General features: G+C 43.4%; 2 protein-coding genes across 4 annotated transcripts in view; one reads left to right on the top strand and one right to left on the bottom strand.

The window, feature by feature from the left end:
- Nucleotides 1–15,130: 15,130 nt before the first annotated feature.
- CEP41 (centrosomal protein 41) lies at nt 15,131–61,634 on the top strand. 3 transcript variants are annotated; one of them, XM_060633128.3, is made up of 11 exons: nt 15,135–15,392; nt 29,152–29,215; nt 43,186–43,233; nt 47,486–47,547; nt 48,577–48,646; nt 54,821–54,965; nt 56,652–56,803; nt 57,448–57,515; nt 58,596–58,710; nt 59,192–59,407; nt 60,101–61,634. In XM_060633128.3, exons 1-11 carry the CDS (start codon nt 15,360–15,362, stop codon nt 60,247–60,249), a joined length of 1,122 nt encoding a protein of 373 aa, XP_060489111.1. In that variant the 5' UTR covers nt 15,135–15,359; the 3' UTR covers nt 60,250–61,634. The 3 variants fall into 3 exon arrangements, with proteins under 3 accessions (XP_060489112.1, XP_060489111.1, XP_060489110.1); XM_060633127.3 differs by lacking the exon at nt 15,135–15,392 and adding an exon at nt 15,561–15,843; XM_060633129.3 differs by lacking the exon at nt 29,152–29,215 and having other exon boundaries at nt 15,131–15,392.
- An 8,582-nt stretch (nt 61,635–70,216) lies between these two features.
- CPA1 (carboxypeptidase A1) overlaps nt 70,217–71,388 on the bottom strand; it is a 6,644-nt gene continuing 5,472 nt past the window's right edge. The window contains exon 10 of the mRNA XM_060633156.3: nt 70,217–70,487. Coding sequence (XP_060489139.2) covers nt 70,300–70,487 — 188 coding nt within the window. The 3' untranslated portion in view covers nt 70,217–70,299. The remainder of the gene's footprint in view (nt 70,488–71,388) is intronic.

The following is a 71,388-nucleotide window of genomic DNA, read 5'->3' as shown; positions in this document are numbered from 1 at the left end:
TAAAACTAAGGAAATCATTCCATTTATAATAGTATCAAAAATATTCAGGAATGAATTTAATAAAAAAGGTGCAAGACTTCTACAGTGAAAGCCACAAAAAATATTGTTGAGACAAATTAAAGAAGACCCAAATAAAAGGAAAGGCATCCTGTGTTCATGGGTTAGAAGATTTATTAGTGTTAATTAAGATAATGATACCCTCCAAATTGATCTACAGATTCAGTGCAATCCCTATCAAAATCCCAAATGTCTTTTCTTGTACAAATTGACAAGATGATCTTAAAGTTCATTTTTTTTTAATATGAAATTTGTCAAGTTGGTTTCCATACAACACCCAGTGCTCATCCCAATAGGTGCCCTCCTCAATACCCATCACCCACCCCCCTCCCTCCCACCCCCCATCAACCCTCAGTTTGTTCTCAGTTTTTAAGAGTCTCTTAAGGATGATCTTAAAGTTCAAATGGAAATGCAAGGGACCCAGAAGATCCAAACAATCTTGAAAGAGAACAAAATTGGACGACTCACACTTCTCAATTTCAAAACTCACCAAACTTACCAAAAAAGCCACAGTATTCAAGACTGTGTGGTTCTGCCATAAAGACAGACATACAGGTGAATAAAATCAAATTGAGAGTTCAGAAATAAACTCATACAGTGGCACCTGGGTGGCTCAGTCAGTTAGGCGTCCAACTTTGGCTCAGGTCATGATCTCACAGTTCATGATGTTCAAGCCCCGCATCGGGCTCTGTGCTGACAGCTCCGAGCCTGGAGCCTGCTTCGGATTCTGTGTCTCCCTCTCTCTGCCTGCTCATGCTCTGTCTCTCTCCCTCTCTCTAAAAAATAAATAAACATTAAAAAAAAAAAAAAAGAAAAAAACTCCTACATTTATGGTCAATTGATTTTTGACAAGGGTGCCGAGACAATTCAATGGGGGAAAAAAATCATCCTTTTAACAAATGTTTCTGGGGAAACTGGAGACCCACATGTAAAAGAATGAAGCTGGACACCTACTTCATACTACATACAAAAACTAATTCAAAATAGATTAGAGACCAAGTGTAAAAACTATAAGACTCCTAGGAGAAAATAGAGGAGTAAATCTCGTGAATTTTTATAGGCATGTTTTTTTTTTTTTAACATTTATTTATTTTTGAGACAGAGAGAGATAGAGTATGAGCAGAGGAGGGTCAGAGAGAGAGGGAGACACAGAATCCGAAACAGGTTCCAGGCTCTGAGTTGTCAGCCCAGAGCCCGATGCGGGGCTCGAACTCACGGACCGCGAGGTCACGACCTGAGCCGAAGTCGGACGCCCAACCGACCGAGCCACCCAGGCGCCCCTATAGGCATGGTTTTTAAGATATGACACCAAAGGCATAACCAACAAAAGAAAAAATAAAATTAAAATTAAAATTAAATTAAAAACTTTTGTGCTTCAAAGCCACCATCAAGAAAGTGAAAACACAGGGGTGCCTGGGCGGTTAAGCGACTAACTTCGGCTCAAGTCATGGTCTGACAGTCAGTGAGTTCAAGCCCCCTGTTGGGCTCCAGGCTGACAGCTCAGAGCCGGGAGCCTGCTTCGGATTCTGTGTCTCCCTCTCTCTCTGTCCCACCCCTGCTTGTGCTCTGTCTCTCTGTCTCTCTCTCTCTCAAAAATAAATAAACATTAAAAATTTGTTAAAAAAAAGAAAGTGAAAAGACAACCCAAAGACTGTGAGAACACACTTGCAAATCAAATGATAGGAGTCTAGTATCCAGAATGTTTAAAAGAACTCTTACGGCTCATAAGCGGACGAATTTTATGGTAGGTGAATTATATCGCAATAAAACAGTATCTCAGGAAAAAAGTCTTAAACTTCAATACCCACATTAATATCTTTTTGGATCTTTCTCTGTGCTTGTGTGTAGTGTGTAATATTTAAGCCAAAATGATTATTACTATTATTATTACTACTATTATTATTACTATTATTACTATTCTCGGAAACCTTCTTTTCAGTCACCTTGCTGTTTCTAAAAGTTTCATTTCATGTAATACTCAATCCATATTAAAATTTCCCCATTTGTTAGGTTTACTAACTTGAATTCAAATAAATTAAACAAGTAAATAGATAGATAGATAGAGAAATAAATAAATAAATAAATAAATAAATAAAAATTTCCCCACTTGTTGCAAAAAATGTACTTTTACAGCTGGTTTGCCCAAATCAGTATCCAGTCCGAGACCATACATTACATCTTGTTATGATGTCCCTTAAGTTTCTTTGAACAAGGCACAGTCCCTTTTCCATGGCACTCACTGGCTGTTGAAGAGGCTAGGTCAGTGGTCTTGCAGAATACCCTCCTTCTCTGGATTTGTCTGACTGCTTCCTCATGGCATTGTTCAGGTTTTTTTCCATCTCCTGTGTTTCATATAAAATAAAAGTTATATCTAAACTATATATCCACGTTAATGATATTTGGCTAGAGCATATCATAGGTTATATCGTATACTCCATATTGAGTCACATCAGAGGACACATAATATCTGGTTGACTGTCTATTAGTAACACTAAGATCGATCCCAGGATAGGAGGGTGATGACAGCCAGACTCTTTCACTGCAACTTTTTTTTTTTTTTCACCTTGCCACTGGAAAGCTCTCCGTGATATATTGCTTCTGCACTACACATGTCTCAGCTCCCCAAATAACCGTTCACCAGTTTCTTTTTTCTCTTTTTAATTTTTTTTTAATGTTTATTTATTTTTGAGGCAGAGAGAGACAGAGCATGAATGGGGGAGGGTCAGAGAGAGGGAGACACAGAATCTGAAACAGGCTCCAGGCTCTGAGCTGTCAGCACAGAGCCCGACGCGGGGCTCGAACTCACGGACCGCGAGATCATGACCTGAGCCGAAGTCGGCCGCCTAACCGACTGAGCCACCCAGGCGCCCCTCACCAGTTTTTTTTTTAACACCAATTGAAGCACCTTGCATGCATCCATATTTTCATTAGAGTTTCCAAAATATTATTTTCCTTATTGTAAAATTCCTCTGCATTTATTTGCTGGCATCCTTCTGGTATGGCTTTTCCTCATCAGCTAGGGTTAACGGGTACAGATCCTACCAGAGGGGAAGGATAGATTCATTCTATTTAATTCATTCCATTTAAATATAAATTTTCAGGGGTTTTTTTCCCCCTTAAAGTAGGGCTCACCAATCCCATTTTCTTCCTGCTACTTTCTGGGGATCTTCCTTTCAGCCTGAAAATGTATTCAAGGCCTCTCTCCAGGCCAGCATAGATCCGTTTGGCATTTCCTTCAGCAATCCCATTCACTGAGCCCCTAACTTTCCCTAGAGCTCTAATCAGCTCATTGAGACAAAGCACCCCACAGAACACCCACAGGACAATCAGACTCATTAGTTGAGGCCCTGGGGTTTACAGAAATTGTGCAGCCGCGCACTTCAGCAAGCCTAATTCGACCAGGTAGAGGCTGGTCTCCTTATCTGTCTTCCATTCTCATTTTCCTGAGCCCTTGTCAGGGTAAGCCCTTGCTAGACTCATCTGAACTCCAACCATGTTCTCTGGAAGTATTTCTCCTAATCCTCAGCCTTTGGAAGTGATTATTAAGGCAAATAAACGCATGGGCTAGGAATTGTGGTATGGGAAGATGATAAGTGGATCATTATCAGGGGCCAGATTCCTCAAGAAGAGAGATAATCCTCAAGAAAGACCCTGGACACCAGCATGGATTGTGGGTCCAAAGCTTCCCCCCCCCCTTTTTTTTTCTCTGAGGAACACATAAGCCTGAAGCAAGATAGGCTCAAATCCGGAGGAGCTGTGGCTGATGTGCAATACTTTGTCCTCAGCCTGTGCTGAGTGAAGGTGCAAAGAAAGGAGAACAGGACCTCACTGGCAGCCTCAGCGAGAGCTGGGAGAATGAGCACCCCTGCGGCCCCTGGGGTATATGAACTGACTGATGTATAAACCAGAACACCAACGCAATCATATACAAAGAGGACAGTCCTTGCCAAATGGACCAGATGTTCACGGTGACTGGTCAGCGCATTCCCTCCTGTTGGAAAATCTACACAGAAAGCCAAATTATAATCCAGAGGTTGTCTGCGAGCATGAAATCAGAACAAAGCGAGGGGAATTGGATGAGCTCTGTGGCATCCATAGGGATAGAGGGTGGATTGCATATTTGTGTCTAATGGTCAAAAAACAACTCTTTCCCTTGACAGGGCTGGAGACATAATGACAAATGTTTGTTCCTTGGCTCTGCTTTTCAGCACTCCCTACAGACCACCCCCCTTCTGCTCACATATTCTTTCTTCAGCTGTTAAGGCCATTGATTATGTTACAGCTTTCCTCCACATTCCGTCATGCCTTGATTAAATTTCCAGGCGCTGCTACATCCTGTTTCTTAGGATGACATTTGCAGACATTTATTCACGTCCATTGTGCGTGGATTTCACTAGTTTAACAATCGCAGAATAATATTTATTATCAGTTTGGGGGATATTGCACAATTGCTTCCGATATACTGATACACTAGACAGCAGAAAAAAAGGTTAAAACGACCAGTGTGATAAAGGAGGAGACTTCCCTCCTTTTGGTGTCCCATGTGGCTCCATGAGCAGTGTCACAGAATTTGGTTCATTTGACAAATACTTATTTTGTGCCTACCATATACTAGGTACCATAACTGGCTCTAGGAATTTAAAGAACAGGATATAGTATCCCTGCCTTCAAGGAGCTGACAAGGTAGTGAAGGAGGCAGGCAAGGAGCTCACCCAGCACAGCAGTGTGATTGACACAGGGTGCCATGGAGGCATTTAGAAAGAGCACCTCCCAAAGTCTGCGTGGACACTGAGGGGCACCTGGGTGGCTCAGTTGGTTAAGCGTCCGACCTCGGCTCAGGTCATGATCTCACGGTCCGTGAGTTCGAGCCCCGCGTTGGGCTCTGCGCTGACAGCTCAGAGCCTGGAGCCAGTTTCGGATTCTGTGTGTGTGTCTCTCTCTCTCTGACCCTCCCCCGTTCATGCTCTGTCTCTCTCTGTCTCAAAAATAAATAAACGTTAAAGAAAATTAAAAAAAAAAAAAAGAATAGGGACTTTAACCATAAAACTATGGAGACTCACTGAAGGGCTCTAAAGTCTGCTTAGTCTAAAATTAACACAGCCAGTCCAGCTTTTGCTTTGTTCTGTTCTTACTGTGATAAAATACGCATAACAGGACACTTACCATTTTAAACATTTTTAAGTATGTATATACCATATTTTGTCTATCCATTCATTCACTGAGGGACACTGAGGTTGTTTCCACCTTTTGGCTAGTGTGAATAATGCTGCTGTGAACACGGGTGAACAAGTCTCTGTGTGAGTCCCTGTTTTCAATTCTTTGGGGCACATATCTAGGAGTGGAATTGCTGTGTGATAGGGACCTCTATGCTTACATTTTTGAGGAACCACCAATCCGTTTTCCACAGCAATGGTCCCAGTTTACATTCCAGTTTCTCCACGTCCTCCCCGGGATGTTTTCTTTTCTTTGTCTTTTTCTTTTCATTGGTAGCCATTCTACTCGGCGGCGCGAAGTGGTAACTCATTGTAGTTTCGATGTGTATTTCTCTAACAACTCATGATTCGAGCCTCTTTTCATGTGCTTATTGGCCATTTGTAGATCTTCTTTGGGGAAGCGTCCATTCAAGTCTTTGCCCCTTTTTTAATTGAGTTGTTTGTTTTGTTGTTGAGTTTTAGTTCTTTATACATTCCGGATATTACTCCCTTATGAGATGTATGGTTTGCAAGTATTTCCTCCCATTCTGCAGGTTATCATTTCACTCTCTCAATAGTGTCCTTCAAGGCACCAACATTTTTCATTTTGCAGTCCAACTTACCATTTTTTTTTAAGAGAGAGAGAGAGAGAGAGCAAGTGCAGGAATGCACATGTGAGTGGGGTAGGGGCAGAGGGAGAGGGAGAGGGAGAGAGAGAATCCCAAGCAGGCTCCATGCCCAGCACGCAGCCCAGCACGGGGGTTGATCCCATGACTCTGGGATCCTGACCTGGATTGAAATCAAGAGTCAGATGCTCAACTGACTGAGCCACCCAAGAGCCCCAAAGCCACCATTTTTAATTTTGTTGTCTGAGCTTTTGGTGGCATGTTTAAGAAATCACTGCCAATTCCAATGTCATGAAGATATCGCCGCCGCCACCACCCCCCCCCCCCGCCATGTTTTCCTCTAAGAGGTTTATAGTCTTGGCCCTTACACTTAGGTCATTGATTCATTTTGAGTTCATTTTTGTATATGGTGTAAGGTTCACCTTCATTCTTTTGGTATGTGAATATCCAGTTTTCACAGCACCATTCAGTGAAACAACTTTCTTTGTCTTCGTCCAGCTTTGTTTTGATTAGTGTTTGCGTGGTAGAGTTCTTTCTATCCCTTTACTTTCAACTATGGGTATTTTTATATTTAAAGTGCATTTCTTATAGATAATAAGTAGTTGGTTTTCTTTATCTAATCTTACAACGTTTGCCTTTTCACTGGGGCATTCATACCAGGGGTTAGTAAACTTTTTCTTTAAAGGGCCAGTTAATAAATATTTTAGGCTTTGCAAGTCATCCAGTCTTGTTGCAGCTGCTTGACTCTGCCATGGTAGACAGAAAGAAGCCAGAGACAAGACATAAATTAGTGGATAAGACTGTGTTTCCATAAAGCTTATTTTACAAAAACAGGCAGCAGGCTGGATTTGAGCTAAGGATCACAGTTTATTGAGCCCCTGGTTCAGACCATTTATATTTAAAGTACTGATATGGTTGGATTTAAACCTAACATCTTGCTATGCATTTCCTACTTGTCCCATTCAGTCTTTGTTCTTTTTTTCTTCTTCTTTCTTTGGAATAACTGAGTATTTTTATTATCTATTTTATCTCCACTATTTACTATTTCGTTATGATTCTTTTTTTTTAAGTGGTTGCTCTAGAGTTTACAATATACACCTTAAATTTATTAGTCTACCTTGAAATATTGAACCCCTTCACGTACAGTTTAAGAACCTTAACCGTTTAAGAACCTCAACTTCTGTTCTCAGCCTTTGTGCTATTGTGATACATTTTAATCCTACACGTTAGAAATCTCATCATACGTTGTTATTATCTGTACGTAGTAATTTCTCTTTTAAAGAGAACAAAAATAAAGAGGAAAATATCTTTGATAATATTGTCACGTTATCATTTCATTGCTCTTCATTAGCGTTATGTCCAAATTTGTACTCTTTCAGAAGAGTCCTGTCCTCTTTCTGCCAGAGAGGTTGTAATAAGGTTTATTGGCAATAAATTCCTTCAGTTTTTGTTTGTGTGAAAAAGTCAATATCACCTTCATTTTTAAAAGGCATTTAGGCAGAGTATAGAATTCCAGAAAAATATGACATCTTTTTCCCTTTCGCCACTTAAAAAATGTCCCTCTATTATCTTTTTGCTTTGAATAGCTACTGACAAGAAGTTGGCCGTAATCTTATTTTTCTTCTTCTGTATTGCAATATTCCTTTTTTTCTCTGGCTGCCTTTGAGATTTTCTCTCAAAAGAGGAAAAATCTTTGGGATACGTCTATAAGTTTGGGATACGTCTATAAGCGGAATTTTGTACTGATTTTGATTTGGTTTGGTTGTATTTATGTTGCGTGAGATTCTCTAAGCTTCTTGGAGCAGTAGTGCTGTCCTTCGCTAATTTTGCAGAAATTATTGGCCATTTTATGTTAAAACACTTCTTCCCTATTGTCTATCTTCTTGATAGTGTCCCACAGTTTTAAAATTCTATCTTCTGTGCCCTCTCCCCCCACCTTTTTCTCTTTGTGTTTCATTTTGGATGATTTCTAATGTCGTGCCTTTAAGTTTATGGACACTTTCATCAGAAGTATCTAGTCTGCTGGTGAGCACAGTGCAAGAATCCTTCATCTTTGAGATTGTCTTTTTCTCTCTCTCACATTTCCTTTTTATAGTTTCCATTTTTCTGCCCCAATTCCCCATATGTCCATACATGTTTTCTGCTTTCTACACTAGATCTTTCATAGATCAGTCATGGTTATTTAGAAGTTCCCGTTTGATAGATCTGTATTGCTGAGCTCTGGTTCTGTTTGTTTTCTCGCTTGATGATAAGTCTGTCTGTCTGTCTGTCTGTCTGTCTCCCTCTCATTTTTCTTTTTGCATTGTCATGGCTTGTTATGGAATGCTGGACACTATATGTAGAAGCCAGTAAAGACTGAAGTAAACAGTATTGATGCCTGGAAGCGGGCTTGCCTCTTCCGTTAGGCTATTATCAGGGGGACAGGGGGTGAGTTAATCTAGTCAGTAATTGAGCTGGTTTGAGTTTAGTTACTGGTATCCTTACCCTCGGTGTACCGACGAGTGCCATTACCTTGTGCTTAGTGTAAGCACAAGCAATGGGCTGCTGGAGGGTTTTCCTTAATACTCTACCACTGGCTTTCAGCCGTACCTACATACCCACACCATCGAGTGGAGTTTCTCTCCACAGTCTTGTCTCCTCCTCAACAACAGACTGCTTGCCGCTTGTTGCTAGGCTGTGATGGGCGGCAGGTTGCGGTCCTTGACTCTCCTGGTCCAGCCTCAGTCTCAGGCAAGTCCTGTGCCCCTGGGCCTGGGGCGTGGAACCTCTTCAATGTTACTCCCCACATCCCCTCACCTCCCCCGTGGTAACCAAACTCTGTCTTGTGTCTTTGGTGGGCCTTGGGCAGGAGAGAGGTACCTGTTTCTCTCCCAGTAGTAGTTTACCTCTGCTTTATGTCAGTGCAGGTTCTTGGACCCAAGAGGTTTTCATGTTCACTCTCCCTACCCCTCTGCCCCACCTCTACTGCAAAGCAAACAGCTTTCGTTTCTACCCTTTCTCCTGAAGTAACAGACATCTTCTGGGTCCCTGAGAGTCATATGGATGGTTTCCTACCCTCCCCCAGATAGAGACAGATTTTGCACTCTCCCCTGGTGGCCCTGGGGACAGGAGGGTCTACTTTCCCTACCTTAGTGGCTTAAGACTTTTTGGCTTTAATAAAAGAAAGGTCATAAGATATGGGTGATTTGTGCCTGTCCCCTGCAACAGGCAGTCAGCTCCTGCAAATCGACACCACCATGGGGGTGGGGGGAGGTGCTCTCTGGTCTCCTGTCTTCCCTCACTTCTTCCTTTTGAGCACCCAGGGGACACCCATAAAGAAGACCTTGCAAGTGAACATAAGCCTTCCTTGTGTCTGTCACTCTATGTTAGTCAGGGTTCTCCAGAGAAACAGAACCAACATAAAAATATAGAGAGATATATAGATATACGTGTATACTAACATCTATCTAAGAGAGAGGAAAAGAGGCAACAGATTTATTTTAAGGAATTGGTTCATGCAATAATGGAGGCTGGCAAGTCCAAAATCTTCAGAGTAGGCCAGCAGGCTAGGGACAACTGCAGCGACAGTCTGAAGGCAATCTGCTGGCAGAATTCCCTCTACCTCCGAGAAATTCAGTCTTTTTCTTTAACGTCTTCAGCTGATTAGGTAAGGCCCACCATATGATTAGAGAGTAAACTGCTTTATTCAAAGTCTATTGATTTAAATGTTAATCTCATCTAAAAAACACCCATAGAAACACGTAGAAGAGTGCTTGACCAAATATCTGGGTACTGTGCCTAGCCAAGTTGACACATAAAATTAATCATCACCAGCTCCCACTTATTCTAAACTGATCCAATAGCCTAAACTCAGCCTTTAGGAATTAGTGAAAATTTTAGCTTGATTTCTTTATATTCACATCTAGGTAGTCACCTTTTCTCCAGGGCCCTGCCAAACGAGAAACAGTTTGTGTGTCCCCTTTCGCCTCAGTAGGGCTTGCCACTTTTTGGCATTTGGTTATGTGGCCGCCTTGTGATCTCAGCTCATTCGTTCAAGAAAATGTATGATTTTGTAGATTATTCATTCCCTCTTATTGATAGGAAAGAAGTGATGTCCCTAGCAGCTTTCTACGGCTTAAATAAAAGCAGAACTCCCAATAATTGTTTGTTCTTACCGTGGGTATGATCTTGATTATTTGAAAACCACGAAGGATAGGAATTACATTTGCAGTCTCACACAGGGGTTGCATGCTGGTGGCCGACAGATTTCACACGAAAACCTAAGTTTCTAGATCATTCTGAAAAAATGTGAATATGTGACACCCTTGATCCACGTTTACTGACCTTTCCGCAGGGCGCAGGGTCTCTAGCTGTCCCTTGTGCCCAGCCTGACACAGGTACCTCTCAGCAGTGACTCCTTCACCAGCGGCAGACCATTCTGAGATTTAGGTTGGCATCTCTGAGTCCTCTTGGAACTGGATCTATGGCAGAGCATCGTTCTGTGTAAACCCCAGGACAGAAGCAGAACATGGCAGGTGACAACTGAAAGCCCTGGGATGGGATCACAACGGGTAAAGGAAGTCTTGGATCTCCCCAGGAAGGGACATCAATATATCCTTTCTATCACAGCTAGGCATCCTATGAGCCTCTCAGAAGTGGCTACGGAATTGCCTATGTGGGAATGCCAGCCCCATTATGTAAGGAACCAGGATGCCAAGATTTTGTTTCACCAGAAAGCAGTGTAGCCAGTGGTGGTCCCAAAGAAATCCGGGGAGGTAGGTATTACTCCCCCGGGGAGGGGCTGCAGGGATGGCTGGCGCCTCTGGGCCCAGGCCAAGCACTTGAAGTCTGGCCTAAGCTGAACACGGGCAAGGGTCAGCCCTCCACTCAGAGGCTGGTGTGCTACTCTCTTGGGGACATTCTACCGCCAGGCAGAGTGACACTCAATTGTTACCGGAACTTCAAGGACTTGACCATAGGGTGGGGCCTGTGGATCTGTGGGTTCACTGCCGCGGGTTGCAGATCCATTTCTGGGGGAGAGAGAAAGCAGCCCAGGACTGGGCTGGATTGGGCAGAACTATGTCCTTAAGCACCTAGAAGTCCTATATTTAGGGAATAAAGGTAAAGGAGGCCGAGGGAGGGAGCTAAGGCCCCTACCTGAGAAGCAAGGTCATGGGACATGTCTGAGGGGAGCCTGCTGGGCTCTGACCGGCAAACAAGGCTGAGACTGAGGGAGAGGGAGATGGAGAGTTGGATGGCCTGGGGCTGGATTCAGGCTCCACGGATTCAGGCTGAAGATGGGTCCAAAGGGTTTTAGGCTCAGGAGAGCATCAGACCACAACACCCAAATGCCCAAGTAGTTCCCCAGGAAGGGAGGCTGAGGGGAAGAGTGCTTGGATCAAGCACAGCAGCACCCAGAACGTGAACTACTCCTCAACGGCCACCCTTAACCTGTCTGGGGCTCCCACCAACTCTGTAGAGACTCAAAGCTTTCTGGAACACCTACGGGGTTAAAAAAGAAGACATCACACAACTGGAAGTTCACAAGAGCACTTCTAACTTCATGAAAAATAAGATTAATCAGTGCGATTAGGAACTTTTAAAGAAAAGAATCAGAACTTCTTCTCTTGCAAACAAAGCTTGAACCTCTTAGCAATCACGACTCTGATTGCAAGGCTCTCGCTCAAGTGCCTGGAGGGTCTTTCACTGCCAAGAACGACAGAGCAGCAGCATTTCAGAAAGCAGAATTACGCAGAATTCAGCTCGGGTCTAAGTCGGCCCAGACAAAGGCCATAGACCATTTTCTGGCTGAAATCAGAATCAGGCTTTTTGTGTCTTAGAAGGAAAAGGCTTTTATTAAAGTATAAAGGTAATTCATAGTCACTGGAAGAAAATCTGCAAAATACACAGAAGTATAAAGAATTTTTAAAATCCACGTTTCATAATCCAGAGATTGCTTACATTAAAAAATTTTTTCCGGGGTGCCTGGGTGGCTCAGTCGGTTGAGCGTCCAACTTCGGCTCAGGTCATGATCTCGCGGTTCGTGGGTTCGAGCCCGCGTCGGGCTCTGTGCTGACAGCTTGGAGCCTGGAGTCTGTCTTCAGGTTCTGTGTCTCCCTCTCTCTGCCCCTTCCCTGCTCATGCTCTGTCTCTCTCTGTCTCTCAAAAATGAGTAAAAACATTCAAACAAATTAAAAAAAGATTTTTTTCAGTTTTTTTCTGTGGACACCTGTATGATTCTCCACACTAATCAGGATTATGTTAAGTAAAACACTGTTTCCAGCTCTTCTTTGTTACTATATCAGGAACAGTTCTCCATTGCCTTATTCCTTGACACATACTTTTTAATGGTTCCATAATATTACTTTTCAGGGATATGGCATCACTTATTTTGATCATGTTTTAGCTGACGATCAGTTGTTTCCATTTTCATCATTTTACGTAAGATTCCAGTAAATATCTGTGGGTATAATCTTTGTGTATCTGATTCTTTTCTTAGAAGAAATTCTTAGACTATGAAGATCTGAGGGCTTCATGATACCCACTCTCAAGTTGCTTTTCAACACGGCCACCCTTTTTTTTTTTTTTTTTTTTTAACGTTTATTTATCTTTGAGAGACAGAGTATGAGTGGAGGAGGAGCAGAGAGAGAGGAGACACAGAATCCGAAGCAGGCTCCGGGCTCCGAGCTGTCAGCACAGCACCCGACGCGGGGCTCGAACCCACAAACCGCGAGATCATGACCTGAGCTGAAGTCGGACGCTCAACCGACTGAGCCACCCAGGCGCCCCTGGTCACCCTTCCTTATAGTCACACTCACAAGGTATGAGCCTGCTTGTTTCATGAAACATTAGCCAGCCCTGGGCATTATTGTTTACAAAAGAGAGAAAACAAACACTTTTGTCCATTTGTTAGTTGAAAAATGAGGTCTAGCTGCACAGTTTTGCATTTCTTTCATTATTAGTTGGATATTTCTTCATATGTTTATTAAATGCTTTTCTTCTATGAATTATCTTGTTTTGACATTTACCTATTTTTCATATTAGCAGTAAGCACCTTGTTTAATTATGATGCAGTTTTGCTCTGTGTCCAAAAGGCATCCTGAAAGGAAATTTATGGTGTTAAACGCTTTTTGATTTATAGTTTTAAGCCTTCTAAGGATTCCAGAGACAAAATGAGAAGTTCCTCCACGGCGGAGCCTCTCATGGTGTGGCCCATGGACTCTGCACCAGAATCAAGGAGTAGGAGTGGGGAAACATGTATTAAATTACAAAATCCTAGGGGCGCCTGGGAGGCTTACTTGGTTAAGCGTCCAACTTCAGCTCAGGTCATGATCTTGCAGTTCATGAGCTTGAGCCCTGCGCTGGGCTCTGTGCTGCCAGAACTGACCCTGCAGCCTGCTTCAGATTCTGTCTCCCTCTCTCTGCTCCTCCCCGGCTTGCATTTTCTCACCTCTCTTTAAAAAATGAAGAACATTAAAAAAAATTCTTCTTTAGCTACAAAACCCTAAAGCCTCACCCTAAACACCGGCATCTCTGATGGCTGGACCCAAGACCCCACATTCTACACTCTCTCTGCAGGCTTAATAAGGCAGCCCAAATTGGACAACCAAAATGAGTCCCGAGGCAAATAAACCTGATATTCCCATACCCTCTGGGAAAAAAGGAAGATGACCAGAAAAGTGAGCCCAAACACCGAAGAACGGAAGGTGAGCTTCCAACTCCAAAAAGGCTGTTCTGTTCTTTTGATTTACTGACCTCCACTGCTCTTTAACTTGATTAATGCGTTATCACTCATCTGTTCAGTCCCCCAAGTTGGAAAAATTATAGCTATCCTTGATGCCTTCCCATCCTTTGCACTCATTACTTCCCACATATATAATAGCTGTTCGTTTGACCTACAAAGGCCTTTAAAACTCTTTTCCTCTCTTTCTTACCGCCTTTTAGTTTCGTTCCTTACCATCACTCTCTTTTCTTTCTTCTCTTTATCCTACCCATAATCCCCATCATCACCGCACCTCCACACGGCACTGGCAAACATTCATTCTAAGTAGCAAGGTGTCCAGAAGCCTCTGCATGCTAAGATATCCTCCCCACTGTCCCCTTCCCCTTTTTTTTTTTTTTTTTTTTTTTTTTTTTTTTTTGCAGCCTCTAAACTCTTCCTTATTCTAGTGGAGAAGTGAGAAACTGGGGATTTTAGAGGGGTTAAAAGACTGGAGAACGCTAGGAAAGTTCAGACAAACTCAGGAGGCAGGAAGGGGCAAGAGACAGCTGTGGCCAGCTTAAGATCCTGGAGGTCAAGCAGCCATAAGTGACTACACGGTTTAAGGTGTGGCCTTGAGGGTGCAACGCTGAAGTGTCTGAGAGGACAAGGGCATGTGAGGCCATGTTGCTGAATGGGTCGTCTGCACAGACCCTGAAGGAGCTCAGCTGCATGCTATTATGCACAAGCAGAGACAGCCAGTGAACATGAGCAGTTCAGAGTAACCTTTCTCCATTCCTGGAAAAACAACTTCGACCAAAGGACAAAGGGTTACTGTGTTGTTCTCCCATGTAAAAGTAAATAGTAATTTTGATGGATTTGGTGGGACATTTTGGAGCCAAAGTCAAACTGTGTGTGTGATTGTTTTGTAAAGGTGGCTGGGACTTAATTTTCAGATCTGGAATAAGAACAGGTGGCAGCTGATGGCAGGAGTCACAATGGTTTCCATGACAACGGGATTGGTTCTTAGTCATCCTCCCATCCTCCACAAAACCTACTGGAGCTTTTCTCATAAGGTGCTTATTAAATATTTGTTAAGCGAATGATGAATCACAGAATGGTGTGTGCGCTTTGCAATTAAAGCTGCCATTCTCTAGCTAGCTAAAGCGCTTTTAAGGCAACAATAATTACTGTATTGACGCATGATATTTTCGCATGATTTGCACATTAACCTAACCTGAAAATAAGAAACTACAGATTCTCCAGTTCCTGAGGAACAGCCCTGTCTCATATCTTTTCCCTATTGTAGAAGTAGCCCAGATGTTTGCGTAAGATGGCCTTAGGAGGGGAGAGTGCCCGTGCCATGTCTGTGCTTGCACATTAGCTCCTTGTTTCCCCCCAAAGCCCCCTTAACCAATTCCTGCTCTGGGGCCCCCTCCCCTCCCCCCCCCTCCCCCCCCTCCCCCGGGCTCCGCATAGCCGCTCACGCGCAGGCGCCAGCCTGCCCCTCCCCCCACGCCCCTCTTCCCGCTCTCAGGCAGCAGCCTGCCGGGCCTTGCCCAGAGCACAAAAGGCCTCTGCAGCCGGCGTCCCCCCGTTGCCCCTGGCAACCACTGAGCGGCGTCTCGCTTCCCCCTTGACCCTGGAAAGAGAGAGTAAACAGAGCCTCCATTGGCTAGCCGGGGCAGGGAAGCCAATCGGAGTAGAGGTTGTAAGGAGGCGGCCGAGAGAGGTGGTCGGGGTAGGAAGTTAGGGTTAGAGGCTCCCGGCGAGGCTAGAATCCCGGCGTGGTCGGTTGGAGCAGATATGTCTGTCCGGAGGCACATTGGGAATCCCGAGGTGAGGGTCAGGTCTCGATCGCAGAGCCGGAGGGGGCGGGCGCACCGGAAAAGGCTCCACGTGGGCCGGGAAGAGCAGCTAGCGACTTCCGTCGGCCGGAAGGCGGGAGGCGGCCGCCGTGAGGAGGGGTCTGGAGAGCGGAGGGAGGCGGGGCGGGCCTGGGGGATTGCGAGCCAAGTCCGGCATCAGGTGGTGAGAGACCACCCTCCCGAACGTTCGCTGTACCCCGCCATTTGTCGCCCAGAGAAGCGAAGTGCCCGAAGACACAGCCCCTTCCCTCAAAGGGCTTACAGTCTAGGTGTGGCAGTTCCACAGTATAACGAACATGCAGATGAACGCCCTGAACCCTAAAAGGAGCAAAATCAAAAGGAGCCATCGTTTCTGATTCTGGGGATACAGGATGAGCAGGAACAAGCAGATCAAGCCATGTGTAAAGGAAGCAAACTATGACGTTAGTTTACCCTCTTCCCGATGGGACCTTTTACTTTCTTGTCTGTTTCACCCCTAGTACCCTGCTGCATTTGTGCGCATTTAATTTCAACAAGTGTTTATGGGACTCGTACACCGCCGTAGGTGCTAGAAATACAGAGAGTAGGACAAGGCATTTGTCCTTTAGTAAGTGCAGCCTAGTGAGGGAGACTTGTAAACAGAATTTGAGTACAGTGTGGTTTGGGAACAAGTTCAAAGAGCGCAGAGGAAAGATTGGACTCACTTAAGGAAGTGAGAGAAGGTCCTGGAGGTGGTATGAAATGGCAAGGTGATGAGCCAGGTGAGGGAGCCTCCCAGATAGAATAGCATAAGCAAAGATGAGGAGGTGTGAAACGGGAGTGGACAGTTCCCTGTAGAGAAGCAGGAGTGAATTCTGGAAGGGTCCCCTGTGCCTCGTTAAAGTTACTTGGCCTTTATACGGAACAGGAGTCGCAATTCATTCCATTTCGCGGTGGATATCTATGAGCTAGGTTGAGAAAGTTGTGAGGCTAAGTTTGGGCTCTGCAGGAGAATGCCAGGATCGAATGTAATCTCTACCACGGAGGCCAGGGAGGTAGGTGTGGAGACCGGCAGTTTGCCACATATTTATCTTGCTTGCTGGTCTGAATTTGAGAAACCTTTGAGAAGTTGTAAGTAACTGAGCGATGTGGTCAGATTTGCATTTTAGGCCGATGGCTGTAGCTGCTTTGTGGAGAAAGGATTTGAGGAGGCCAGGAATGGAGACAGGCAGATTAGATAGGTGGTATTTATGATACAGACTTAAAGTAAGGCCATCGAACTAGGGACAGAAATGAAAAATATTTAGGGAATTAAGTCGTTAAGACTTCATGATTAGCTTTGAGAAATGAGAGTGGAATGGATGACTTAGTTTCCCAGCTGGGGCTACCCATCGGTGCTGACACCCTTGATGAGATTAGAGGAGTGTAGGGGAGAGAAGCACGGATGCCCTGTGTGGTCATACATTTGTGTCCTAGAGGAAGAGGTCCAATTTCCTTGTTTCAGTGGAGCACAATTTCCAGTAGTTTCTTGAAAAAGAGTGCATGCGGAATAAATATTTTTTATTTCTGTCTAAAATGTTACGCATGTCTGAAAATGTTGTTATTCTGCCGTCACATTTATCTGCCTGCAAGTTTGGTTGAGTATAGAATTCTTGGTGGGAGACCATCAGCGTTTTGAAAACATTACATTGTGGTCTTCTAGCATCCAGCGTTGGCTGTGGAGAAGTCCAAAGCCACGTGTTCCTTTGTATGTGACTTGATTTTTCCTTTCTGGAAGCTTGTAGAATCTTCTCTGTGTTTCCAGTGTTATGTCTCACAAAGATATGCCTTGCTATGGGTCTGTTTTCACTCATTTTGGTGGGAACCAGAAATTCATGTCTATTCTGTAAAATTTTGTTGAATTATTTTGTTGTTGACTTCTTTCCACTTTCTCCATTCTCTTGCTTGAATTCATTATTCTCATGTTGCTTCTGTAAGACTGATTCTCTAATTTGCTTAAGTTTTATTTCCTGTTTTCCACTTCTTGGTCTTTTTCCTCTTTTGGAGATTGTTTATTTAACGTTATCTTGTAATCCTTCTATTTAATTTCTGCCATCATGTTTTTAATTCTTAAGAGCTCTGTTTTGGACCCTGATGCGTCCTTATAAAAGACTTTATTGTGGGGTGCCTGGGTGGCTCAGTTGGTTTAGCATCCGACTCTTGATTTTGGCTCGGGTCACGATCTCGCGGTTTGTGGGTTCAAGCCCCGTGTTGGACTCTTCGCTGTCAGTGCAGAGCCTGCTTTAGATCCTCTGTCTCCCTATCTCTCTGTCCCTCCCCTGCTCCCTGGTCGTTCATGCATGTGCGTGTGCTCTCTCTCTCTCTCACTCTCAAAAATAAACACTAAAAAAAAAAAAAAGTAATAAAATCTGAAAAAAAAAAACCTTTTCATTTTGAAATAACTATAGGTTCACAGGAAGTTGCAAAAACAGTACAGTCCCATGTATTTTACCCACTTTGCCCCACTGATTATATTTTATGTAAGTATAGTATAATATCAAAGCCATAAAATTGACAGTTATATAATACATGTATAGTTCTAGGCTAGGCTGTTTTTTCACTCGTGTAGATTTAATCAAGATTTGCACAGGTTTATATTTGTAATCAAAATACAGAACTATTCTATCACCACAGGTATCTCCCTCGTTCTATCCCTTCCTAGTCCCATCCACTTTCCTCCTCCTCATCCTAACCGCTGGCAATCACGAATGTGTTCTCCATTTCTGTAATTTTGTTATTTGAGAATGTTACATAAGTGGGATCACACGATATGTGACCTTTTGAGATTGGCTTTTTTTCACTCAGACTAATGTCCTTGAGACACATCCAAGTTGTTGCTTATGGCAATAGTTTGTTCCTTTTTGTTGCTGGTTAGGATTCTGGGGCATGGGTGTATAACAGTTTGTTTACCCATTCACTTATTATAGGATATTTTGCTTGTTTTCAGTTTGAGGCTATTACAAATAAAGAGACGAACTTTTGGGTACAGCTGTTTGTATGGATGTTCATTTTCATTTCTCTGGGATAGAGGCCTGGGAGTGTAGTTGCTGGGTTGTATGTGAGCATATGTGAGTTTTTTAGAAACTATGTTCCAGAGTGACTGTACCATTTTACATTCTCCTCACCAGTGTATGAGATATTCAGTTTTTGCACATTCTTGGCAACATCTGGTATTGTCGATATTTTTTATTTTAGTTGTTTTAATAGGTGCACTGTGACATCTCATAGTGGTCTCAATTTGCATTTCCCCAATGGATACTGAGGTTGAACATCTTACATTTTTCTCACGTGCTTATTTCCCATTTATATGTCTTCTTCAACAAAATATCTGTTTTTGTCTTTTGCCTGATTTCTTTTTTTTTTTTGTTTAATGTTTATTTATTTATTTTTTAATATATGAAATTTACTGTCAAATTGGTTTCCATACAACACCCAGTGCTCATCCCAAAAGGTGCCCTCCTCAATACCCATCACCCACCCTCCCCTCCCTCCCACCCCCCCATCAACCCTCAGTTTGTTCTCAGTTTTTAACAGTCTCTTTTTTGCCTGATTTCTAATTGGATTTTTTTTTTTACTGTTGTTTTGTTTGTGTGTTTGTTTTTTTAGTTACTGTGTAAATGTTGATTATTGCCAAAGCAGTAATCATTACGGTTACATTTTCTTTCTTACCACTTTTTGTTTTTCCTGGAGTTTCTATCTGCCTTTATTTTTGTAAATATGTAGGAAAATTTTCCTACATCACTATTTATAATTTTTTTCCAGTTATCTTTGCCAAAACTTTTGCTCTGGATTTGTGTCTGTGTGTGTGTGCACACACTTGTGTGTGTAAAGAGAGAGGATTTTATTTTGTGGTTTTGTTTTACCCAAATGTTGTAACATTTGATATATGGCTTTTTGACTTGCTTTTTGCACTTAACAATAAGTCTTGGGGATCTTTCCATGTCAGACAAATACAGCCCAACTTAATTATTTTCTTTTAACGCTTACGTGAGTACTTGGTATGGTTGTAGAGCTAAAGTTTTTAAAATTTTTTTAATTTGTCAAGTTTTAATTTTTTAGTAACAGCATTATGAGATATATATAATTCACCTATTTAAAGTATACAATTCAGTGGTTTTAATATATTCACAGAGTTGTGCAATCATCATTGATCAGAACATTTTCATTTCACCAAAAAGAAATCCTGTAACCTTTAACTATCACTCCCCAATTTTCCCATTGTCTTCCCCATCCAGTCTTGACAATCACTAATCTACTCCGTGTAGATCTGCCTATTGTCTACATTTCATATAAATGGAGTCATGCAAAATGTCTTTTGTGACTGGTTTCTTTCACTTAGCATAATGTTTTAAAGGTTCGTCCATGTTATATCATGTATTAGTACTTCATTCCTTTTTATTACTGGATAATAGTCTTTGCGTAGACATACTCCTTTTATTCTTTTTGATAGACATTTGGGTTGTTTTTACTTTGGAGCTATTATGAATGATGTTACTATGAATATTCATGTACAAGTTTTTGTGTGGATATATGTTTTCATTTCTCTAATGATAGTTTTTTGAACTATTTTTTTTCCCTGCATAGTGTATTTCCTCCCTGTTGCAATTTTTCTTTTTGGTTTGTTGGAGATGTTTGTACTAGTCAACTCAGGCCACCATAACAAAATGTCACAGACTGGGTTGCTTAAACAACAGAAATTTATTTCTGGCAGTTTTGGAGTGCTGGGAAGTTCAGGATCAAGGTGCTGGCCAGTTTAGTTTCTGGTGAGAGGTCTTTCTTGCCTTGTAGATGACCGCCTTCTCACTGTGTTCACTAGATTTCTTTCTGTGTGCCCTGTGCAGAGGGGAGAGAGCTCTTTTGGTGTCTTTGTTTATAAGGACACTAATCCTATTACACTTGTGCCCCACCCTTATGACCTCATTTAACCTTAATTACCTCCAAAAGGCCCCACCTCCAAATACAGTTACATTGGGGATTAGGGCTTCAATATAACCCCCAAACATAAATTAATAATTTAGAATTAAAAGAAGCCTGAGAACATTGCGATGAATTTGGGGGGGGGGGGGAGACACAATTCACTTCATAGCCATGTTCTCAGGCTTCTTTAATTTAATACATAATTTAATAAATAATCCTAAATTATTAATTTATGTTTTGAGAAGGAAACTTAAACAGGTGATTTGAATCTGTATATTTGAGAGGGACTTGCTGATGGTGAGCCTAACTACAGGAAGATCTCACTGGGCCATGATTTGGGGAACTATCCTCCCAAATCTGTAGGTTCAGCTCTTTCCTCTTATGCTGGTTATTTTGCTCAGAGAATTCCTCCAGTCTCCTGAAAATAAAAGCCTAACTGAATTCCTGGAGGAATTAGAGCTAGGAGCTAAATTTCAACATTACTATGCATCATTCACTTAATGCCCCTATTTTCAGTAATGATATCTCTGCCTTTCTCTGTCTGGATACCTCCCAGTCCAGAAACTCTTTTCAGGGAATAAATCTATAGAGATCTGCCATGGTGGAGGAGGAGAGGTCACTCAGGGGCACACAGGGGATAGGGATTTGGAGATCCAGTTGTTTTTCAATCAGCCTTCAAATAATCTTCCTTATTTCAGCCCCTCCTTTTACTCCCCACTTCTGGAGGTGCCTGGAGCTGTCACTTCCTAAGCCTTTTAAGAATTGTTCTTGGCCTTCCCTTTGATTTTCTTGAATCAGTCAAGTCATTTTCCTTTGTTGATCTGCTTTCTAGACTTCAAAAATCTATTGCTGTACCTTCTCCCACTCTCTCTGGTTTTTTGAGCTTTATGTCCTTAAAATAGAAGACAAAATTGAGGTTTGGGAAGGAAGTGAAATTAAAGGCCTGTGTTCAATATGCTATCTTCATCCAGTAGATCATGATCTGTAATTATTTTATTTGTAATCTGTAATTATTTATTTGTTTACTTCTGGCATACTTACAAGAACATAAACTTGTATGCATCGTCACACTGCCTGGCATGCAAATAAACATTTGTTGAATGAGTACATGAATATATGGCTGAGCTGGGAGGAGAAGTCAGGCTACAGTTCCCTATTTGGATATCAGAAGCATACAAATGGAATTCACCCTAAGTGTTTGGCCCACAGAGAAGCTATAGATTGAGAAGATGGAATCCTGGCGAACATGGTGCTTCAATGACTGACTGACAGAAATGATCTATGTGTCATTGGAGAATCAGGGGAGAGAGGTATCACTGAAGCCAAGGGAGTGGAAACTGAAGAAGGTGGGGCTGTATAGCAGTGTCAAATGGTACAGAAAGGTCAAGTGAGTTAAAGAATGAAAAGGAGCCATTTTTCAGCAATCAGGGGATCTCTGATGTTGGCCAGCTGCCATAGGAACCACAGTAGAATAGTGGGGACGGTAGCCATGTTGCAATGCAATAGATAGAGGAGTAAAGTGCAGATACCCAGTGTAAGGGTCCCCCCCCCCCCGCCCCACCCAAGTTGTTTAGCTAGAAAGGAAGGGGGGAGGGGAGGGTGTTCCAATTATATATCGGAATATATGTTCCGATTATAGATTGATTCCTCATGAATCACCCCATGTTTAGTGGCTTAAAATAATAGTCATTTTATTATGATCTCTTATGGTCCTGGAGGCTGACCAGGCTCGACTAGGCACTTCTCATTTGGGATCTCTTGTGGTTTTTCAGGCAGACAGAAGCTAGGGCTAGAGCTAACTTGAAGGCTTCTTCAAGGCCATTGATTACAGTCTGTTGGCTAGGCCCTCAGTTGGGGCTGTCAGCCATACTACCTACACATGGCCTTTTCCGTGTGGCTTGGCCTTTCTCACAACATGGTAGCTGGATTCCAAGAACAGATGTCCCAGGACAGGTAGGTGGAAGCTGTATTGCCTTTTAGGATCGAGCCTCAGAAGTCATAAGGCAGCACTTCCATCACACTCACTAGCCCATCCAGATTCCAGTGGGGCTGGGGATGGAGACTTTGGCCCCACCCCACCATGGGAGGAGTCTCAACATCACAGTGTAAGTGAGATGGGAAATTCTGTTGCAAACATCTTGAGAAGTACAATCAGCCATAGGTAGTAGCTGCTGGCAAAGTAGGGGCTGCTGCATGTGCATACAGGGTCCAGGTTAGTGTTTGAGATCAGTAGAATTGGGCCAGATCCAAACTCCCATTTAAAAAAAAAAGTTCTTTAAAAGACCTATGTTAAGTGCGAGATTGCCTTAAATGAGGCTCTTTTCAAGATGGAATTCATTTCCTTCATTTGATGGACCTCCTGTCTATACAAAGGAGATAAATAGGGAAATTCTGAACAAAATGTATAATGGTATTTTTAAAAATCCTTTAAAGGGAAATCTTACTACATACGTTGCCATTGAAATACAACCAACCTTGTGAGTTCCATTTTGAGAGAGGTGGGAAGTCAGAAGAGCTCATTCGTGTTTGAATGATTTGAGATTCGGACAATGTCACTCGTTTTCTAGTGATTTTCCTTCAGAAAAATCCCATTGTTGATTCTCATACTTCTCCCTTCCTCTCCAACATCCATGGATTCATAAACTGTGTGTTAGTAATCTGCCAAAATACCCTTGCAATTATGTGGCTCACAGCTCAGTATTTTTGGTACCTTCCATTGTCTTCAGGGCCTACTCCAGGCCCTTCGTCTACATTCAGGGTTCTCTACTTGGAGCCTGCCTATCCATGGTCCCACCAGACAGCACAGGATTTCATATACCCCTGGTTCTTAACCCTTTTTAGGTCACAAATCTCTTTGCAAATTTGGTGAAAACAAGGACCCCCTTCCCCATAAAAATGCACACACACACAAAATTTTGCGTAGTTTCACAGGACTCATGGACTACCAAAAATCCATCAGAGGATCTGATTTTCAGAACCCTGGAATGAGTGTGGAAGAGTGGAGGCTCTGGAGCCAGACGACCCAGTTTCGATCCAGGTTCCATCCTTATCACCCGCTGAGTAACCTCGAGAGGTCACTCCACTTTGTGCCCGTTTTGCTACTATGTATGATGAAGATAATGCTGGTATCTACTTCACAGGCTGTTGTGAGGATTAAATGAGATAATGTAGGTAAAATGCTTAGTCGAGTGCCTGACAACATGGTTAAGTGTTCAATAAATGTTAGCATCGGCTACCTTCATTACGGTTGTTGTACCTTCTTTCGCAAATCGAAAACATGCTGTTCTTTACACTTGCTTTTAAAGTGGCTTTGCTATTAGAATTGCCTCCACTCAGAATGCTTTTTCCACCTGTTTCCTCTCTCATCGTATCCATAGAAGTTCAACCCTTGAGACACAGCTCTGGTGCCATTTCTCCCGCAAAGTCTCCCACATCCCCCAGCCGTGTGTGAGTGCTCCCTTTGCCTCAGACTCCCAGGGCCGTCGTGTGGTGCTGACACGCATGCTGTGTGTTGCTCAGGTGTGAGAACCATCTCCATCCATTAGGCAGTCCTGACTGCTCTTGCTGGTGCGAGGCCTCACAGCAGGTGCAGAGATCTGGAAGGTAGAGCCATGTCCCAAGTGCCGGAAGCAAGGAGTAATCATGATTAGTACAAAGAGCCATGACAGTCCAGGTAGGGAATAGATGTCCATCTGACTGAGACCTTCAGAGGAATCTTCTTGGAAGACATGTTTGTGCTGGGTCTTGAAAGCAGAGTGGAAGTGAAGTAGCTGGGGAGGCATGGCCACACGGGGAGGACATTATCTTTGGTCCTTTCTAGAGATGTAAGCCCTCAAAGAGTCTTTGACATTTTTGATTGCTCTCCAAGAGCCCTGATCATATCACAAACATGAACTTTCTTAGCTTCCTCCCTCCTCCCGAGGAACTTCATTGTGATCGCCTATCTGGTATCTTTATCTTGAATACATAGCCAGTATCCAGAGCTGAGCCTTCTGCCTGGGCTCCGGGCCTCATCCTCTGCCACTCCCTCATTTCCATACCTTCTTGCTCCATTTCCAACTTCTATTATCTAGCCTCTAAACATCCTCAAATCTCTCCTTTCTTCCAAAACAAAACAAATCAACAAGAAAAACTTATCCCTTAGCAACTCTCAAGGGGGAAAAAAAAGCCATCTGGCTACTATCCTGTGTTTTCCTCCCTCCCCGTCTCATACAACCTGCTGTTTTTCTTCTGCTTCTGTCAATTTACTGTAACCTCTTCCACCAGGGCAACAACGTTCTGGTTTGTTCAATCCAAATTTACTTTGTTATTCTCTTACTTGGCCTTCATTCTTGCTCACTTGTTCATGTTTGACCTCTTGTTCTTGGACTTGACAGCATCGATCACTGTTGACCACTCCCTTCTTCCTGAAACTCTTCTTTAATTTTCATGACCCACTTTCTTCTGGCCTCTCGTGAGTCTCAAACATGGTGCTTTTCTCTACCAGACCTTAAGTGCTGGGCTGTTTCATCTCAAACGGTCCCTGATGGTGATTTTGTCCATTCCTATGGCTTCCCCTGCTGCCTTTATGCTGACAATCACCAAACCTTCTTTCTGCAACCCCAGATCTCCTGATCTCCAGACCCAAATAGCCAGCTCACCATTTCCGTCTTGGATAACCCACAGATACGTCACACTGAACATGCCTCAACATGAGAAACCTCATGTTTTTCAATGTGTGCTTCCTCCTTAATTCCCTTTTTTGGAGAATGGTAACACTGTCCTCACCCTGTTATACCAGTCAGTTTTCCATCTTACTGATTTTACATCTTGAGGCTGTCTCCTCTTCCTCATCTCTACTGCCACTTGCTTAGCATCATAGATCTTCTTAGCACACCTACCTCTTAATTGATCTTTGTGCCCCCATCTTTGACTATGATCCTATTAGCTCTCCAGAATGCTGCCAGAATGAGCTTTCTAAAATGGAAACATAAGCCCATCACTTCTTCTTACTTTCTTTAGTAACTCCCCAATCGTCTACACTAAGGTTTCTCAACTTTAGCACTATTGACATTTTGGGCCAGCTAATTCTTTGCTGTGGGGGACTGTCATTGTAGGGTGTTTCGCAGCATCTCTGGCTTCTACTCACTGGATACCGGTAGCCTCCCCACCACAGCCACCACCCACCTAAAAGGTGTTCAGACATTGACTGTTGTCCCCGGGAGCAGGGGGGCAGCAAAATTGCCCATTTAAGGATAGTCATCTACAGGGAAAAAAATCCAGGTTCCTTAGCATGGGTGGATACAAGGCCCTTTATGAACGCCACCCCCCCCCCCCCACCCGCTTCTTCAGTCTCATCTGACCCCATGTTGCCCCCTATGCTCCAGGTCTACCAGTTGCCAGAAACCCTACCTTCCACCTACCACTCCTTTAGCTTGACTCATTTTCTTAGCCCTCAGATTTCAGCCTGGAAGTCATGGCTCAGGACACAGTTCTTGACTCTTTTGGTCACTTGTCTTTGTTCACTTGTCTTTCTTCCCAGCACCACTGAGAGCTGGAGGGCTCTGTGTGCTTAGCATGGCGGCTCACTCCTAGTAGACACCCAGTAAATGTCTGCTGAAGGGTTGGTGCTCAATAAGGCTTTGTTGAATGAATGAATGAATGAATGAATGAATGAATAGTCCTTCTTGAAAGAACTTCTCTCAGCTCTTTCACTTTCCACCATTCCATCCTGTTTATGTAATTGAAAAAAAAAAAAAAAAAGCCAGTTGGTCAGTAGGTCAAGAAACAGTCACCCCCAAAACAAGAATTTTAAGGAAAAAAGTATGAAAGTTCCATAAAGTCTGTGATGGTCTCCTTAGAGTTTTGCGTTGTGGTTGGCACTCGAAAGCCAGGAACGAGAAGTTGGACTAAATTGGGAAAATGGAAAAGAGACACTACATTTTTCTATTGCAGCATATGGATTTCTCATTAGTCTATGTAAGGGAAAACTGGGGGCGGGAGGGGCCCAGCGACTGCAGCTGTCCACACTCCCCCCCCCCCCCATCATTCTGCTGCCACCACACCTGGTCCCCAGAGACACCCTCACTTCTTAGCTATGTTGGCTTAGGTATGGACAAATCCCCTTGGTTCAGCAGAGACTAGCCTGGAGTTTTTCAAAAGACACTTTGCTAGGAAACTAGCAGAAAACAAAACAAAACAAAAGTAAAAACAGGAGGTAGCATATAGAAATTATAAAAATACAGAGTACAGAAAAAAATGAAAACAAAATCCCTTAGCCTAAGATAACTGAATTCTACTATTAGCCTTTCTTGACTCAATTTACCAGACACATGTTTTCCCTGGTTTTTGGGGTTTTTTTTTTTGTTTTTTTTTTTTTTTGATGTTTCATTTTGTTTTGCTATGATATTGTCTTCTTCTGGGATATCTTGCCCTAAAGTTCCCCCTTTTAGTCTTTAAATATTTCCCTTCTCTCGCTTAAGAATCTTCTCCGTCTTCATCTAGGAATTCCGGAGTTGGAATTGGTGTTAGAGTCAGTTTGTCTTAAAGACAGTAGATTACTGGTCAGATGGAAACGGGGGCTCTCCAGGCTTTCTCTAAGGATGAAAAAGCTTTGGGGTTCCACACACACATCTGAGGCCCAATGCTAAGCATTCAGGACAAAGGTTTTACTTCCCTAGAGTGAAATGAAAACCAGAGACAATGTCATGAGTTTTTTTTAATAACAATAAAAGACCATTCTTGGCAAAATTAGAAGTTGATAATTCTCTGTGGGTGCCCCCAGTTCTTAGAAATTCTTCCTAGTCTCTGAAATCCAAAACTCTGGCCAACAGGACATGCTGTAGTTAACTGTGTTTTCAAGAGCATATGATGGGGGTTTTAAATTTTAGTTCTCCACCTGATTTTTTTTTTCCTTTGGTCAATAAAGCACACAACTCTTAATCTTGGGATCATGAGTTCAAGCCCCACACTGGGTGTAGAGATTACTTAAAAAAAATAAATACATAAAAATAATCTCAAGAAATAATAATAAAGTTTGGTGTTCCCTTCCAAGGAACCAGGTAGTTACTGTAATATACGTTGCATTCTAGATATTCATTTGTTGACTGCATCTCAATAAATGTGCCTACCACGTACTAGGTCCTGGGTGTACACAGATATGAGTACGTCTTTGTCCCTGCCTCCAAGGGCAGATAGAGAAGGGTGGGGTGTGAACAATGGTACAGGGTACTCTGGGAGCCTGGGAGAGGAAATGCCCAATTCCCCCTTGGACACCTTACAGAGGAAGTAAGGTTTTGCCCAAGGACAAGTCGAGGAAAGGCATTCTAGGCAGACATTTTCTAAGCCTGAGGATCTGAGGGAGTGCAGCACATTAAGGGAACACTCGGGCAACACTAACATAGAGTCAGGTGTGAGAGTGGCAGAAGATGAAGCCAGAAACGTATTGAACAGTTTTAATTTCATATTCCACAGCTACCTGTGACTGAACATAACGATTTTCATACTTGTAGACCAGAAAAAAGCCTGAGCGAGAAAGCGAGATCTTTTTTTTTTTTTTATGTCTATTTATTTATTTTGAGAGAGAGCGAGCAAGCGAGCAGGGGAGGTGCAGAGAGAGGGAGAGGGAGAGAATCCCAAGCAGGCTCCATGCTGTCAGCACAGAGCCTGATGTGGGGCCCGAACCCACAATCTGTGAGATCAGGACCTGAGCGAAACCAAGAGTCAGATGCTTTACCTACCGAGCCACCCAGGCGTCCCAAGAAATCTAGATCTTGAAATGTCGATTCACTAGCCTTCCCTCACTTGGATGGCTCTCGCAAATGCCAGTGAAACTTAATATGGGTAAAGGTCTTGTGCTTGGATTTAGAGGTCCCTCCCAGAGTACAGGACAAGGGAGACCTGACCTAGGCATTCTCTGATGACCACAAACTTACCCTGGGCCCATGATGAGCCTCAGTGGCCCCGAGAGCAGATGCCATCGCAATGCCACCGGTGGAGCGTCAGACTCCAGGCAAGCAGCAGGGGAGGACTGCCAAACAGGGTCCCGGCCTAGTAGCATCTGGGCGCCGTGCTCAGGTCTGGGTCCAAAAGCTACTTTTTAGGGGAGATGTGGAGAAAAATCTAAAGGGTGTCCAGAGGAGATGGCCTCATCATACCAAGAGTAAAACTAAAAAAGAAGGACCAGAGAGCTGCCTTTAGTTATTTGAACAGATCTCTTGAGGCGGGGGTGGAGGGTGTCTCGTTCAGGGTTGTGACAGTGGACTGGATGGAACTAAAGGGAGACTAGTTTGGGCTCAATGTCAGAAATAATTTTTACGAGTTTTGTTTTTTTTTTCTTCCTAATTATATAGTGCCATGAGATTATTTTGACAAAAAATGAAAATATTTTGACGGAAACAAGATAACCATTCTCACCTATGGAAATGCTGTGGCGAAGAGTCCTAGATTGGATGGACAGTTGGACCTCTAGGGCTCTTTCCTTCTTTAAATTTGATAAAATTTGGGGTGCCTGGGTGGCTCAGTCGGTTAAGCATCGTATCTTGGTTCGGCTTGGGTCACAATCTCACAGTTCATGAGTTCGAGCCCCACATTGGGCTCTGGGCTGACGGTGCGGACTCTACTTGGGATTCTCTCTCTCTCTCTCTCTCTCTCTCTCTCTCTCTCTGCCCCTCCTGTTTCTCTCTCTCTCAAAATAAATAAATAAATGTTTAAAAAATCATTAAATTTGATGAAATTTTATCACCTGTTCTGTTTTTTAAGTATCTGACTCTTTCCCACCTTTGTCACCCTTATTTTTACACTGACCTGATTAATTTGTGAATTTTCTTATTTTTTAGTATCTAACCAAAAGAATACCACAAAACCCAAGGTATCAGCATATCAAGTCAAGACTGGATACTGGTGAGTAAATACTAGAAAATTAAAACTTTTTTTAAAAATCCGATAATTATTGATAAGAAGCAGGCTGTTACGCCCGATATCAGTCAAAGCGCAAAGTTTCTCATTGTCCTGCCCCATGTCCTTCTGGGCTCAGAATTTCTCTTTAAAACCTTTTTTTTCCCCCCCAGATCATCAGTAAAAATTTCCACTTACAGACCTTAGCTTATGATAAATTGAGAAACTGATAAAGAACGTTGTTCGATAAGTTAACAAGGCTGAAGCTAAATACCAGGGGGTCGGCCTCTGCTTTGGAACAACTTAAGTATATTCCTTCAAGCTAGGAGTGGGAGATAATATTTGTGAGCATGTGTTCAATTCAGTAGTCGCTGAGCGCCGACCACACGCAAAGTTATGGACTGTGGGACATAGATGAGTGCGACTTGTGACTTTTGCAATCAGAGAGCTTAGATTCAAGTGCAGGCAGACAGACTTGAGTGAGTCACTAGAATACCGGGCAAAATTCAATTAGTGCTTCAGGTAAAATGAAATGAAGAGTCGCATCGCTGCTTATTTCCATGCTCTTAACATTTTTCAGTGCCACGATGCAGACCACTGCTTAGGTCCCTAGTGGATTTGCAGTCTTGTGAGATTTTGGTTTCTTAATTGTTTCGTTTTCCAATCCTTTAACGTCTGCTATGGACAATCCGTTCTAGTAAGATGGTTTTGCTGGTGGATTGGGGCACCACATGGCTTGGGCAGTGCTGAATTTGCCATCAGTAACCTGAGGACAACTGAGGAAATACGGATGAGCTACCGACTGGGTTTAAAGCTCATTCATTTTGTCTTTCCCTTTCACCAGTCTCCTTCAAAATTACTGTCTTCCATTATGCAGGTTTCCCCATATAAAATAGACTTTCAGTTGAATGTTCTAAATGAACCACATTTGCAGATACTATTTCTTGGGACCTTTCTTTCAAACATTTCCAGGCTGTACAGATACTTATCCTTGCAAATATCCTGTTTGACAGGAGGTAGAAACTTTTAGCTCCATTTTTGAGGAGGAGGAAATTGAGGCACGGAGATGATGTGATTTGTTTGAAATTGAGGCACGGAGGTGATGTGATTTGCTTGAAATTGAGGCACGGAGATGATGTGATTTGCTTGAAATTGAGGCACAGAGATGATGTGATTTGCTTGATGTTCAATACAGGAGACAGAACTAGGATTGGAATGCAGGGTGAGGAAGTCAATGGCACACCAGGGGATCTGGTGTGAAGTCCTGGCCGCTGTCCCTTAGGCCAGCTGTCCCACCTCCCCCCCCCCCCCCCCCAGCCTCATTCCTTCTACCACGAATGCCTTCAACTCCTCCGTGTCTTCCTGTCTCCCCTTTAACTACAGCTGTGACCCACCCTTCTGGAATAAGCTATCCTGTGAAGGACGCCATATTTTTTCTGAGGAGTCCAAACAATATTTCAAAGACAGCTATAAAAGAATGCATTTCTTTTGGACCCTTCTTAAAATTAAAAGTGTTAAGACCTGAGGTTTACCTCAGATACACAGATTTGTCTGTATCTTCGCGTTTTTTTTCTCCTGGAAATTGACAGAAATGAAAACCCATTTCTTTCCCTTCAACTCCCCAAGTCATAAGCAAAATTTGACCTAATAGTAGTACGTGATAGTAATTTCAATTTTTTTTGAAACTGAGAGACTCAAGTCTGCTTTTTATAATACATAGTAATTGCCTGTGTCCTTTCATATCGTCGGGTTTTTAAACTAGTGTTTTTGCTAATTAAACCTTTTATTTTGAAGCGATTATGGATTCAGATGGAATTTTAAGAAATAATACAGAGATTCCATGTACCCTTAACCCAGTTTCCCATAGTAACATCTTACGGAAACTATACCGAACATTTCCTTCACCACGAGGGTCCCTCTTGTTGCCCTTTTAAAGACATCGCCACCCACTTTCTACCCTCAGTCCCTCCTTAACCCCTGATAACCACAGATCTGTTCTCCATTTCTATAGTTTTTGTCATTTCACAAATGCCATATATATGGAATCATACAATATGCAACTTTTTTTGTTTAATTGGCTTTGCACGCAGCATAATTCTCTGGAGATTCATTCCAGTTGCTGCATTTATTGGTTTATACCTTTTTATTACTGAGTAGTATTCCCTGGTATGGATGTGCCACAGTTTAACCATTTATCTGTTGAGGGACATCTGGACTGTTTCCAGCTTTTTGACTGTTACAAATAAGGGTGCTATAAACATCCATGTCTTGATTTTTTTTGGTGAATTTAAGTCTTCGTTTCTCTGGGATAAATGCCCACAGGCGCAACTCCTGGGTCGGATGATAGTTGCGTTTGCAGGTCTCTAAGAAACTGCCAAACCGTTTTCCAGAAGAGCTACCCCGTTTTACATTCTTACCAGCGATGACTGAATGCTCCAGTTTCTCCACATCCTCGCCCGCATTTGGTGGTGTTGCCATTTTTAATTTTAGCCATTCTGATAGACGAGCAGCGGTGTCTCATTGCGGTTTTGATTTGCACTTGCCATCTGTGTGTCTTCTTCGGTGAAATATCTGTTCATGTCCTTTGCCTGTGTTCTGAGTGGATTGTTTGCTTTTTAACTTGAGTGTTGAATATTCCTCGTGCATTCTAGCGACCAGGCCTTTTGTTGGATGGATGGCACATATTTTCTTCCAGTCTGTAGTTTGCCTTTCCATTCTCCTTACAGGGCCTTCTGACGGGCAGAAGTTTGTAATTGTGGCGAAGTCCAGTTTATCGGTGTCTCCTGTTTTGCATCCTGCTTTTGCTGTCAAATCGAAGAACTCTTTACCGAGACCGGATCCCAGAGATTTTTCTATCGTGCTTTTTTCCTAAAAGTTTTATAGTTTTAGGTTTTACAGTTAAGTCCGTGATTCACCTTGAGGTAATTTCTACATAAGATGTGCAACTTAGATAAGGATTAACTTTTTGCTTATGGATGGATGTCCAGCTGCTCTAGCACCATTTGTTAAAAGGCTGCCTTTCCTCCATTGAATTGTATGTTCACCTTTATCAGAAGCCAGTTTGGCCTATTTACGCGGATCTATTTTGGGGTTCTTTATTCTGTGCCACTGACCTATGTGTCTGTCCCTCTGCCAGTATCTCAGTCTTGGTTACTGTAGCCCTATGGTAAATTTGATGCTTAAAATTGGTTAGACCGATTGCCCCCACGTTATTTTTCTTTACAAATTATTTTAGCTATTCTAATTCCTTTGCCTCCCCGTGTACGTGTTAGAATAATCTCATCTACATGTACAAAAAAGCATTGCTCTGACTTTGATAGGAGTTGCGTTAAACCTGTATATCAATTTAGGATGAATGGACACCTTTGCTATGTTGAGTCTGCCAACCCATTACTAGGGGACGGTGGTCCCCCCACTTCTCTGAGATCTCATTTCCCACCGTGTCGGTTACCCAGAGTCATCCGCGGTCCGGAAGCAGGTGTTCCTCTTCCTGACGTATCTTAGAAGGTCAATAGTAGTTTCATGCCACGTCGCAGCCCCTGTGTCATTCACCTCACTTCTTCTCATCATGCATTGTATTATCTCACGTCATCACAAGAAGAAGGGTAGAAGATATTTCTTTTTGTTTCTTTTATTTTTGAGAGAGAGAGGGAGAGAGAGAGAGAGAGGACAAGTTGGGGAGAGGAATTGAGATGGGGAGACACAGAATCTGAAGCAGGCTCCAGGCTCCGAGCTGTCAGCGCAGAGCCCGACGGGGGGCTCAAACTCGCAAACTTGAGATCGTGACCTGAGCAGAAGTGGGGCACGTAACCGACTGAGCCACCCAGGCGCCCAAGGATATAAGCTATTTTGAGAAACAGAGAGAGACCATTTTCACATAACTTCTATCATAGTATGTATTATAATCGTTCTCTTTTATTATTAGTTATTGTTGTTAAATTCTTACTGTGCCTAATTTATAAATTAAACTTTATAATAGGTATGTATGTATAGAAAAACATAGTGTATATATAGGGTTCAGTACCTATATATGGTTCCTGGTGTCCACTGAGGGGAGGGGTCTTGGAACATATCCCCTGAGGATAAAGGGGGACTATTATATGTCTCTCCATTTATTTAGATCTTCTTTGGTTTCTTTCATCAATACTGTAGTTTTCAGCATAAGGGTCCTGTGCAGGTTTTGTTAGATTTACACCTAAGTATTCTTTTTTTTTTTTTTTTTGAGCAGTTGTAAATGGTATTGTATTTCTAATTTTGGTGTTACTGTGTTCATTGCTAACATACAGAAATACAGCTAATTTTTGTATGTTTCTCTTGAATCCTGGGACTTTGCTAAATTCACTTACTAGGTACAAAAGGAGTTTTGTTTGTTTGTTTGGGGTCTTTTGGTAGATTCCTTGGGCTTTCCTATGTAGATGATGATGCCATCTACAAAAAAAGAATAGTTTTATTTCTCCTTGCCAGTCTGTACATGTCTTTTATTTCCTGTTATTGCTTTATTGCACTGGCTAGGACTTCCAGAATTATGTCAAATAAGAATGTTAAGAGTGAACATCCTTGTCTTTTTCCTGATCTTAGGGGGAAAGCATTCAGTCTTTCATCATCAGGTACAGTGTGAGCCATATATTTGTCTGAGGAAGTTTCCTCCTATTCCTATTTTTGTGAGAATTTTCCATCATGTATGATTTGAATTTCATCAAATGGTTTTACCACATCAATTGATAGAGTCATATGATTTTGTCTTTAGCTTGTTAATAGCATGGATTACCTTGATTTGCAAATATTGTATTATTGCTGCATCTGTGGACTAAACCTCACTTAGTCAGGGTGTATAATTCTTGTTACATGTTGCTCAGTTCTCTTTATTATTTTGTTAAAGATTTTTGTGTCTATATTAATGAGGTACATTAGTTTGTAATTCTATTGGGGGGGAACTGTCTTTGCCTAGTTTTTTATTTTTCTTTTTTTTTTTTTTAACGTTTATTTATTTTTGAGAGAGAGAGAGAGAGTGAGAGAGTGCAAGAAGGGGAGGGGCAGAGAGAGAGGGAGACACAGAATCCAGAAACAGGCTCTAGGCTCTGAGCTGTCATCACAGAGCCCAACGCAGGGCTCGAACTCCTGGACCGTGAAATCATTACCTGAGCCAAAGTGGGACACTTAACCGACTAAGCCACCCAAGCTCTCCTGTCTTTGTCTAGTGTTAGTAGCATCATAAACATCAGCATAACATCAGCATCATAAAATGTTGGGAAGTATTTCCACTTGTTCTGTTTTCTGGAAGAGATTATGTATTATGAATTACATGCTTTAAAAGGGTGGCCTTTTATTGTATGTACATGGCACCTCAATTTAAGGAAATAACATACCCATTAGGAAAAAGATTGAATCGAAAACAAAACAAAACCTTGGTGTTAATTTTTACAGTTGGTTAATTGGTGTTCATCCTTTCTTAAGCATTTGGTAGAATTCTCTAGTAAAACCATCTGAACCAGGAGATTTCTGACAGTTTTTAAATTTTGAATTCAATTTATTTCATAGTTACGGAGAATATTCAAATTATTTGTTTCCTATTGAGTGAGTTGTGCTAGTTTGTGTTTTTTGAGAATTTAGTACATTTCATCCGAATTTTCATATTTACGTGAGCAGGACTGTTTGTCATCTGCCCTTATTATCCTGCTGATTCTTGAAGTGCCAGCCCCCGTTTTGTTCCTGATACTGCTAATTTGCATCTGCCCCCTTTTTTCTTTGCTATACATTTGTCCATTTTACTGATCCTTTCAAAGAACAAACTCTTGGTTTCATCAGTTTTCCCTATTTTTTCTGTTTCCAATTCCATTGATTTTCGCTCTCATATTTATTATTCTGTCCTGCTTTGCGTTTCTAGATTCTTCTGTTTCTAGATTCTTGAGGTGGGAGCTTAACTTATTGACTTAAGACTTTTCCTCTTTTTTTTAATACACATAGTTCGTGCTATGAATTTCTCAGCACTGCTTTAGCCTTGTCACGCAAATTTTGATATGTTGTATTTTTATTATCATTCAGTTCAGTGTACCTTTTCATTTCCTTTGAGACTTCCTTTTTTGATTCATGGATTATTTAGAAGTGTGTTGTTTCGTTTACAAGTGTTTGGAGATTTTCTTGTTATTTTGATTTCCAGTTTGATTCCCTTGTGGTTGGAGGACACGCTCTGTATGTTTTGATTTCTTTTTTTAACGCATCGTTGTCCATTTTATTACTCAAGATATGGTCTATCTTGGTGTATATCCCATAGGCACTTGACAAAAAAATGTATATACCCATACTTTTGCTTTCTGTATTCTTTCTTCTTTCCTGAAATTCCCAGGTTCCTTCTTTTACTTTTGCTTTCCGATTAGAGAACTTTCTTTAGCTATTCTTTAGGGCAAGTCTTTCGGTGACAAACGCTCTTAGTTTTCCTTCATCTGCCCAATGTCTTGGTTCCCTTTCATTCCTGAAGGAAAGTATTTTCTCTGGGTGTGGGAGCCTGGGTCGACAATTCCTTTCCTTCAGCACTTGGAAAATATTGTGCCGCTTCCTTCTGGCTGCCATGATTTCTGATGAGAAATCTGCTGTCATTTGAACTGTTTTTCTTATATAGGTAAAGATACCCATTTTTTCTCTTGCTGCTCTCACGATTCTTTTTTCTTTGGTTTTCAAAAGTTTGATTATGATGTATCGTGATGTGGGTTTCTTTGGGTTGTTCTGTTTGGCATTCACTTGGCTCCTAGGTACATCTATAGGTTTACGTCTCTTGTCAGATCTGAGGAGTCTTCAGCCATTGTATCTTTGAGCACTCTTTCATCCCCACCTTCTCGATCCTCTTTCCGTGCTTTGATGGCACCACATCATAGCCCAGCAAGGATGGAAATCAAGGCTCCCCACTTGACCTTTGCTGCCAGGTGAGGGTGTTGTTTGGCTGGAGTAAAAGCAGTTACTGTCTGACAGTTTTCCGGCTTGCTGGGCTGCCCCTTTCCCAGTCCTTTGGGCGGGGACAGCAGGCTTTGATGGGGATTCTTTTTTTCTTGTCTGTCCATTGGTGCTTCTGGATTGCTGCCTTCTTTAGCTCTAAGTCTAAGATATATGAGGCAAGCAGACAGACAGCCAGGCAGACAGACAAAACAAAAAGCTAAGTAACTCAACCATTATGCCGTTCTTGGGTCCCGAGGTCTCTAGCCAGTCTGCCTTCCTCTTTCCAACCAATCAGTCTTCTCTTATATTTTATACATAATGTCCAGGGTTTGGGGTTTTTTTTTTTTTTTTATTCAATCTTTTTTATAATTGATACGTTCTTTTCTTTTTTTTTTTTAACTTTTTTTTAGAGCAGGGGAAGGGCAGAGGGAGCGGGAGAGAGAGAATCTTAAGCGGGCTCCACACTGAGTGGAGAGCCTGACCCGGGGCTCCCTCTCACAACCGGGAGATCATGAGCTGAGCTGAAATCAAAAGTCAGATGCTTAACCGACTGAGGCACCCAGGCGCACTGATATGTTATTTTCTTAAATTGAAGTATAATTTGCATACCATAAAATTCACCCTTTTAACCTTTTAAGCAATTCAGAGGTTTTTAGTACATTCACAAGGTTGTGACACCATCATCACTGTCTAATTGCAGGACATTTTTGTCACCCCCAAAAGAAAGCCCATATCCAATAGCAATCACTTCTCATTCCTTACTTTTTCCAGTCCCTGGTGACCACTGACCTACTTTCTGTAGCTACGAGTTTGTCTATTCTGAGCATTTCATATAAATGGAATCCCGTAATATGTGGCCTTTTGTGTCTGGCTTCACTCAGCATGATGTTTTCGAGGTCCATCTCTGGTGCAACATCTATCAACACTTCGGTCTTTTTTACCGCCAAATAATATTCTGTTGTATAGATCTTCCCCGTTTTGGTTAGCCAGTCATCAGTTGAGGGACACGTGGATTGTTTATACTTTTTGGCCATAACGCGGCTATACACATTATTGTGCAAATTTTTGCGTGAACATATGTTTTTAATTCTCTTGGTTCTATACCTAGGAGTCACGGATGACCGTACGTGGTAACTCTGTGTTTAATTTTCTGAGGAACTGCCAAACCGTTTTCCAAAGCAGCTGCACCACTTTGCATTCCCACTAGTGATGTAGGAGGGCTCTATTTTCTCCACGTCCTCGACGATGCTTGTTACTGTCCGTCATTTTGATTATAGTCATCTTTGCGGATGTGAAGGGGTATCGCATTGTGGTTTTGATTTGCATTTTTCTAATGACTAATGATGTGGAGCACCTTTTTATGTGCTTACCGGCATTTGTGTGTCTCCCATAGAGGACTATCTGTTCAAATCGTTGGCCCGGTTTTTAATTTTTTTTTTTTTTAATCGTTGTGTTACAAGAGTTCTTTGTTGTCTTCTGGGTACTAGGCCCTTATCAGAAGTATGATTTGCCAATACTTCCTCCCATCTATTGAGTGGTCTAGTATTTTTGTTGTGCTTAGCTGGGGGAGTAGAGAAAAGTACACCTACTCATCTTCCTGGAGGCAGAAGTCTCCCAAACCAGTTTTATAATAGCTTTTGGAAGGGCCAAAGTGTACTTCGTTGCTTAAAACTCAAAAGTATTTTAAAGTCAGTGTGGGAGAGAAATCTTATTCTAGTGTTCGATTTTTTTGTTGTTTCAAATTTAGAAATTATTTTAAAGTCAATTTCAGGGGAGGATTTTATTTTCATGTTTTTCTGTGCATTTTTATGACTCACCTCCCTGTGTATTCAGAGAAAGTATCCACCTGATGTGCCGTGGCCTATTACGTGCCACGATCTGTGTCCCTTTAGCTCTCTGGGTAGCCATCGGCCTGGGACAGCCAGCGTCTCTGCCAGCATTCTATTCAAATGTTACCACTTGTATGGGTGCCAAGAGGTGCGAAGGGTGAGGAGTCCTGGTTAAGGGAGCCCAAGAATAACCTTACAGCCCGAGTGGTAGGTTTTTAAGCTCCGCAGTCACAGCAGTAGAAATAGGCACAGGTATGAGTGAACATTCCTCACTTCTAGGCTAAATAGATGGGTCTTTAATCTTTTCTTACCAAACAGTGAGCAATTCAGAGTTAATCACAAGAAATCAAGAATTGCGTGGTATCTCCAGTCTTCACCCACATCACCTCCCGAGTTCTTCAAAGACTGCTCTCTTCCTCCTGGGTAAAGATTATTTTTGATTTCTATGCTTCTGACTCCACTTCTCCTCTAAACCCAAACACTGATGTATAGCCATGGCTGGACATAGCAGAACTGTTTTGAACTTCAAATATTTCTTTTGTTCCATAGGTGCCTGGGTGTGTCTTACCCGCTCCCCAGCATTGCCAGACTGTGCCATGAATGGATTACGCTTCCGATGAGATCCCTGACGGCGTTTTGTTCAGTCTCCACCGCAGGGCTCTTGTGTATTCTCAAGCACCCTCTGTGGGTTTCCGTTCTGCAGCACTGCAGGCCGATTCAGGGACACTTGCCAAACCACAGGGCTCTCCCTTTGTCAGTGTCCCACACTCTTTTGTCGCCTGCGTTTATCCCCTCATTTCAGTCTAGATGCAGTCTCATATTTGAAATGTCTTCAGTTTCCTAAAATTCTCTAGATTTCCTCCACTTAGTCTTTCCTAGCCTTGTTGTTAATTTTTTTGTAAACTCACATTACTCTTGTTCTCTCCCCACAAGCTAGTCGTTTCCTGTTTTCTTCTTTAGTCTTTACTTTTCCTGAATATTTGCTAATAGCCTTGGTCTTAAGCACTCAAACTCATTACAGACTGGGTACTCTTCATTTTTATTTGGTATTTAATTCTGTCCTTTTTTTTATGTCAAAGGAAGAAATATATGTGAAAGCCTCTTACAAAGCAGAAAGCACTATACACTCATATAACTTACTGAGATTAACAAAGGACCACTGTGCCTCTTTTCACGCTTTCTGCTCCTTCTGAGCCAAAAGAACTTCTCCGGAGAGGAGGGAAATATTGAAGAAAAATAAAGCAATGGAGTTGTCTCTTAGCAACTGAGTTCGTGCCTTATAAATCTTGCCCACTTTAGATTACTGCTGCTCAAAATCACTTGCTTTTCGTACTGGCTCAGTACAAATAATGTTATTAAATAATAAGGAAACAAAGGGAAAAAGTCTAATGAACGAGTCACCCAGTTTATCGATTGTACTCTGTCTTTGCGTAACACTATCGATAGAGTTGGGTTTATAAGCTAAGTAGAAGCTAAATACCACCTTAAGCATTTCGAGGCTACCTGAGTCTTGAAACCATATGGATGTCACACAGGTCGTACATACATGGGTTGGTAATAGATCAGGTCGTGCAGAGCTTAAAGCAAATCAGGTGTACAAAAACCCAAGCCAAATTGGGATGTGATTATTTGTGTTGTAAAAGAATTTATTATAAGGATTCTTCAGACAGTACGTCTTCATAGTAAATTTCACTTAGCCAGTGATTCCGAGTGCCTTTCGTGCTAGACAGCGGAAGAGATAGAGATTCTGTGTGTGTGTGTGTGTGTGCGCGCGCGCGCGCGCGCGAGTGTAAACAGCCTTTGGCTCTCCGTATCAGAAGGTAGATAAGGCTTGCACACAAATAAGGCGGCGCGATGATAAATGCCTTGTGAGTGGGGAGCTGAGTGCTGGAGAAGTTCAGAGAAGGGAAAGGTCACTTCCAGCTGGGTGAGCTATTATGATTACATGGACAAGATGACCTGTTAGAGAACAGAAGACCAACGCAGACTTTGTCAAGTTTAGTAATTAAGGCAAGATTGAAGAGGCAGGTGAGACGTCGGCGCCTTCAGCTCTGGAGCAAGGAGTTTAAACTTCAGTCACGAAGCAGCGGGGAGCCGCTGACATTTTTGTTTTTTTTTTTTTTTTAATCAAAGTCTTGTCTAGGAAAATTTATCTGGCAGCAACGTGTAATTTCAGTTAAAAAAGAACTGGTTTGCCGATAGTCTTTTAGACTCCCCTTGTATAAAACAAAGCTGCATTTATAAATAAGCCAATTATGGAATTGACTCACTTCTAGCCTTTTTAAGAGGTAGTCAGAAACCTGCTTTCAGATGCAATTAGACCCAGTAAGATAAGCTGTGTAGTTAAGATACAAGCAGTGTATGAAGGAGGGTAAAATACTAGATCTCGTACTTTCTACCATCGTTTTGAAGGATTTTCTTTTTTTTTCCTTTTGCCTCGATGAGTCGGCCATCCCCGGGTCTTCCTCCAGCTGAACCAATGCAGACATCCTCCATTTTCTTTTTTCCCCCCTCTCCTTGGACAGAATGAATGTCTGTCATGCAAAGACCTTCTTCTCGGTAGCCCTCTCAGATCTGTTCTTAATTGTGCCAAGTATTTGTACACCTCTGCAAAAGACTGTTTTCCCTGCCTTCTCCTTCGGTGGGAAAAACAAACAGGAGGAGTGACAGCCTTACCTCACTGGGTTGTTGTGAGGCTCTGTTGCTACAAAGATGAAGTGTGTGTGTGTGTGGGGGGGGGGGGGGGGGGGGAAGAGTCCAAAAATGTTGATAATCGATGGAGAAGTGGACTCGCGACACTCTTGTTAGTAGCCACCACTGTAGATTGGAAATGCAACGTTTTGATAATAAAGACCATATAATAAGGCTGGCTGTTGTTTTCCATGCGTGGTATGCCTTGGGGAATTCAGAGCATAAAATGGTTCCCACCTGCCCCTGTTAGGGAAGGAACACTCCCTCCGTATTGACCTCACGGTGAAACCGTGTTTTTGAACCAACACAACTAGAGAAGCGGTGTTGTTTTTGTGAGCCGTGCTACAAACAAGGAGGTGGGGAATATTAATCCTGGCTTAGCTTCTAATTTGCTGTGTCACTGAGCAAATCAGTCATCTCTTCTGCACCTCAGCCTCCTGTGAGGAGACTGCCTGAAGCTGCCCTAGCCAAAAGAAACCAACTGCCACGCCAAAAACACGCAAGTGTAGGATCTCGGGAGCGCGGAACCAAAAGCTGTGATGTACAATAGCTGACGAGTAAGATGGCGGGTCGCTGAAGAGCTCACTTCTTCCCTCACCCTGCTGACTGGGGGAGGGGGGTTCCCGCCTCAGGTCAAAATTGCGGGGGGAGAGGGAAGTACGTTCCAGAGGAATTCCTGGTGCCCTCCGGAGATCTGGTCCCATCTCAGATCCATTCCAGTCTGAAGAACCTAGAAAAGATCATATTTGAGGCCAATCTTGGTTTGTGGTGCTATTTGGACCTCTTAGGCGTTTTTAGTGCCTCCCTTGAGAAGGCTCAGGCCTTCCCGCGGCCCTGACTACCGTCATGTCTCTCTGAGCTTTTGGAAGGCCGCAACAGCCTGACTCCAGGACTACACCGAGTCCTGCTGTTCTGTCCTGATTCGGAGAGTTGTGTCTTCAGACGGGAAAAAAAAAAAAAAATTTTTTTAACCCAGCAGAATTTTATTCCCGGATGGATTCATAAGTGAAGATTTAATACTAACGTGATGTAAGTTGTTTTTTGAAAAGGTATTTTGGGTTTCAGAGCAAGAATTTTCTTTCTCTACTTCTGACCTCAGCCGTGCAGAAAAGTTCAGGATGGTCCTTAAAAACATCAGTCCACGCCATTAACTGGAAGCGTTTCTTTTATCTGAAGTTGGGACGGAATCTGACGAGCCCCTCTCAAGGCTTGAAAGTTAGGAGCGCGATTTTAGAAATGAGAAATTCTTTTTGACGGGTTTTCCCTTTTTGCTGTACCTTTCAAATGCCAGGCAGAGCTTGCTGTGTTGAACTGAATCAAACTGAAGCATGCCCGGTAAAAAATAATAGCCCCTCGCTTGGGAACTAGACCTCAGTTCTTTCGGAAACCAAAACGATCCTGGCCCAGTTTTAGCGTGTGGAAACTCTCCAAACCACCTTGGCGAGAGCCTGGTATTGTAGAAGCAGGCTGTAGAACACGAGGGCTGGGTGCTCTTCGCAGTGGTGGGAATCTGCTCTTACTTCTCAGCAGAGCAAATCCGTGATGAATACTACTGCACAGACTGTGTGGTCTGGTTCAGGCTGCAACATCAGCATGAATAGTTGAAGACCAAGTTCAGGAAAGCGAGGGAAACCACAAAGACTAAGTGCAGCGCAAGGGATTGCTTGGGTAGCCACGGCGGCACATTTTAGACATTCAGAGATCATTGCTTCTTTCCCTCTCTTCCGCACATCTTCCCCACGAGAAGGTTATGGGGGAATTTAAAAAAAAGAAGGAGGAAAGCCTTGACTTGAAAAAAAAAAAATTACAGGGGCGCCTGGGTGGCTCAGTCGGTTAGGCATCTGACTTCAGCTCAGGTCATGATCTCAAGGTTGGTGAGTTCGAGCCCCACGGCGGGCTCTGTGCTGACAGCTCAGAGCCTGGAGCCTGCTTCAGATTCTGTGTCTCCCTCTCTCTCTCTGCCCCTACCCCACTTGTGCTTTGTCTCTCTCTCTCTCTCAAAAATATATAAACATTAAAAATAATAATAAAAATAAGTGTTTAAAATTTTTTTTTTATTAAATTTTTTTTTTTTTTAACGTTTATTTATTTTTGAGACAGAGAGACAGAGCATGAACGGGGGAGGGTCACAGAGAGAGGGAGACACAGAATCTGAAACAGGCTCCAGGCTCTGAGCTGTCGGCACAGAGCCCGACGCGGGGCTCGAACTCACAGACCGCGAGATCGTGACCTGAGCTGAAGTCGGATGCTTAACCGACCAAGCCACCCAGGTGCCCCTAAAATTTTTTTTAAATATAAAGTGATCATCCGTACTGCCTCGTGTTTCTTTGGCCAAAACTTTTTCCTTGATTCCTCATCACTTAATGATGCTGTATAATCCAAAAGACTGTTAAGTATGTGTGGCCCATTTGCCTACTGTAGTTCTGTAAGAACAGGATAGGAAGGCTTAGGGAACACTTGTACTCCATTCTGTTTTTACAGAGTTACTCATTTTCTTCCGTTAAAAAGCCTATCTTATTCTCTTTTTAGGTAACAGCATGACTAAATACACTGAGAAGCTAGAAGAGATCAAAAAAAGTGAGTAACCCTATTGAAGGTTTGGGATAATGGAGCCCATCTAGAAGTCGGTTATTAACAACCTTAACCCTTCCCTACAGCTGACACGCACAGAGAGCTGTGGGAGGTGGGTGAGCCTGGCAGGTGCCTAGAAGGATGTGGGAAACGCCGTGTACCGTCCCGGCCAGCTGCTAAGGTTGTTGCTTGAGGGCCAAGTTCTGCCCGACTTCCATCCCATAGGAGATGTTAGTGTTGGAATGTAGAATGAGCTCTACTTAAGCAGCGAGAGTCCAAGCTTCTGGTTTCATTGTACTGCAGTCTCCACGACCTTTTCCAAGGTCATGATCTTTCCCACTTTCTTAGTTTTCTCTATACCTGAGATGGGAATAATATTATCTCTTATTTTATAACATCCTTGTGTGTGTAAATTAGTCAGTATCCATGAAAGACACAGAGGAGTGAGGGAGAAAGCTTAAAGCGGTGCTATGCCTTATAAATCCATTGCAGTCTCTGCTCCCCTTTAATTAAAAATCATATTTCATGCGTTCCTTCTTAAAAACTACTCATCTGCAAAGATCTGCTACTAGTCATTTTGTGCATTCCCCTTGCACAAAAGCATAATTTTTCATTCTGTGTCCAAAATAGATGTAAAGCGTACACATCGAGGGGAGAATGAAAGAAGTAGAAACATCTATTTTCTAAGACGGATTTGTTCATATCCTCAGCAGAAGAGCCCAGTGACAGGGGAATATTTAGCTGATGGTAGTAAAGAGGCACTCCGATGGTTAACAGTTCAGGACTTCCCTCTGGTAATAGACATCTTTTGGGAAGAGAATACTACAAATCCAGAATTCGCCAGGACTTCTGTTACTACACAGCAGACCTTTTCATTTAAATGATAATGTTTCTGCTTCTTTTGAATTGCTGGGGTATCGAGAAACCGCAGCCATCAGTGTGGACTCAGGAACAGCTTTATGCCGATTCTATTATTTGCCATGTCTAGCTATGAGGGCTAATGTTCTAGACATTTGGTTTTTAATGTGTCACGTCACAGTATCCTTTTCTTCTCGGGTCCTTTATATTAGATGTTATCGCTTTATTCCATTATACATGACACAAGTGTATATATTTTAAGTATGTAGTAACGTTTTCAACCAGGAAAAAAGTCTCATTTACTCACCCATGCTTCATTGTCGTCGCCCGTAATTCATCCACAGCAGGTAAAGTTCAGCCGGCCTGCTTCTGTTTGGGTTTGAGGTCCCCTTTTGCCTCCCCTGTCCATTCGTAGCTTAGCGTAAGTTCTCACGTCCACACCAAAATCTGTCCCCCGAAAACGCCCCGTTCCCGCCCAGATTGCCAAGCCCTGTTGAAAACATTTCTTAAAAGCGCAATGTGATTTCTTTAATATCTAAACTTTAAATGGAGCTTCTCTTCCCCCACCCCACCCCCGCCCCCCAAATACCTCTAGAATAGAGTCCTTGAAAATGTTTGCTTCCCTCTTTAGAAGTTTCGGACTTCCTTTTAGTAAGACAGGAGGCCCCTCTCACCTTGTTTCACACACAGTTTGTGCTGATTCCCCGACTAGAATTACTTCAGATTCTGGTTTGAGATCTACGTTTTGGAAGCTATTTCCTTCTCTTTTCCCATTTTCTGTTGTAGATGTTCTTTTGGGTCGAAAGGGAGGAGAATATTGCCTTGTTTCCTGACACCCTAGATCCATCACTTTTCTCGGGTTACCTTAGATGCCGTGTCTTTCTGTGAAATCACAAACCTTGTTCTGTTACTTCCTTTGATTTGTCTTCCCCTGTGAGCCCAGCTTCCCTTTGCTAATAACGTGTTTTAACAGAACGCTGAAAACGCAGAATTCCTTTGTAATCTGAATCTTCTTTCAACTCTCTCTCGAGAAAACAGACACCCTGTGCTTATTGACCGCACACAAAGCCTATTCTTGGCTTCTGGTGGTTAGATGACACCAGCGTGAAGCATCCTAGATAGTCAGGTCTCTGTCCTTCCAGTAACTCGAGAGAGTCAGACTTAGACTCCAGACTTACTGGAGAAGAAGACCTTGATAACGGATCTGCAACTCAGATTTTTTGTCTCCATCCCCGAGTTGGGGAGCGACGATGGGAGCAGAGGCTCCATTCTTAAAGCTCTGTTCGCCCTTGCAAGGACGGGCTGACGGAGTGTTCCCAGTCTTCCTTTTCCATAACATTTAAAACTTAACTGTCAGACGTCTAGTTTGATCTTTTATCTCTGAGTAATAATGTCAGAAAGTCCCAGTGATGGCTGTCCTTCTAAACAAGAACCAGGTATGTAGAGTGCAGGCTCAAATGCACAGTGGGGCGTGTAGTGCCTAGAGGGTACTAGAAATGCCAATGGGTAGAATGTGGTAGAGCCTGGTTTGGGTTTGGGATCATCTGTACGTAGTCAAAGGGGATTTGCATGTGTACCTTTTGTACTGAGCATGTGAAGAATTGGGGAAGTATTTCAAACTTTGTAACTGTACCAAAAGAAGATCAGTGGACGAATGCCGCAGCGCAAACCCCTCGCAAGCTGTTGCCTCTCTTTCTTGGCTGACTTATCACCATTTTGACTTACGTGAGTGGCTTTTGGTGGGCAAATCGGTGGTGACTGAGAGGAATGCTGTAGCTATTCAGTTGGATTTTTTTGCAAGCTTCTGCCCAACCTGCTGGGGCTGCATCCCGGTGAGTCTTGGAAGGTCCTTTGCATCTAGGTTTGTTACCTTGTTGTGTCCAGAGGAAGCTACCCTGAGAATTTTCTAGACGTAGTGGTTCGTTGTGAGCCACATCGCTCTCTTTGAGGCGTCTCAGAACAGAGAAGCTTTAATTCGTTGTAACAGTCAGTCTTGATATATTTACAGAAGGCTAGTTTTTAACGTACTGTCATTTCCTAACCGTGGTTCGTAAAGTGTTTGGTAAACCAAGCTAACATCATCTTCCAAAGTGTTCGTTGTGTGTGCGTTTTTAGAAAATTCACGGAAATGATTAGTAACACCAGGTAAATCGTTTTAAATACTTCTAATCCTTTCCTTTGTTGCTAGGAGTCTTGGTTTAGGAGACTTTTTTTTTGCTGTGAAGGCCATAGTAATTATCCATCTAACCTTTAATGATTCTGAAATAATGTGGCAATACTTGAGGAGTCGTGACCACCAATATGAAAATGGAGAAGAGTAGTGGAGTATAGGGGGTGGGGGGGGGAGTTCAATGCCAAAAATTCTTTAGAATCGGCAGTCATCTTCAGAAAATTGCATGGAAGCTAACTTTTAGCATGCCTCCACGGGACAGGTATTAGATCAAGTGAGATTGGCTAAAATTTTAAAACGACCATTCAAATGTGATATGAAGAAATGTTAACAAGTGCAGAAGTACCCCCTTTTGAGTTATGAGTCAGAACCAGAAGGATAGCGGTGAATAAATATGGATGTTTGTTTTTTTTTTTAACTGAGGTAAACACACACACACACACACACACACACATAACATAAAATTTACCATCTTCACTGTTTTTAAGTGTTCGGCTCAGTAGCGTTAAGTACATTCACACAGCTGCATGATAGATCTCGGGAACTTTTTCATCTCGTACAACTTAGCGTGTGGATTTTTACTGAAGGTGGAAATGCAGAGAAACTGATAGAGAAGATTATCAGGACCAGGCATAAGAACTCTGTGCCCAGCATTGTACCCCGGGGAGAAAAAAAGGTTGTCCCGTGTCTCCAGTGTAATTTGTAACCTCAGGAACAGAATTGGTCTCTCTTTGAGGCAGGGTTAGAATAGTAGGGTGTAAATGTCTCACCAACTGTTTGACCTGGGGCAACTCAGCTTCTCTGGGTCTCTGTCCTCATCTGTAAGATGCAGACGTTTATTCCTTGCTCTGTTCTGCAAAGGATTGAAAGTGGCTTACAACATGCATGCAAGACAACACGGTCCAAAGAGAGATAGCCGAGTAAAAGGAAAATGGCAAATGGATGAAATAACATGAGGGGTAAAGTCACTAGACACAAAAGGGTGGCTTATAAACTCAACTCTAGGCCTCCTACCAGCTGAAGCAAAGGGGAAAAAAAATGAAGAGATGATAATCATACCTGCCACACTTAATTCCGAGGATGTCATGAGGATCAAATATTAGATAATATATGTAAAAGCATATAAATAACTTGAAAATCATACCATGTAACTCGACAACTAGACAGAACGAGTACCTCTAAGAAAGAAAAATATACCTACAAAATTATTTGTCCTATCCTGCTTTTCAGATTACAGATACAAAAAAGATGAGCTTTTCAAGAGACTGAAAGTTACAACTTTTGCCCAGCTGGTAAGTTCAGCGATCTTCCCATTGGAGTAAAGACTCTGATGAGTGCCGGTTTATGTGAGTATTTCTAAATTCCACTCTAGGTAATATTTGCAGAAGGGTTTCTTCTGTCTGTACATTTCACCTATGTGTGCAGTGTATGCTCATTCAAGGATGGTGTGAGCTATCTTCTTTGATAAGAATTTGATAAAGTAAAATGTGCATTCTACTTTTAAATCGTCGCATTTATGGTTTAGGTTGTATGTTTCCATGCACACTTTCATTTCATGTTTCAAATCTAGAATTCTGGTCTCTAGAGTTTCATTGACATGGTGGATCATGGGTCTTCTGAGCTGAGCTGTGAAAAGTGCTTTAAAAACCGTGGGGGGGGTGGGGGGTATACTGTGTTGTGATAAATACATTCAGGGGCACCCGGGTGGCTCAGTCAGTTGGGCGTCTGACTTCGGCTCAGGTCATGATCTTGCAGTTGGTGAGTTCAAGCCCTGCATCAGGACCCTGTGCCGACAGGAGCCTGGAGCCTGCTTCAGATTCTGTGTCTCCCTCTCCTTCTCTGCCCCTCCCCCCTCACCCCCGCTCTCTCTTTCTCTTTCTCAAAAGTAAATAAACATTAAATATATATATATATATATATATATATATATATATATATATATTCATAAGACATTGATTTCTTCATTGAATGTCGAATTGCTGATTCAATTCTGTCACAGTTAAGTATTGTGTATTATGTTGGGACTGGAATGTGTATGACCATTTACGCATGTTTCTTGTCCTAAATTATCCTTTTGGACTTTTAAGTTTATTGTGCGATGTTTTAAACGAATCTGTGTTTCTGGAATGATCGTCTGCAGTGTAATTCCCGCTCCTCAAAAGTCAGGAGGCCTGAGATTTAGTCTCCAGTGGAGGACACTGACAATTTCTTGAAACGAGATCTTTGATGTTTCCTCGTCTTTTGTTAAAGGCAGAATTGCCTCTGTTTAAAGACTAACAAACACAAACACATCTACATATTTCATTCTTTTTTTCTATCAGGTCATCCAGGTTGCTTCCCTATCTGATCAAACACTGGAAGTGACAGCTGAAGAGATTCAAAGGCTAGAAGGTAATGAGAATTGAGGACGTGGGGGAAATAACCGATTGACCGTGTGACCGGAGTTCTCACCCTGTCCACCTTTGCTCTTGTGTCCACAGGGGATTGGGACTTCGATATATCTATTTGTAATTAGATTGTTACCGTCCGAGACATGCTCTCTGGTGCTTTAATTGTTCATTCTTCTGCCTTTTAAAAAGCCATCTGGTTTTCCAGCTCTAACATTTGTAGTTGTTAATGTTTTTTTGTGTGGTGGGTTGGTTGGTGTGTTTTCGTGGTTTTAAACGTTCTGTGTGTGTTTAATATACTAATTACTTTTTCTCAACGGATATTTTTAGTGCCTTCTACCTACGTACAGGTCACAGAATTAGGTGCTAGGAGACTACAGAGACGACACAGCCCTGCTCACATGGAGTGGGTAGTCGCGTGTGCACACGTGCGCGCATGTGTGCGTGTTGGGCGAGGAAAATGAGAACAGAAGCGTGAAATTGCTAACGTGGCAGAAATTCATAATGAAGGATTAGAAAGAAGTCATCATTCGTTAAATATACATTGCTAAGCACTTCACACAGCTTTCTTACTTCACCTTACCAGAGACTCTGGAAGAAACAAATGCTTAGAGATGAGAAGCCCACGCCTCGGAGGTTAAATGGCTTGCTCAAGGGGATACAGCCAGTAAGGGATGGGCGTAGGGTACAAATCTGCGAGTCTCCGCTCATAACCAGGGTCTTCGCTCTGGGAGTTCTGAAGAAGGAAGGGTGCTTTCCAGCTAGAAAACCGAGGGAGGCTTTCTTAAAGCCTGTGAGCTGAACATAACATGTTCATAACATAACAGAATCTGAACAGGTGCAAGTGACGGGCGAGAGTCTTGCAACCTGAGCAAAAAGGCACGGAGAGCGGGTTTGGAGAATCGCGTCATCTAGCCTGGCGATGACCCGGGGAGGCGTAGGTGCTAGGTTGGAGACAGGGCTGGGAAGATAGCTTTCCAGCTCCAGGTTTCCTTTCTTAAGTGCGAAGTCGAAAATAAAACCTCTCAGTGGCACTGTCGTGAAAAGAATACGCAGAGTTAAGGTCTTTATTCTATCCTGAGGCCCCCAACCATCAACGTGTGGCTGTTTATTGAAGGGGAATATGTTTTGTTAAGGTTGATGCAGGCCAGGAATTTGACTTCGGATTTCGAGACCAGTTTCTCAGGAAGTTCGAACACCGGCTTTGTGCAACTTAACTGTCATTTCCCTGGGCTTGTTTTTGTTAGGGAGGATAAAGAGCATCTGACAAAGACAGGAATTTATCTTTGACAGATGCCTCTCACACGGCAGAGAAATAAGGGTTCTTTGTAACAGAGATAATTGAGTCTCCTCATACAAGTACTCCCAATTTTAACCTGGTTATATAAGTACCTGGATTTGGTCCTTGAATTCATGGAGATTACAGCACCAGAACATATGGGCACATGCAATTTTCTCTTCTGAGATAAATTTGCACAGCAAAATAGGCTCTTGTAAAGTAGGACACCATAATGTGTGAGTAATATTAGTGTTTTTCTAGCGCTCTACACAGAATAATAACTCACTCAGGAATGCCTGTAGAACAGATTGTATGCATATTGGCTATTTTTGAAGGAGGAAAAAACCTCCTTTTGTGATGTTTGTTGTTTTTTTCCCGACTTCAAAGTATATTTCTAGAAAATTAGAAAATTGCAAAAAACATGTAAGGAAGGAAATTAAAATAATAATCCCTGTTAACATTTTGCCCTACTTTTTCCCCTAACTGCGCACCCGAATCCATATTCTTTTTTTTTTTTTTTTAATTTTTTTTTTTTTAATGTTTATTTATTTTTGAGACAGAGAGACAGAGCATGAACGGGGGAGGGTCAGAGAGAGGGAGACACAGAATCCGAAACGGGCTCCAGGCTCTGAGCTGTCAGCACAGAGCCTGACGCGGGGCCCGAACTCACGGACCGCGAGATCATGACCTGAGCCGAAGTCGGCCGCTTAACCGACTGAGCCACCCAGGCGCCCCTCGAATCCATATTCTTTGTGCATACTTTTGAATTATGCTGTACCAGATTAGCATTTCATCATGCCTGCTGTCCTGTGTCATTGAATAGACTTCAAAAGCTTAATCGTAAAGGTTGTGTCGTCATATAACGTCTGTCCTTTGGACATACCATAACTGATTTAACTATTCTCCTACCGGACATGACAGCTTTTCTAATTTTTCACTTTTCTAAAATAATGCTGCTGTGTAAATACGTAAACCTGAGTGTGGTTCTGATTATTCCCTGAAGATAAATTTTGCTGCAGATGGTCAAAGGGCGGAACCATTTTCAGACGCTCGGGCGTTGATTCCGCACTGTCTCCCCGTTTGCATTCCCGAACGAACCCGAATGGTTCTCCCCGTTTGCATTCCCAGCAAATAAATGAAAAGACCTGTTCCTCCCCATCCCAGGCAGTGCTGAAGAATTCTCATTTTTGCACGTGCTTGCCAACTTGATGGGTCAAAAGTAGTATCTGGTCATTTTCTTTTGAATCTCTCCGGTCATGAAACTGAGCCTTGTGTATGTGCGCGATTATTGGCCCCACACATTTCTTCTTCTGAGAACATTACCTGTCCTTCCCCATTCTTTTTTTCTCACGGAACGCTCATCTTTTACCTATTTGAAAAAGCTCCGTGCATTAGGGTCTCGTTAAACATTGGAAACAAGTACAGCCTTGAAAACGAGAAAAGGCTTCACTTGACAATGTGAAGTTTCCAAATGCAAATCTCCATCGTTAAGTAAAAATAAAACAACGACCAAACCAAGAACCTAAGCGGAGAGCAGTATGGATAGTGTTCTCCTGATATGTGAAAAGGGGAGGAAATAAAATATGTGCAAAAGTACGTAGTTGTTTTATTTCTGGAGGGAGGCATAAATACATGCAGGTGTTTCCCTTGGAAGAGGGGGCCTGAGGGCCTAGAGGTCAGGAGTGGGAAGGGACTTCCTTTCCATATTAACAAATTTATCTTGTTTGCATTTTTACCTGGTGCACATGATCTTTTTCCAATTAAAGCACTAGTTAATTTTTTTTAATTCTGTAAATTCGCTATATTAAGCCTTGCTAATGCATGTATGTCATAGATGTTTTTCCTAATTTGTTACTCACCTTTTAATTTTCTTGGTGTTCATTTTTGACATCCACAAGGTTTGCATCTTTATGTGATTAAATCTATTAGCCTTCCGCGTTGTGCTTTCTTTTATTGCCTTAGACTCGTAAAATCCAAGCTAAGATAAATTATTCACCTATATTTTCTTCTATTACCTTGCTTGGTGGTTTGGGTTTTCTCCCTACAACAATCCACTTGTTACGTTTTGTGGCATATGATGTGAGGGGGTTATCTAAATTTGATTTTTCTAGAGAGTTGACATGTTATCCCACCACCATTTATGCAAGTGTTCTCCCTTCCCCCACTCGTTTGCGATGTTACCTTTAATGTATGTTAGCTTTTATGTATATTCTGGGATTTGTTTCTGTGTTCTCTCTTATATCCCCGTCGTTCTGGTTTGTGGTTCAGGTTCAGCGTTGTTTTGATCATTTATCTTTGCCACATATGTTACTATTCGGTAAGGCATGTTCTCCAAATTACCCGTATGTACGTGTGTGTGTGTGTGTGTGTGTGTGTGTGTGTGTGTGTGTGTATTTTTTTTCCTTCTCATTTGTACAATCCCTTTAAGCTTTTCAAAAACCCCATTGGGATTGTTTTAGGACTAAAAATGAAATTGGGAAAGGATTAACATCGTTTCACTTTTGTCACCCAGTCAGGAATGTGAAGATACATCACTCTCTTCATTCAGGTTTTCTGTAATGTCTCTCAAGTAAAATTTGTCTAAGACCTATAAAGGATGTAAGTTTGTACGGGCCCTTTGCATTTCTTAATAGTCCTGTTTTCTAGGAGGACATATCTTATATCCGCAGTTGTTACTGGGAATGAGATGCTCTTCATGTTCCTTTCTAATTGGCATGTGGGAAAAACTGTTTGCCTGTTAGTATTTCTTTTCTTTATCTACGTGCACGCTTATTTCCCTTATTCTCAGAGGATTCTCCTGAAATTTCTAGGTAGATTATATCATATGAAAAATAAATTTTAGTGTCCTCTTTAATAACGAGGCCTCTTATCTTTCTTTCTTCGCTCATCATACCAGTGGAAACAGCAAATTCTCGAACGTTTTGGTACAGTCTCCCTCCGCACGCTTCAGAATTATCGAGGACCTCAAATAGTTTTGGTGTGGGTGCATTATATCTCTCGATATTTATTTTTTAAAATTTTTTTTTAATGTTTATTTATTTTTGAGCCAGAGAGGGACAGAGCACAAACGAGGGAGGGTCAGAGAGAGAGGGAGACACAGAATCAGAAGCAGGTTCCAGGCTCTGAGCCATCAGCCCAGAGCCCGACGCGGGGCTCGAACCCATGGACCGCGAGATCGTGACCTGAGCTGAAGTCGGACGCTCAACCGACAGAGCCACCCAGGCGCCCCTCTTTCGATATTGAGGGCATTAAAAAATTTTAACTGAGAGCTTAAAAATATGTATTCACTATTTCACTTACAAATAGTGATATTGAGCCCATGACACGCATAACTAGGCTTTTAATGCAAAATAGCTGTGTTTCCAAAACAAGCAAACAAAAAGTTTATTGAGCATGGCCGTGTTTCCCATCTTCTTGTAAACCTCCGCGTCTGACTTAAGAGTGGACAGCCGATTCTCGTATCTTCTGCGTTCACTCTGTGGCAATATGCTCTTTGGATTGAAGTATAGGAAGGAAATCTAGCCTCACACAGACCTGTAGTTGAAAAGAGAGAATCTTTTAATAGTTCTTTCAGATAATTATGGATACACATCTTTGAGGCTGTACTGAAACTTGACAACCGGTAGCTTCTTAAAGGTTAGTTGTAATGTGGAATCTGAAACCGGATCAGTGCATGGTTTGGATTCCATTACGTGAAGCTCCTTGGTCTGTCCTGTGCTTTGAATGAAGCTTTTTAGCCACGCATAATTTTCTAACCTCACTCTTTGGCCACTTGGAAAATATTGATTCGCCGAGTTAGGAAGATCTTCCAAATACTGACAAATTTTGTTCGTTACACAACATCTAAAAAATCACACTTATTGGGGCGCCTGGGTGGCTCAGTCGGTTAAGCCTCCGACTTCAGCTCAGGTCACGATCTCGCGGTCCGTGAGTTCGAGCCCCGCGTCGGGCTCTGGGCTGATGGCTCAGAGCCTGGAGCCTGCTTCGGATTCCGTGTCTCCCTCTCTCTCTGCCCCTCCCCCGTTCGTGCTCTGTCTCTCTCTGTCTCAAAAATAAATAAACGTTAAAAAAAATTTAAAAAAAAATCACACTTATTAACGTCATCGCCTGTTGTATCAGAAAAATCATTAAGTACGGGGAGGCACCCAAGCTCCTGAGGGCAGCTAGTTTCCAAAACTCTGATTTTGGGGTAGGATTTAGTCGCTACAACAGAGCCCATCAGCTGTTTTTTTTCCTTGAAACGACAAGTTCACTTAGATCATTTTTGAGAGAATGTCTGCCACGTGCACGAGTCTAAGTAACTATAATTTTCCTGTCAGTTTTTCTTCCGGGTAAAAATGGTGTGCAGGGCAAAAGCAGCAATAATCACACTAACACTTTCCCTCGAGGCCCCAGTGGTATCTTGGTTATCTTGGTATGGAGCAGACTTACCGTATGTGGGCCCCCGATGTCATTACACAGAATGTTAAAAAGGCGTATACTTAAAGATGAGACTTAATAGAATTATTATCACAGCTCCATCAGGGACTGGCTAAAATGTGACCGCTGTATTTATTAACTGAGTGCGTTCGTGTTGGTGAAAAAAATACGATAATTCCTCATCAAACTTGGTGCCTCTGCCCTGAGTGTTACTAAGGCGCTCACAGTTTTAGCCACTGTTTCTTTGGCACCCTGAGGGCAGATATCAACCCGGTAAAAGAGACCTCGCAGGTCCCCCTGAAAGGGTCTTGGGGACTCCTGGGATCCACGACTACATTTTGAGAACTTACGTGTTAGAACTTAGGGGACAATTTAATCACTGTGATAGGATTTCCTTGCCTTGACCTCATTTCAGTGGGACTGCCCGACAAGTGAAATCAACTCTGAGGTCCAATATACCTGTTCATTTGCAAATTTTAGACAATGATTCTGCGACTTCGGAGCCCGATGGGGAAGTCAGTGCCAGGACCAACGGGAAGGGGAGCCCTGGGGAGCAGTCGCCAAGCCCTGTCCAGTCCACAAACAGCGCGGGAGCCGGGGACTCCAGTCGCTCGACTCTGCAGAGGTATGCTAATCAGATTCATGTTTTCACTGTATTTTACTTCATACTAACCTGGGTTCCAGTTTCAGTGATATAGTCGCCTTAGAAGCAGACTGGCAGTAGTCAAGTCCCACATTTTCATCCCAGCCCCTCTATTTTCTCTTGATATAAATGCCATCGCCTGAATCTTTTCACAGCATCTCGGTGCATTTAGGTAAGAATATATTGATAGGAGAGCATTAATTTTCGCTCCTTAATTCCATTCTTCTCAGCCTTCCCGTGTGCAGGTTTGCTATTAGGACTCAGCTTTACATCTCCTATCTTTTGATTCCCACTCCCACCCCCTTTTCTGTCTGCTGCAGCTTATAATTACCCTGTCTGAGATCACAAGAAAAATAGAGTGCCCTACACCATACTCTGCTATTACACAGGTGCAAAGGAGCAGGAAAGCGGCCCTCGGTGTCGATTTGCAAACCGCATGTGATGGGTCCTTCTTGCTGTGATGCAACCCTTTTCTCACAAACACTAGGCATTGATTATAAGACGGTGCTGATTTTCCGCACATAACCATCCCTTCTACAATGGCGAAAACAACTGTAGTCGAGAAACCAGGTCTACCAGAGAAAGAATTGCTATCATCGGTACCGCTGTTATTTTTCTGTAACTACTTTTACGCAAGAACTTGAAAATTGCATTTACGAGACGGACCAACGGGACTTCCGTTGAGGACGCGGTTTCCTATGAGACAGATTTTCTTCTCCTTTGGTGCAACGAAATATGCGCTCTGTGGCATCGAGTGACAGCGTTTAGCAGGTTTAGACGCAGGATTTGATTTGCCGTGCCGGGAGAGGAGACGTCAGTGCGTGCTGGCGTGTGGTCCGGCACACAAGCCTTCACAGTTGCCTGGGAAAGGAGTCCTCTTTTCGTTCCAATACAGATATTTCACTACCTGCCGTCTTATTCATAACGCCTACTAATCTTATTCCTTTGATTCCTGTTTTTACTACATTTCGCCTCCAATCTGAGTACGGCGACCAATCTTACGACCTTAGAAACAGAACTGTCAATGGTGAACTCACTCACTTCGATCCTCGTTTTTCCTCTGTCTCGTTATACGAATGCCGCCAAATCTGGAAGCTTCTTCAACTTCAACGCCGTGGCCTATAACCTGGGAATAAGTACAGATAACTATTGACGATATTAAGGTTCAAAATACGTATCGGCTAGGTCACCCTATAAGTAGAGGGAATACATTAAAACGTTGCTGTTGGTTTGTATTACGTATGACGGACAGAGAAGGCCTCCGTGTTTCCTGTCCTATCAACCTTATTCTTTCCCCTTTCGCTCTGCTTTCACATTCCATCAGATTAACTGTTGGCCTCTTTCTTTTCTCTGAATGCTGCTCTTGTTGCTGGAGGCAGCATGTGCCCTACAGTCTCTGTCCCCTCAGCCATGCTAAGGACCTAACATGCCTTCTCTGAAGGTGATACGGACACATGGGTCCCTTCCTCGCGGTCCAGTGTGATAGAATAGGAATCCATAGGGTCGTGCATTCAGAGACAGAACTGAGACGCCATATGCATTTTCCTTCTTCTTTGACGTGCCCTTTGAGAAGACATTGAGCACTCTCTCGCTATTCTGAAGAAACGCATTTGACCTTGAAGCCACTCACCCCTGAGTGGTTTCTGACGACCTGCTTTTCACTTGCAGCGTCATCAGTGGTGTTGGGGAACTGGATCTAGACAAAGGGCTAGTGAAGAAAGCCGAGCCCAACACCAAAGACCGACCTTATCCCGACTGCCCCTTCCTGCTGCTAGATGTGCGAGACAGAGATTCCTACCAACAGTGCCACATCGTTGGAGGTAAGAGAGAGGGGACGTTCTAGCATCTGAGTCCCAAGAACAGAGCCCATTCTTTAGTCCAGGCCAGCTTGAGCCACATCCCAGGGTCAGCAATTCCGGAAGTGACGTGTTAACCAAATCCACCATGGGAACCTGTACCTTGGCTCTACCGTAATGCTCTGAGAGAGGCTTGGGACATTCTCAGATGGCCCCGCGGCCTGGGGCTAAATGTCAGAAACGGTGACACGAAGCTTCATGTTTTGTTCATAGTGTCCTGTTTCTTTTCTCTCGAAAACGTGTCCACGTTTATGGCTTATTGATTTTGAAACTCTATTTCTTTGAACTCTTAGACTTGAAAAAAAATTTTTTTTAATGTTTCTTTATTTTTGAGAAAGAGACAGAGACAGAGCGTGAGCAGGGGAGGGGCAGAGAGAGGGGGAGACACAGAATCCGAAGCAGGCTCCAGGCTCTGAGCTGGCAACACAGAGCCCGACGCGGGGCTCGAACCCACGAACCGCGAGATCATGACCTGAGCCGAAGTCAGACGCTTAACTAACTGAGCCACCCAGGCGCCCCTGAACTCTTAGAGTTTAAACCAGGCAGGAATTTGGGGCAAAATTGTACAGAAAGCAACAAACGTCCTAAGCTTTTTCTTCTCTCTGCAGCTTACAGTTACCCAATCGCAACTCTGTCTAGGACAATGAACCCTTATTCAAATGACATTCTTGAATACGTATCCTTTGTTGCATTTTATGGAGTTGGGTGGTTTGAGGACTGTACGAGTTGAACTTGCCATGAATCATGCTCCTAGGGAAAAAAACCTCTGTGAAGGACCTTTGATATTAATTAGCTTACTTAGCATATTTTAGAATTTGGGTTCTTAGCTCTTGCTGAGTATCCTGACTATCCTGGCAGATGTTTCTAAGCCATCCTGCAGCGGGCCAAAAAACATTAGGTTAAAGGCTGTGATCTATTGAGAGTTAGTCCTAAGACTTTTGTTTTTTCCCCTAGAAAACTTTCCCAAGTAAAACTTAAGGAAATTTTTTTCCCCCTCTGTTTTAAATTTTTCCCTTCTTAAAATTTTACTTTTTTTTTTTTTGCTTACAAAAATTACACAAATAGAAAATAATTTCAACTCAGGAAGATCTAAAAAGGAAGACTGATAATCACCACTGAACAACTCCGATTATGTTTTTTTGCATACTTTATTTCAGATTGTCCTCTATGTATTCTTTTGAAAACCAGAGTAGAAATCATACCGTATATATAATTTAGTATTTTGACTCTTCCTCTTGCCGTAGTACAGTGTATTTCCCCATGCTCTTTATAAACTCCTTTTTGGTTGTACTACATTATCTCATCTTATATACTCTACTATGATATACTAAACTGTTCCTCTCTAGTGGGCTTTTGGGTGGTTCCCTTTTTTTTTTTTTTTTTTACTATTATAAATAAGGCCACGGTAGACACGTGGGGCACACAGGTTTTTTTCTATTTCCTCACCTATGGAATGGAGGTTGTTAATACTTAACTTTTCAAGGTTGTGAAGCTACAAGAATCAAAAGACATCAAGCAGGGAGCTAGTTCTGTCTTGGACCGTGGTAATACTAGTTTCTAAAAGATAAGACTACCCGCCTGTGTGGTTTCCACGAGAGGAAAAAATCCAGTAACTGCTGGGGTCATGGGGTTGTCCGACGTTCTCTGAACTCAGAAAGGGGAACCTTGACAGTTCTTTGTTCCTTGGGGGTTTCTTTAGAGTCTAGGAGCCTGAGCTCAGTGTGTGGGGGGGGACCTTAACTCATGTGACTCTTAGAAAAATGCTCACGGCAAGATCATCATTCTGTACGACGACGACGAGAGGCTGGCCAGCCAGGCAGCCACCACCATGTGTGAGCGGGGATTTGAAAACCTCTTCATGCTTTCCGGAGGTGAGTGGGCTGTATTCTGCTTAGGACCGAAAAGACAGAGAGTCGGACTCAGAGTCCTTCAACCCCCCCCCCCCCCCCCCGTCACCCTTTTCCTCTCCACGCGCAGAATTAAGAATTCTGGAAAGAGAGACAACCATGCTGGCTGCAAGGGGTCAGGAGTTATGTGAAACTTCCGTTAGCTCCATCGGCACATGTTTTTAATTCCAGAAATAATGCTGTTGCTTTAGGGCTCTGTAAGCAAGCCTTAAGGCTGAAGACTGCAGCAGAAGGATTTCTGGTGGAATTCACAGAATCCCACCTAACCACCATGTTTCTCATGTAATTTACTTAATGGCGAAGCAGTTAAGATTTCACGTCCTTGTGTTGGCTTGGGCCAGCAGACCAAAGACCAGGAGACACGCAGGCTCCTTTCCAGCTTTCCAGGTTTCACCGTAGCCCCACCGTGTTAATGCCGCCTTTTCTGATGCTCTTCCACACCTAGGTCTAAAAGTCTTAGCTCAGAAATTCCCAGAAGGACTGATTACGGGTTCCCTGCCAGCATCTTGTCAGCAGCCCCTTCCTTCTGGCTCTGCCCGGAAACGATCCAGCCCCAAGGTGCCACCTCCACCAGCTGAGAATAAATGGAGATTTACCCCAGAAGACTTGAAAAAGATAGAATATTACCTGGAAGAGGAGCAGGGTCCTACGGACCATCCTAGTAAGATATTTTGACCTGTAGAGATAACGTTTTCGGTAGAGAATGTTTTGTGGAGAACGTTTTGAGGTTTGCGGCTTGGAATATCGTCATATGAAAAGCTTGATCTCTTATATTCAGATTCTTACGTTATTTGCAGGGCATGGGGAGTGTGCGGGTGCCGTGTGGGGAGGGGCGGGGGCAAGGGGAGGTGATTCCAGGTTGTGGGGAGAATTAGGCATTGCCGATAGAGAGAAAGGACTTATCATTCAGATAAGGTATGTATTTCAGGCTGAGTTGAGAGGCTAAGCTGAGGCACTTAGATTTCCTCTCCCACAGGTTTTGTTTCCCTCTGCAGCTTCTGGGCACCTTGAAAGCACGTCCAACCTTCCCTTGAGCACACTACTTTCTCTTGTCTTTTCCCTAATCACTCCTGTACCCGTCTCTACCAAGAAGAAATGAAGGCCAGACTAAGCTGGTTGGGATAACGGAGAGGAAGGGGGGAAAAAAAAAGCTCGCTGGGCTTCCTTTCGTCCCTGCCCCTTCCCTACCTCCAAGGATGAAGAGTAGGGTTTAGCCTAGAGTAGATGCTGAATAGGGCTTCATTAGCTTGCAAGTGGTTATACCGTACGACTTCATTAGCTTAAAAGTATACTTGGCAGATCGTCCCTGGAGTCATTCTTGCAGCTCTGCTCCCTGCTTTCTTGCCTCCTGCAGGCCGGCTGAGCCAAGCTAATGCCTCCGGAAGAGACTCCAAGGTTCCAGGCACCCGCAGCGGTCATAACCCGCCCGCCAGGGGCCCTGGTGGCCCCCCGAATCCCCGCTCGCTCAGCAGTGGCCACCTGCAAGGCAAACCCTGGAAGTAAAGACTTTGCCTGTCTTAGTCAAATAAATACTTTGTCTCCTTTCGGAACCCCTGAGCAGTTCCCAAGTCGGTCATTTTCAGCAACTGCTGCAGAGGAAAGACGACGCCATGTGCGATGGGCCCTCCTTCCTCTGTGTCCGCCTCCCTTCCTGCATCCAGCTCGGGGGGAGTGTTACAAAAACCAGAGGCATGGCAGGCTCTAGTGTCTTCCCTATTGTTTACAGAATCTTTAAGTTTCTGAACCTGAGTAAGAAAAAAGAGTCTAATTTTTGGGGCTTTTTTTTTTTTTTTCTTTCTACTTAGGTCCAGCTTATATCGGTTCATATCCCGCATTGTTTTGTAAGTTCTTCGGGCACATCCGGTACGTTCTTCCCAGCCAGTTCTTTTTCACTCGCTGTTCTTGGCTTCGTGGAGGTTGTCCAGGTGGGCTTTGCAGCCCCAGAAGCTGTCCCTGGGGGTGGATGATTCTCAGCTTTCAGCCACCCCCGGGGGCGGGCCCACTGGCTGAGGAGCTCTCTGCCCGGCACACGCCGCAGGCTCCGTGGTGAGTTTGGAGGCTGGCACCTTGAGCATTGCTCAATCTTGAGGTTTGCTAGAGCCACTCTCACACTTCCTGAGTGCTGCTCCCCACCAGATGTTTTCCTGGACCCAGCACTGTGCTGACGTGTGCTCAGCCACCTTCACACGGGCCACCGGCTTCCTCCAGAAGAGCCCTGTCCGTTACACAGGCCTGTGTTAAGAGCTAGTGAAGCCCCCCCGCCCTCCCCGACCTGCCCCTCATTCATGGTTGGTTTATCGGTTGTAAATTTCCATTCCCCAGCTCAGGTCCATCTGTCTTAGATGGATAGAAATTATGGCCACTTGAAAACATCAGCCTCAATCGGGCCACTGCAGGCACACAGGGTGAGGACGACTCCGAGGTCCTTTGTCAGAGCCGACAGCCCCTTTAAACCCTGGCTTAAAAATACAGTATTAGTCTAATTGAGTAATTAGTGCAATTTCCTGCTTACTTTTCATTCTCACGACTGAGCTGTGATTAGGAGGTTGTGATTATAGATTCTGGTTTGGGCCAGAATTTTGAATCAGCATTAATTGAATTGCTAGATGACTGACATTCATTCCATTTAATTGGGGGAACAAAAGACCTCAGGTAAGGATGAGGAACTCCTGAAATCATCAGGAAAAGGGAAAGAGCCTTGTTAATTTTTATGGTCTGTGATCTGTAGCTGTGATAAGGGACCAAGGAATAAATTGTCCTCTTTGTCATGGCAACCAGCTTCTGAAAAGCCAACTGAAAATTGCCTATCCTTAGGTGGTTACTGCTGCTGGGTAAGATTTGCCTTAACGGGACTATTTTCTCGCCACCAAAAAAAAAAAAAACAACAACTGGAAAAAGAGAAGGCACCGCAGTATTTCTAACATGGGGGGGGGGGGGGTGGTGCGTAGTTTGTAAGAGAAACAAAGGTAATAAATATCTCATAGAGACATATGGAAAAATAACTTTAAGATTCAGCCCAGCTCTGTTTTAGTGTGTTTATTCTTCTCTACTTGATTTCCAAAGTGCAACATATTCCGATGCTTTAGAAATCAAACAAACCAGGGACATTGTTCAGATGTCAAGCCGTACCCAATTTTCCACAAGATTCAAGAATCTTGTATAAAATTCAGCCAACGTACACATAGCTTTAATGAGGAGCCTGTCATGTTTCCCCATAAATTTATTGCCTGAGAACTTAGTTCAGCCTTTTGCTAATGCCAGAATGCTCTGGCTTTTTATTTTCTTTACAGCATAGATTTTTTAAAAATGCCAATTTTTCCACCCTCAACTTTCCCCTAGCATGGACAAGATTTTCAGCCATTTATGACACATATACATTTTCAAGGGAAAAAAAAAAAAAAAAAACCCATCTCTCTCCATAACAAAGTTCTGTTTATGCCATTTTAAAGTTGACTGGTCAGGAGTTTAGATTTCCCCACTCAATTCTGTTCTGAAAGTGACGATAGTCCCCCTTTGTTCCTACACTGCATTCCAATCACCAAACCCCCCTAGTGTTTTAGAACCTACTGTATATATGTGGAAAGTCACTGTAGCCAAACCTATTAGAATCGCTGCGCGTTTAGCTGAGGCGTCTGGCAGGTTGAATATATTTATGTGTGTTTCTCCACGGTGCTTCGCCTGTTGGTAAGGATTTTAAATAACTACCCCTCAAAGACCTGTTCTGTTTCTGCTCTTTGCGTGTTAAGTGTCACTCGCAGACAGTTTTTACATGCTCAAGTGACCGTCCCAAACGTTCTACTTTACTGGTTTCTTCATTAGATTAACGGACCTGTATTATTTAAGTGATCCGTGACACTCTGTGCAATTATGAATGCTGAAGATTAAAGTACATAGTTGTTAATTTGTTGTTTGCTATTACTATGCTGAGATCTGCCCACTTCTCTCGCCCTCTCTGTTGAGACGATTTGGGGGAGCCACATGAGACGGAGGGGATTTGAAAGCATACCTCTTTTCACTGCATCTCCCAAGAAGGCACACAGTCCGCGTAAAAAATCAGGACGCCCTTCCAATTAGGGTAAGGGACCGAACTTAGCTCTCTGGACAGAAGGCCTGGGTTTCTGCTCTTGCTCAAGCAGGGGCCGACTGTCCCTTAAACACATCACAGCAGGACTTCCTTGCCAGTGTGTCAAGGGTGACAAGGCCTGGGAACTTGTGACCCCCCCCTACATGATGGTGGGTGCTTTATTGATGTATAACTTCAGCTTCGCCTCAGCAGTGGTGATGGGCAAAGTCTAGATGATACACTCAGTGCTTTATGAGGGTGTATATTTAAGGAGAAAGGGGAGAAGCGAGGAAGCAAGAAAAGGAGGAGGGAAGACTGAAAAGGAAAGCTATATAACTCATTTGAAAACAAAAAGAACGTCTCGGGCTGTAAATATGTCAGGTCTAATCCACTGAAAGGTATAGAATGATGCCAATGGCCTAAAAGTCGTTTTATCTTTTCACCTTTAGTAGAAAACCGGAATCAGCACAGTCACATTGGACTCAGTGTGAATCAGAATCGTTAAGAGAAAAAATAGTGTTCATTAGCTGCTGAGGGGATTTTTCCTGTGCTGCTATCAAGGTTATACACAAATTCTTAAGACTCTAGGCTACACCAAGAAAACAGAACAAAACAAAAACCTTCTTTTCCCTAATTCCCTGGTGGCATATCAGTGAAATCAGAGTCCGAGGCTAGGAAGAAAGATGTAGGTCATTTTTCTTGTGTTGGTTTTGATTTCTGTCATGTTACATATTGGTCATAGATTCCGTCTTTATGTTATCCGACGTTTTGGGGGGGGCAGTAATGAATTCCTGTCCTCCTGGTTTTACATTCATAACTCCCCTTCTTGCCTGACTGATGGTTATCACTGAGAAACTTTCTTTCCCCACCTGCGAAATGTTCCCCGTGTCTTTCATATGCATTTATTTTCACAATTCTTTCAAAGATATTATTCCCATGATACTTTTCGTTCTTTACAAGAAATGTCAGAAACATAGATTATAATTCATCAGTTCAATTATGTGGGCATGATGCTAGGCTGATACGCAGTTCAATTAATTTTTTTATTAACGAACACGCTTCTCCTGTGAAGCCAGGAAATAAAACACACTGTGCTTCCAGAGCATTCAGAATACATTTGGTTATTAATACTCTGCTCTCCTAAAATTGCAGTAATTTTTAATAAAATTGTTATTGCGGTCCCCTCACACTGATCCATAGGTCAGTTACAGCATAAAAAAAATGTAACGGCGGAAATTTTTCCGCACTGAATTCTGACAAAACAGGATTCAGTGCCTGGTTTTATGTGTGTTTACAAAACAATATTTGTCATGCCGCGATCCCCTTATGGTCTCCCTCTCTGGCTGATCCTCCTTTGTTGCGAACGCGGAAGCAGATTCTCTCCGCCTGCGTAACATCTTGAGACACTTGGTAAAAACGTGTGACAGACAGAGGCCACTTATTAAGTGCTCTTGAGTGACGGACTGCATTTTTTTAAAGGACGCAAATAGGTCTTCTGTTCGAAATTATTTTGACTATAAGCTACCAGAGGGTGAAAATGGCCAATGATACGACAGCAACCTTTAGTAAGCGTCCGTGAACGATCAGACCTGTCGAGACGGAAATCCGGGAGGCAATGCCCATGGTGGTTGCCACTCAGTGCTGGTCTGCCGTTCTGGAAACCCGGAAAGCTCGTTATCTTTTGTCTCCCTGTATACATCCTGCTTTTGTAGGAGAGGCGTTCACAACCCTGAGATTTTTGGATTACCTACTGCAGGAGGCACCCTGGGAGCCGTTAGGGGTGTCGTTATTACCCTGGCCGTCTGCAGTCTGCCAGGCCTGTTTGCAGGGTCTCCTCGGGCTCAAAGTAGCCTCTAGAATTCATCACGCACAGGTGCACACCGTCTCCATCCGAGAGTGGGCTCTTTTTCTCTTTTGTTTCACACCTTGAAGCTTGCGGGAGAATAACCCCAGCACACACGCGTGGAGTGCTCCCTCTGTGTCAGGCAGTGTGGCCAGACTCCTCCTATGCGTTCTGACCCTCCGCTCTCGCGACGGTCCCGTGAGATGGGTGCCCCAGTGTCAGGGGAGGAGACTGAGGATCAGGTGGAAATTAAGCAACTCATCGTGAGGCCCTGACTCACTGAGCTAAAGGTGGAGACGCCAGGAGCCAGCCTGAGGATTGGGGCTTCAAATCAAGTTCTCGCTCAGCCGCCCGGCTCTGTGCTCGCTCTGCGTAGGTGCGGCCACGCGCTCCCTCGGCGATGCCTCCAATTTACCCACGCAAATGCAACTTTCCCCTGGCTGTTGGCCTCCCTTCCCTCCTCGTCACCAGAGATCCCCTCGCCCCTCCAAAAGCCGCCTCCACCGCCCCCCACACACCCCGTCTACACAAAAGGCAACAGGAATTCAGAGGCGGCACATCTCCTGGGAATACGTGTTTCCCTATATCCACTGTCTGCATCGAATGACCGATCTCCAGGACCGGTGCGCCAGGGTTTCTGCGATTGGTTTCGTTCCTGAGTGAACCCTAATGAGGTCTCACTTAAGGAATGGGACTTAAAAACTTTTACCTAGACCATTGGAAAAGAAGTGGGCTTGTTCTCGTAACTTGAACCATTCACTTAATAAACCATACTGCTAGGACTTCGTGTCTGATCTTTGCTTTGCTTTGCGGTGATGTCTCTGATTTAGGCGGGGACCCAAGGTGCGTGACTTGGCTCACGGCCACAGGCCTGGGCCTCCCGGAGGAAGCCGTGGCAAGCCGCAAGCCTCTGCCTCGGCCCCCGTTCCCGGAGCGCTGTTTTCCACTGTGCTGTTTTGAAACCCGCTGCCGTGGTTGAGCAGGAGACTTTCAATTTTCTTCTTTGCGTTTGGCAATAAGCACTTGGCAGTCTCGGTCTCTGGGGCTCTTAGATGATGCTCGCGATCTGGGTTGCCAAATTAATGCAGATCTTGAAAGCTTTGGGGAAAATCCATTACCCTTTGACTGTTTTTCAGATTTGACGGGCACCCCGTGCCTTTTTTCTCAGAGCTCTTCCTTCGTGTGGCCAATTTGAATGTTATGGTTGGTCATATCAGTTTCCTGTAAGTAGCATCTGGGACAGAATGATGTTTCTGTCCTTAGAGTCCTTAGAGCGAGAGCCCTTCTGCATCCTCAAACCCACCTAGCCCCACTTGCCCTTGCAAAGCACTTGCTGAGATGATGAATGGCCATGCACTAGATGAAGGACCAGTGAGGTCATACCTGGATTGTATTCAATGACATTTCAGTTTTAACTTCAAGCCAAAACCAGAAAGCTACACATGCGTATCAGCGTATTCAAGAGACCACCCGAAGGATTCTCACGGACCTCCGATGGCTCACAGGCCACACGGAGAACCATATACAAGGGTCTCAGAAAAAAGTCAAATGAGTTCCTTTAAAAATAAAGATTTTTGAAAAGCCCTGGAGAATAGGCATTAGCGTAATCAATTCCCCGGATTGCTACAGGAACTGAATGTGAGCAGAAAGGGCTCTTGGGGATTTTCGTCTGAGCTATGGCAGAGTGCTTAGGGAACAGCTCCCAACTGGGAGCGGGAGAAAACCCTTCCCTTGGTAGAAACGCGGTTGCTTCCAGCTCTATCGGGAGGGTAAATTTTTCCAGTGATAAGATACATTGTTCTGGGCAAGGTGGTAAAATGGAAGGCCAGAGCAGAAGAAATGAGTGGAGGCAGATTGTAAAAAAAGAATCTGGGCGCAAATGAAGATGACCGCTTAGATGTTAGATGTTGGTATTAAGTTGATTTTAGATAACTTTAGCCACGGGGTTATTTGGTGTGTGTGAACTAGTTTGTTTTTTTTTTCCTGATTATAAAAGCTTACTGCAACAAATCCAAAAAGGTACAAGGAGGAAAACCATCACCACTATCCAGGGCAACCTCAATTATCATTGGAGAGTATATCCTTCCAGGCATTGTGTGTGTGTGTGTGTGTGTGTTTCAAACAAAAATGCAATTCATACTCAACATGCTACTTTGTAACTACTTTTCTTTAAGCAACTGTATAAATCATATACTATAAAATCCATGCACTTTAAGTATACAATTCAGTGTTCAGCAAATTTACGGAGTTGTGCAGCCATTACCACAATCCTATTTTAGAACATCTGCATCATGTGGCTGGCTTCTTTCAGTATCGCGTGACCCATTTCCCCACGTCTACACGGGCTGCAATGGCTTCACGAGACTCCATTGTTTAAACATGTCATAGGGGTATCAAGACTGGTGTCTGTTTAGGCTCTTTTCCTTTATATTTCATTTTTTACTATTACGGCCTTGTACATACATGCATTTGAATTTGTCTGAATATTTTTATAAACTAACTTTCTCCAAGTGGACTTTCTGGGTTAAGGCAACAATACATGTGAAATTTTGATTTATGTGGCACCCCACCTTCTGCCCCCCAGGAAGGTGGAAATCTGTCTTCACACCAATGGTACATGACAGGTCCCATTTCTTCATACCCTTGATAGCACTGAGTTGTCAGTCTTTTTATTCTTTGTCAATCTGATGGAAGAAAAATGATTTAATTGCCTTTCTTTAATGTACAAAAAAATCACTCAGAGGATCAGTATCTCTCATACGTTTATTGGCCTTTTGTGTTTCTTCTTTGGGGAATTGCTTATTTTTCTTTGGAAATTTTAGTCCTTTTTTATTTAAAACCCCTTTTACTGGGGCGCCTGGGTGGCTGAGTCGGTTAAGCGTCCAACTTCTGCTCAGGTCATGATCTCGCAGTCTGTGAGTTCGAGCCCCGCATCAGGCTCTGTGCTGATGACTCAGAGCCTGGAGCCTGTTTCAGATTCTGTGTCTCCCTCTCTCTCTCTGACCCTCCCCCATTCATGCTCTGCTCAAAAATAAATAAACGTTAAAAAAATTTTTTTAAACCCCTTTTACTTATAAGAACTCTTTTCCCTTCAAGAATATTAATACTTTTTCATATACGCTGCGATATTTTCTAAAAGTATTATTTCTCTTTTAGCTTCATGCTTTTATGTATAAATTTTTCTTACCCACAGATTTGTAAAACTATGTATCTGCAAACAAAATGTAAACCTCTTCCTATACTTGAAAATAGAAAAAAAACGTATTAACAAGTTCCGTATCTCCATTTAACAAGTATTTATTAAGTGCCTACTCTGCCGTGTATTTGGCAGACCAGTAGGGATTATGTGTTGAACAAAACAGTGCAGTCTCTCCCCTCATGGAATTTTCTGGTGCTTCATTCCTTGTCTTACCAGGTTTCTTAAGACTCTTGCTCAGGGGCGCCTGGGTGGCTCAGTCGGTTGAGCATCCGACTTTGGCTCAGGTCATGTCTCGTGGTTCAAGAGTTCCAGCCCCATGTCAGGCTCTGTGCTGCCAGCTCAGAGCCTAGAGCCTGCCTTGGATTCCGTGTCTCCCTCTCTCTCTCTGCCCCTCCTCCGCTCGTGCTCCATCTCTCTCTCTCAAGAATAAATAGTAGGGGCGCCTGGGTGGCTCAGTCGGTTAAGTGTCCAACTTCAGCTCAGGTCACAATCTCACGGTCCGTGAGTTCGAGCCCCACGTCAGGCGCTGGGCTGATGGCTCAGAGCCTGGAGCCTGCTTCCAATTCCGTGTCTCTCTCTCTGCCCCTCCCCTGTTCATGCTCTGTCTCTGTCTCAAAAATAAATGAACGTTAAAAAAATTTAAAAAAAAAATAAATAATAAACATTAAAAAATTTAAAAAAAGGAAAAAGACTCTTGCTCAGAGCCTCACTTTCTAAACTACAACTCAGGGAATTCAAAATAACTCACGAGCCTACACTCTACAGATTATAAAATTCTTAACTTCATTCATTAGTAAAAGTAGAGAACATTCACTCAACAAACATTTATTGGGCATCCGTACGTCAACTATTGTTGGTGGTTTTGGAGATTGAATGCCAAAGTGGTGCCTGCTCTCAGGAAGCACAATTAACCTTAAATTAAGCAATTCTATGCTGGAAGCCTAAGTAATCGAATTTTGTAAGATTTAGTGTCCTTGCTAACTTAACATTTTTTTGCCTATCCATTTTTATTAAGCAAAAAATAAGATTGGCTTTTCACTGGCCCAAACTGAGCCATTAAAATGGGTTCCATTCATAGGTTGGATGGAAATGTTTCCCGAAAGATAACTTGAAGGGAGTGTTATAAAACCTTTAGGTCATTTGTCCGTAAAGACTAAAACACCATTTTTCCTTGCCTCATACACTTGCATGTGTCTAAGTTTATGTACGAGAGATAAATAGGTATATATCCTGCCTTGTACATTTTGCTTTTTAGAATGGTAGGAAAAAAAAAAAAAAGAAAGAAAGAAAGAAAGAAAGAGAAAAAGCATTTGACCTACAGGCCGTGCTCTGTGGAAAAGACAAGACTTTTAAGATCTTGGAGCCGGATGCCCTGTAACACCTCAAATGGCTGATACAGGGCAAGACCGCCACCTTCACCCCCAGTTTCCATCTCTGGGGAGCTACCAATCCACCCTCACCCACGCCCCAGTGACTTCCGTGGGAGTAACCCCTGCTCCGCATTTGCGTCCGAAGAGACTCGGAAGGAACAGAAGTTAGACTCTTGCTCTGACAAGAGTCGGGATGCCCTATGTAGTGTACTGGCCGCCGAGTGTGATCTCATAGCCAGCAGAATCACCAAGCCAAAGGAGGAAACCCAACGAGTTTTAGGAGCTCTGGAGAGTGTCAAGAGGAGAGCCTTCTATGTGAGAAACGTTGCAAATGATAAGGAGTAATGGTGGTCAAATAGAAAAGGAAGTGGAGACCCGAAGGATGCTAGAAAGGATGTGACGTATGAGAAGAAAGCTACTTCTGTCCCTAAAGGCAAAGTCGTCACGAGGCACCACAGTTAGTAAAAGATTCTGGGATTGGTGTTCGTTCTTTATCTTCAGTAAATTATTTCATTCAACCTAATCGTTTTCTTCCGATTTAATCCAGGAGTGGGAGACCGTATCTGGCTTTACAGAAATGGGCCGGGCCTGGCTGCAATGTCTATTTGGGACAGCGGTGGCCACCAGGATTATTCTGTCTCATACTTAGAGTTACGGCTCTTGTAGATACATGGATCCAACTGGCAACACTCTCGTACGAGCTGAATTCCTGACCACTGCGGGGTCCCAGGCATTCGGTCAGCAGCTGTGGCTGCCGCTTGCTACTAAGGTATGAGCACATCGTCCCACCGATGAGCTAAGCCCAGGGTGGTCTAATTAAAACAGACGCCACTTGGATCCAAATTCAGAGGACCTCGGAAGGCGGGGGCAATCGAGGGGTCATCTAGTCCAACCGCCCGCACATTTCCGGCGAGGCCTGCAGGAACTAAATCACTTCTGCCCTAGCTTGAAAAGGCGGACGTGCCACGTACGTTCCCACACGTGAGCCCCCAAGATTCTGTTCCACTTACACTCAGACTTTATTTGGTCGCCCGGGTGGGGCCAGAGAGGAGGAAGAAGAGAGGGCTGAAGGACCAGTTCAGTAGGGGTGATTCAGGGTGTATTCCATGATGGTCCGAAGCGCCAGCCACGTCTCCTGGGCCGTGGGGACGATCTGGGAGGCCGGCAGCAGGAAGCCATAGCGCCCCGTGTCCCGGAGCTCGAAGGTGTAGGAGTACTTGATGCCCTGGCTGTAGGTCCAGTCGATGGTGCTTCCGCTGGCTTGGTCTGGGGCAGGAGCAGATGCCGGAGAGCAAAGGTCAAAAACTTAGAAACACTGGTACGGGCTGGGCCAACGGTCCTAAACCCGGAGCCTCATGCAGGGTTGACTGGAGTCAGCGGCTACTAAGTGCCTGCTGTTGACCAAGCAGCCTGGCTCCCTCCCAGGAAGTCCCCCAAGGGGTCTGAGCTCCAGAGGCCCAGACAGGAGGACCGGCAGTGGATCTCCTATCACGGGGGAATGCGAGAAAGTTCTTGCTGTTGCAAAAGCCCCGCTGAAAACCACCTCCCTCCAACAGCTGCTTTGGTCAAACCTCCAAATATACCAGAGTTACCCACTTGAGTAACCAGGATCTGTCCCCTGGGGCTCTGGTCTGCAGGAGAGAGTGCAGAAGGCCAGAGGCAAAGCACAGGCCCCTCGTCTGTCTTTCTGGAGGGAATTTTGCCCAGGTTTGCGGTTAACAGCGGGTAACGAAGTTGGTTTTGAATTGGGCAGGGGTGTGGGAGGTGGGCTGCGTATCCGGACTTAACCTGGCAACGCCGACCGAAGCGACAACCTCTGGTGCGGTTTGAAACCCATTTCCAAACGAGGCCTGAAGTCCAAAAGCGAGGCCAGCCCTCAGTAAGACCGTGGCCCACTCATCTACCAAGCCCTGGGCGCGCGGGGGCGGAGGTACGTGAAGGGTGCCTGCAAGCCCTCTCACCTCTGTCCTCGGCCTCTGACTCAGTACTTCTGCCTGTCGTCGGCCAGCAAACTTACTTCATTCCTCAGGGCCCTACGGGATCTGCCCCCCCCCGCCCCCCACCTGTCCCCGACGACCCCCGTGTGCTCTCACCCTGCGGCCATCACCTAGGGCTCCATGTTGTCCCTGCTATCCCCCCAACACGCCAGTCCAGATCACATGGCAGG

This window comes from Panthera onca, chromosome A2, assembly GCF_046562875.1.
Source record: "Panthera onca isolate mPanOnc1 chromosome A2, mPanOnc1 haplotype 2, whole genome shotgun sequence".
Taxonomy (NCBI): domain Eukaryota; kingdom Metazoa; phylum Chordata; class Mammalia; order Carnivora; family Felidae; genus Panthera; species Panthera onca.
This window is presented reverse-complemented; position numbering and strand designations above follow the sequence as displayed.

Excerpts from the sequence above, each read along its gene's own strand:
- CEP41 (XM_060633127.3), top strand. The coding sequence starts at position 15,793 with ATGAGCAGGAACAAGCAGATCAAGCCATGTGTAAAGGAAGCAAACTAT. Across the intron at positions 43,234-47,485 it reads GCTAGAAGAGATCAAAAAAA|ATTACAGATACAAAAAAGAT; the intron begins GTGAGTAACCCT and ends CCTGCTTTTCAG. Across the intron at positions 57,516-58,595 it reads CAAATGACATTCTTGAATAC|AAAAATGCTCACGGCAAGAT; the intron begins GTATCCTTTGTT and ends TGTGACTCTTAG.